General features: G+C 42.1%; 1 protein-coding gene across 1 annotated transcript; it reads right to left on the minus strand.

The window, feature by feature from the left end:
- Positions 1-12,034: 12,034 nt before the first annotated feature.
- Positions 12,035-29,380, minus strand: LOC117442899 (A-kinase anchor protein 13). Its single transcript, XM_034078847.2, has 5 exons — positions 29,298-29,380; positions 27,649-27,802; positions 21,009-21,157; positions 18,242-18,413; positions 12,035-12,222 (listed from the first exon to the last, which is right to left on the minus strand). The coding sequence occupies exons 1-5, from the start codon at positions 29,328-29,330 to the stop codon at positions 12,035-12,037; spliced, it is 696 nt and encodes a 231-aa protein (XP_033934738.1). The 5' UTR covers positions 29,331-29,380.
- Between the last annotated feature and the right edge of the window lie 42,709 nt (positions 29,381-72,089).

The raw sequence follows: 72,089 nt of genomic DNA on the forward strand, positions 1-72,089 counted from the left end.
CACCGGGTTTGCAAAAAGCTGCCCAATCACAATAATATATCTTCCATTCGGGTCACTAATAATTGAAAGAGATGTTCTAGTTAATCAATATGGCTGTTCCTCAAGCTGTTGCATTGAACGTGGAATGAAACACTTGACCAACCAGTTTAGTTTGAGACCATAAACCATGACATTACACAGATGAGTTTCTTGTAAGAAAGCTTACATTGTTTATTATTATTATTATTGTTTATTACATTGTTTCACCCAGGCACGCAACCTTGGCGTTATATTTGACCCCTCCCTCTCCCTCGAGCCCCACATCCGTCATGTTGTAAAAACCTCATTTTTCCACCTCCGCAATACTGCAGCTGAGCGACTCATTCACGCCTTCATCTCCTCCCGCCTTGACTACAGCAACTCCCTCCTCTACGGCATCAGCTCCACCTCCCTCACTAGACTCCAGCGGGTCCAGAACGCAGCCGCCAGACTCCTCACCCACACCAAGTCATGGCATCACATCACCCCGGTCCTCAAAGAACTCCACTGGCTCCCCGTTTCACACCGCATCCACGACAAACTCCTGGTCCTCACTTTCAAAGCCCTCCACCATCTGGCCCCCCGCTACCTCACTGACCTCCTCATCCTCTACCAAACCCCCCCGGTCCCTCAGATCCACCTCAGCCGGTTGGCTTTCCATCCCCGAGGCCAAACTCCGGAGCTTCGGGGACAGAGCCTTCTCTGTGGCAGCCCCGAAGCTCCGGAACGCCCTCCCCCAAGACCTCCGTGAGTCTGAGTCCCTCACCCTGTTCCAGACCCGCCTCAAAACCCACCTCTTCAACTCTGTATCCATAAGCCCCGCCCCCCCAAAATCAACTTCCTCCTGACTGCTTTCCTGTTTTGTTTTGTTTGTTTTTGGCTTTGTTTGTCTACCCTCCCTCCCAAATGTCTTTGGGTTCAAGAAAAGCGCAATAGAAATAAAATATATTATTGTTATTATTAAAGCTATGTCAACCTTGAGTTGTTGCAACTGCCTTTTCTTTGGGTTATTGACTCCTCTTACATTCCAAGATACACGTTTGGTAGGGTTGTTAATCATCCGGGTGGATCTACCTGCCATATGGGCATTGTGGTTCCCTGAACACAACACACAAGTGTCCCCTAAGAGCCGCTTGGAGATAATTAATCGGCAGTGAGCCGCGTAAAAGTCCAGATAATCTTCTGCCAACAGAGAAGTGTGTGTGTTGTTGACACTTGTTGTTTACACTTCGTTAGAGTAGCTCTTGTATCATGGTGTGCCCGTTATCTATTAAAGGGGCGCCATTATGCTGAGTTTCTGGGTTATAAAGGTGAAAGAAAGTTTAGTTTTTTTAATTACCTGTGGGGATTTATATATAATTATTAAGTGCAAACCAGACAGTGCACTTCCACTAAAGCAAACAGAGACAATAAAGACAATTAAAGTATTAAATATCGATGAATTGAAGTTCAGCAACTCAGTTTGACATTGTTTGTGTGTCATTGAATTGTTGATGACAAAAAACAACAACAACGTCCATGCATTATCTTTCAAAGATCCATATCTCTTCACACTGTTTGCACATCAAGCAGGGCAACGTCCACTGAGTGCATTCACAGTTCTTATATTATCTTCTTTTTTCTCATGTTTTGATTTTGAAACATGCTTAAACTTTAAAACCCACTATTTTATATTAATGTACACATCTTTTGACTGTTATATAATATATACTGTAATGGACGTGTTTTCAGAACTACTTTAGTTGAAAACCTGTAATATATATATTATGTAACATGTATACATAATACATATTGTAATGGTTTTACTGTGTATTCTGTAAATAGTACCACTGCATTCCTCGTCCTTGAACGTGCAGGATTAGCGACCAGAATCCAGACCCTAGGTCAGGGGTGTCAAACTCAAGGCCCGGGGGCCAAATCCGGCCCGCGACTTCATTTTATGCGGCCCCACAAGAGCTTGCAAAAAAACGGTTACAGGCTGATTTACAGAAGCACACAAACTACATGTCCCACAATGCATCTCTCATTTGACTTTGTTCTCAGAATTAGACTTTTATTTCAAGATTTCACTTTTTAAATCATTTTGGGACAAGAGACTTGCAATTATTTGCCCTAGACTTCTGCTTTCAGACGTAGTTAATTATGAAGTTATTACCCTGTCCGATAATAATCCAATGCAGAGGCAATAACATTATTTTATATATATAACATATTATGCATTTTTATATAGTCTTAAAGTTACAACCGGCCCTTTAAGTGCAACCATAATGCTGATGTGGCCCGTGGTGAAATTGAGTTTGACACCCCTGCCCTAGGTGGTCTAGATCCCAAGCTACTGGTAAAATAACAACTAATGGCGCCATTGGACAAATATGCGATGGCCTTATAGCCACACATCTTCCTTAGGCACGCTCTAACAGTGACAGTTCATGTTTGTACCATCAAAAGCCCAAATCACTCACGTATCAGCTGGACTAATACAGAAAGTGCATAAAGTAGGGCAACGTCCACTGAAACTCAGAGTAGAATCACAGTTGTATCTCTCATATCTTCTTTTCTTTCCCTATGTGTTGATATTTAAACATGTCTAAACTTTAAAACCACTATGTTATATCAATGTACATCATATATACAAAAATACACACATCCTCTGGCTGTTACACAGAAAGTCCTTACTGTTTGAGGAGCTCGACGAGGCGTTCGTTTCCTCTCAGCTCTGCAACAGCGGAGGGGGTGTGGCCTTGTCTGTTGGCCAATCGCAGAGCTTCTCTCGCTCCAGGTTGCTGCAGAAGGAAGTGTGTGACCCGATAAAGACCCCGACGAGCGGAGAAGTGGAGCAGAGTCTCCTGAGGATCCAGGTCTGAGGACGAGGACGAGAATGCAGAGATAAACACAAAAGTACAGACTCATTAAAGAGGGAGACGGGAGAAAGGGCAGCAGTCGAGGCGACACGATTTGTGGTCCAGAATCCGACATACCAGGCCTGCTGCAGCTCGGCAACACGCAGTGATGTCCAATTAAACCAGGACAGGGTCCACGGTGACTCCACGGACCTTTGCAAACACCACTTTATCTCTTTCTGTACATAATAACAACTTTTATCGTGCTGTTTTTGTTGTGGACGACCAATTAATTTTGTTATTTTCACAATTGTCTTACGGTAAAAGCAGCTAAATGTATCTTTGGGACTCGAGACATCTTGTTATTTCTGACCCACAGCTTTTGTAACACTTAACAATGAAGTTAAGTACTTGGAAGTAAATACTGGGTAACACTTTATATTAAGGTACACATATTCACCATCAACTAGTTGTTCATTAACATGCATATTAGCAGTATATTGGCTCTTTGTTAAAACACTTATTAATGCCTTATTCTACATGACTGTATTCTACAAGTAAGAAGCCATTAGTTGAGAGTTTGTCCTCAATAACCCTCTAATTAGTGCTGATTTATTGTAAGGATATATGGGCCTAATAAGGCAGTAGTACCCAGGGCCGATTCTAGAGTATGTGGGGGCCCTGGGCAAACATTCACTGGGGGCCCCCTCGAACCAGCTTTTCAGCACCCCCCCCCCCCCCTTTTTTTTTCCCGACATGTCGTTGCAGTAAATTAGAGGGTGTTTCATGTTGTCGTTGCTGTGGACCTTCTTAAATCTACCTTCTTTGGGGGCCCCCTTCTGGTCCGGGGCCCTGGTAGAACCACAGGAATAGTCATTCTCCCATAATAACAAATATGATCTATTCGTATGTACATGGAAGTATTAATTGTGTCAAAATAACAAAAAATGTGGTATTTCTAAATCAGAATATGTTTCCTATTTTTAAGTTAGTTTAGTTTACTGTTTGTTGTGGACGACCAATTAATGTTGTTATTTTCACCATTCTTTTGTAGGTAAAAGCACCTGCATCTATCTTTGTGACTCAAGACATCTTGTTATTCTTTTCTTATTTGTTTTACCCACAGCTTTTGTAACACTTAACAATGAATAAACCAACACACTTGGAAGTAAATACTGTATTTTTGGATTAAAACGAACATGGCAAATTGCAGTGTTTTGAAAAATGGTAATTTGTGTATGTCGATATTTTGTGTTTCGGTTAGTAAAATCCTCTTAAGCAGCATCTCATTTAAAACTGCCACAGTTACAACAATAATAATTATGCATATCAAACCAACTCCTTATAACACCACCTAATACTGAAACCCCCTGCCTTTGCACATCCATAAAGACAGTAATGGACACACACACACACACACACACACACACACACACACACACACACACACACACACACACACACACACACACACACACACACACACACACACACACACACACACACACACACACACACACACACACACACACACACAACACACACACACACACACACACACACACACACACACACACACACACAGAACACACACACACACACACACACACACACACACACACACACAACACACACACACACACACACACACACACACACACACACACCACACACACACACACACACACACACACACACACACACAAAGCAGACTAGGGCATTCAATTAAATTAAGTTTTTGGGAGAAAACTGTAAAACTCTGCCACTACGGGGAACTCAATATAAACTCAATAAAGCTGCTCTCGGTTATTTGAACAGCAGAAAGTGCAGGAATGAGGAAGATAAAACATGTACAGCCAGTACAGAGTCCACATGTCTTCACTGTTATGACAAAGACTTGGTTTTACTGTTCGGAAGCCATTCGTCTCTGCACTGTTTTTCCTCTGGTGTCCACACGCACAAAAAACTGGTATTTATTTATTTCAACAGGGAAAAGACATGGCTTTTCAGTCAGATACTGAAGGCAGATATATATTTAACTTGTCTGTGATTTACTGTGCATGTGCAGAGTTTGTTCGTTAGTTAAAAATCATTTTTAAAATGCCTAAAACTGAGCTCTGTAAAGTCTCTTTGCCTTCATTTGTTTTCATATATTTATATACTGTATGATGTCAATAAGCAGTATTTTTGTTCCACTGTACGGTATTTAATTTTATATTTGTTTTTTTTCTTAGTAAGTACAAATTTTACTTATTCGTGCATTTTTACCTGCCCCAATGTGTCACTTGCACTAGTTTATATATTTCTTCTTAATATGTTTTACGTATAACGCATTGTTGGAGAAGCCTGTGACTTAAAGGGGCTTTCTAATCTGTGTCTCTACTGTGACACGTTTCCATAGGCGCGTTCACACCGGAGTACTTTACCCGTTTGGTTCCGTTAGTGCCTGGAATTTTGCGTTCACACCAAAAAGAAAACTTAGTTCAGAGAACTTTTACCCCCCTTTGTAGTGCCTGCTAGAGAGGTGGGACTACCCTGAGGAGAAAAAAGTACCAATTTCGATTGGCTGGGCGGATTGCAAACCACGCCCGTAAACTCTGAAAAGTTTTGTGAAGCCGCCATTGTATTTGCTCCCATTAGCATTATTAGCATTAGCATTAGCCCCGCGCAACAACGGAGAGAGAATAACTTATGGCAACACAAAAGAAAACATGGGAGCGGTGGAGATGAGGAGGTGTCTGCGCTCTGGAAATTTAGCCAGTCCCCAACTCCGGGGACTTCCGGTGGCAGTATATACGCCGTGAAGTGGTTTGCGGCCTGCCAGTAAACCCAAAGCAGAAGAAGAAGTGGTTAAATGGTTTATTTTTGTGTCCGTTTAAATCGTGTTTATTGTTACTATTTCCTATTTTGTTGTGTTGTAGACTACAGACATAATTAATAATAATTGTAATAGTCCAGTTAAAAACAACATGAATCAAGATGGGTTGCTGTATTTTAGTGGTAAAAAAAATGCATTCATCATCATAATTAATCTATATAATTGCCTGTAAACCGAAGGAGAACGCTGGCCTTTATTCTCCCACTGGAAAGACTACAGAGGAGGGATGGGGGGAGGAGAAGGAACCGGTTTTGGGGGGTGGGCCGGATGCTGTCACCGTTCCACTTCCTGCCCGACATTACCTTACGGCTGCGTCGCGTCGAAAAATAGACTTCAATCCTATTTCGAGCGGAGCCCAGCGGCGAGACGCTTCTGGGACGCTTCTGAGCCGTAACGCGGCGCGTCTGGAGGAATAGCACCCATTGACTAGATTGGCCGCGATCTTGGCGGACGCCGCGGCGCCCGTAACGCCCCCGTAACGCGCCGCAGACGGACCCGGTGGAAACTAGGGGTTAGAGTTCAATTAAAAAAGACTTAATCTGATTAAAAAACGACACATTTTCGAACCTAAATATCTTGGTTTTTCTTCTTCCCTACGGTCTCATTGTTCTGTTGTCTGACATTATGCACTTCAGTAAAAAACATCTCATTGATATTTTCTCTATTTTATTAACGCTGCACATTTTGATATTGAGGTAATCCAAAAGTAACAGAAAGTAAACTTTTATATTTTGATACAGGGATGAAATAGTTTAATCATACCTCGGGGTTTACGGTTTATTTATTTGGTTTGTCATTTTATCTTTTCTTGATTTCCATTTAACGCGTTTTTGTTGTTTATTTATGTGTTTGTTTTAATGTTTTTGTTTGTTTGTTTTTCAATAAAAAATGTATTTTTTTAAGAAGAAATAAATATATGTATACAGTACGTTAATAATTGAGTTTTTGGGAGAAGGGTGGGAATAAATAAGTGTACACTTCTTCCCACCCCTTTTTCAGATGTGTAATTAAATAGATAATTTGTATAAATGTAATTTTTGTCAATGGGACACTGCTTACGTTTGTAGAGTATAATAATTCTCACGTTTCATTTCATTATTATTGTGTTTCTGTTCAGCCGAGCGCTTCCACTCCTTCCATCGGCACGCTGGCTCCAGATGAAGCGATGTTCCCCCTAACTCGATAAATGGCCGGCTTTTGTGAGATCAGTGACTGCAGCGTGTCCACATTGTGAGGGATGACGGAGATAAACCACCGCCACCTCCACCTACAGTCCTCCGCCATCCATCATCGGACAGATCTGATAAATGGAGAGCAGCGTCTCACTCCTCTTCCCTCCCTGCAGCTCTGCGGCACGACGTCTTGTGTTGAAGTGCTGACACATCGAGAGGCAGAGCCTATTAGAGCTCACATCACTCACCGCTGCTGCAGGAGGCCGCCTTCCCCATCGACAACAGGACAACTGACTGTGTTGTGTGTGTGTGTGTGTGTGTGTGTGTGTGTGTGTGTGTGTGTGTGTGTGTGTGTGTGTGTGTGTGTGTGTGTGTGTGTGTGGTGTGTGTGTGTGTGGTGTGGTCTTTCAAAACCCTTGTCACAACAGGACCAAGTAGATCTCATCGGCAGGGAGGTCATTTAATGAAAACTTGTTTTGACGACTTTCCCTTTCGGCTCCAAAACGCCGTGTGAGAGCTTTGACTGCAGACCTGCTCGGGTTCATGTTTTGGGGGAAATCCTTTCGTTGGTTCGATGCAATATCCAAGTCCAAGTTAAACCGTGAGATGTTCTCTTCACAGAAGCCAGAGGCAGCCGTAACGACTCCTGAAGTCTTGTTCGTGCCGCTTCCCAGAGAGCAATTACCCGCAGAGTTCGTCATCACATCGGATCCTTTGGATTCCTTCGACTGATCTCAAGTCGTCGGACTCACTGGTTTGAGAACATTGATTTAAATACATTTTTTTTCAATAAAAATGTATTTTGTTTGCACTGGGATCGCTGTTTCTCAGAACCCCAGTGCTGTCTGCAGACATGAGACCTTACTTACCAACTACCATCCGAATTCCTTCCTAAGTTCCTTCCGTCCCTACCTATCTACCAACTTCCTCCCTCGTTTCCTTCCTTCCTTCCTTCCTTCCTTCTACCTAATTTAAAAAAATTGTTATCGTTTTTTTATTTGTTAGTTTGTCTACGACACTATGAGTATGCACTAATTGGTCAATAAAGAAAAGTGCTGATGATAAAATGCTGAATTATCAATAAAATGTTGATATAAGATAAAAAAATAAAAAAACTGAAATACAATTTAACTACCGTACTTTCCGGACTATAAAGCGCACCTGCATATAAGCCGCCGCAGCAGCTAAATTGTCCGTCTGTCTTGCTCTCGTTCTGTCTCTCGGTTCCACTTTTACTTTGGCGCGCGACCTGTCTCACTCTTTTCCGGCCTCCAGCTTTTCCTGCTGGAGCCCGCCGCTTAAAGGTGGCGGGCGCGGACCGGTCATAGAGCCCATAGAGTTAAAGGTGGTTAATTTTACCTGTAAAATCCATAGATTTAGGAGGTTCCCTCGTGGCCGTTAGCTGTACACAAAAAATGGGGGAAAAAGTCGCGGCTTATAGTCCGAAAAGTATGGTACAGTACTGCATTATACCACATCAGCATATCATGGGTTTTCGATATGTTAGAAGTACAATATTTGCCTCCAAAATGTAGTAGAGTACAAAGTAGCTATCAAGGGAAATACTCAAGTAAATTAAAAATATGTCCAAAGAAATTGCAATACTTGAGTAAATGTACTTATGATATGATTGATAATACTTTAATGGTCAGATCAAGTCTGAAATTTGACAGACAAATATCAAGACGAAAAGTACGGTAATTTGAATAATATTTGACCAGATTTATCCCATTTATCCAGGACAATACATCTTGGAAATGCTGTGTCATATCTTTCTGATACAACAACAACACACACAGCATGTGACACACACACACACACAGAGGTGCCATGTGTGTCATTGTGCCCTGAACTATAATTTGCCGCCATGTTTAACGCTCGGTCTGACTCTTGGACGTTTTCCTGTGTGAGAGAATTGCATGGTGCCAGAAGCTCACCGGTGCTGTTGGAGAGTCTGTTGCCCAGTAAGCTCCACCCTGGCGGCAAGAGCAGGTGGTGCAGGGCCAGCTCCAGGCTCTCGTCCAGACGCTCACACTCCTGCAGGGGAATCTGACACTCGTCCAGCAGCAGAGCGCCATCGAGGCCGTCGGAGCGCCCCGCGGTGCTCACCTGGGGAGGGGGCAGCAATATGAGTTTAACTGAGGGGGGGGGGGGGGGGGGCATTTTCCCCTAAAACACTCACTTTAAAAAGATCCCCTATCATACTGTTTCTCATCAATGTATCACAGGTCTCAGATATATCCAGAGCCTGTCTCTGATTGGCTGAAACACCAAACAGATCATTGCAGCATTACCCATAATCCCCTCTGTTTCAGCCCTGTTTCCAAAGTGCTGATTCTCTGTCTGTTACTTTAGATGAAAATAAGGAGCCCCTCCCCACGCCCCTCTGAGAGAGATTTGGTTACAAAGAACTCAATGGAGCTCTAGAGGAGATTCAGGTGATAAGGGGGGGGGGGGGGTTACCTTGGTTGCTGATTGGCTAATGGCTACACAAGCCAAGATCTTGCATAATAGATGAGCTTTAAGACACTAATGGCGCATTTCCACTACACGGCCTCGCTCGGTATGGCTAGGCCTCGTTAGGCCTCGTTAGGACTGGCTACCATGACATACACAGAGTGAGTTTCTTGTAAAGAAAGCTTACATTGTTTATTATTATTATTATTGTTTATTACATTGTTTCACCCAGGCACGCAACCTTGGCGTTATATTTGACCCCTCCCTCTCCCTCGAGCCCCACATCCGTCATGTTGTAAAAACCTCATTTTTCCACCTCCGCAATACTGCAGCTGAGCGACTCATTCACGCCTTCATCTCCTCCCGCCTTGACTACAGCAACTCCCTCCTCTACGGCATCAGCTCCACCTCCCTCACTAGACTCCAGCGGGTCCAGAACGCAGCCGCCAGACTCCTCCCCCACACCAAGTCATGGCATCACATCACCCCGGTCCTCAAAGAACTCCACTGGCTCCCCGTTTCACACCGCATCCACGACAAACTCCTGGTCCTCACTTTCAAAGCCCTCCACCATCTGGCCCCCCGCTACCTCACTGACCTCCTCACCCTCTACCGACCCCCCCGGTCCCTCAGATCCACCTCAGCCGGTTGGCTTTCCATCCCCGAGGCCAAACTCCGGAGCTTCGGGGACAGAGCCTTCTCTGTGGCAGCCCCGAAGCTCCGGAACGCCCTCCCCCAAGACCTCCGTGAGTCTGAGTCCCTCACCCTGTTCCAGACCCGCCTCAAAACCCACCTCTTCAACTCTGTATCCATAAGCCCCGCCCCCCCAAAATCAACTTCCTCCTGACTGCTTTCCTGTTTTTTTGTTTTTTTGTTTTGGCTTTGTTTGTCTACCCTCCCTCCCAAATGTCTTTGGGTTCAAGAAAAGCGCAATAGAAATAAAATATATTATTGTTATTATTAAAGCTATGTCAACCTTGAGTTTTGCAACTGCCTTTTCTTTGGGTTATTGACTCCTCTTACATTCCAAGATACACGTTTGGTAGGGTTGTTAATCATCCGGGTGGATCTACCTGCCATATGGGCATTGTGGTTCCTGAACACAACACACAAGTGTCCCCTAAGAGCCGCTTGGAGATATTAATCGGCAGTGAGCCGCGTAAAGTCCAGATAATCTTCTGCCAACAGAGAAGTGTGTGTGTTGTTGACACTTGTTGTTTACACTTCGTTAGAGTAGCTCTTGTATCATGGTGTGCCCGTTATCTATTAAAGGGGCGCCATTAGCTGAGTTTCTGGGTTATAAAGGTGAAAGAAAGTTTAGTTTTTTTAATTTACCTGTGGGGATTTATATATAATTATTAAGTGCAAACCAGACAGTGCACTTCCACTAAAGCAAACAGAGACAATAAAGACAATTAAAGTATTAATATCGATGAATTGAAGTTCAGCAACTCAGTTTGACATTGTTTGTGTGTCATTGAATTGTTGATGACAAAAAACAACAACAACGTCCATGCATTAATCTTTCAAAGGATCCATATCTCTTCACACTGTTTGCACATCAAGCAGGGCAACGTCCACTGAGTGCATTCACAGTTCTTATATTATCTTCTTTTTTCTCATGTTTTGATTTTGAAACATGCTTAAACTTTAAAACCCACTATTTTATATTAATGTACACATCTTTTGACTGTTATATAATATATACTGAAATGGACGTGTTTTCAGAACTACTTTAGTTGAAAACCTGTAATATATATATTATGTAACATGTATACATAATACATATTGTAATGGTTTTACTGTGTATTCTGTAAATAGTACCCACTGCATTCCTCGTCCTTGAACGTGCAGGATTAGCGACCAGAATCCAGACCCTAGGTCAGGGGTGTCAAACTCAAGGCCCGGGGGCCAAATCCGGCCCGCGACTTCATTTATATGCGGCCCCACAAGAGCTTGCAAAAAACGGTTACAGGCTGATTTACAGAAGCACCAAACTACATGTCCCACAATGCATCTCTCATTTGACTTTGTTCTCAGAATTAGACTTTTATTTCAAGATTTCACTTTTTAAATCATTTTGGGACAAGAGACTTGCAATTATTTGCCCTAGACTTCTGCTTTCAGACGTAGTTAATTATGAAGTTATTACCCTGTCCGATAATAATCCAATGCAGAGGCAATAACATTATTTTATATATATAACATATTATGCATTTTTATATAGTCTTAAAGTTACAACCGGCCCTTTAAGTGCAACCATAATGCTGATGTGGCCCGTGGTGAAATTGAGTTTGACACCCCTGCCCTAGGTGGTCTAGATCCCAAGCTACTGGTAAAATAACAACTAATGGCGCCATTGGACAAATATGCGATGGCCTTATAGCCACACATCTTCCTTAGGCACGCTCTAACAGTGACAGTTCATGTTTGTACCATCAAAAGCCCAAATCACTCACGTATCAGCTGGACTAATACAGAAAGTGCATAAAGTAGGGCAACGTCCACTGAAACTCAGAGTAGAATCACAGTTGTATCTCTCATATCTTCTTTTCTTTCCCTATGTGTTGATATTTAAACATGTCTAAACTTTAAAACCACTATGTTATATCAATGTACATCATATATACAAAAATACACACATCCTCTGGCTGTTACACAGAAAGTCCTTACTGTTTGAGGAGCTCGACGAGGCGTTCGTTTCCTCTCAGCTCTGCAACAGCGGAGGGGGTGTGGCCTTGTCTGTTGGCCAATCGCAGAGCTTCTCTCGCTCCAGGTTGCTGCAGAAGGAAGTGTGTGACCCGATAAAGACCCCGACGAGCGGAGAAGTGGAGCAGAGTCTCCTGAGGATCCAGGTCTGAGGACGAGGACGAGAATGCAGAGATAAACACAAAAGTACAGACTCATTAAAGAGGGAGACGGGAGAAAGGGCAGCAGTCGAGGCGACACGATTTGTGGTCCAGAATCCGACATACCAGGCCTGCTGCAGCTCGGCAACACGCAGTGATGTCCAATTAAACCAGGACAGGGTCCACGGTGACTCCACGGACCTTTGCAAACACCACTTTATCTCTTTCTGTACATAATAACAACTTTTATTGTGCTGTTTTTGTTGTGGACGACCAATTAATTTTGTTATTTTCACAATTGTCTTACGGTAAAAGCAGCTAAATGTATCTTTGGGACTCGAGACATCTTGTTATTTCTGACCCACAGCTTTTGTAACACTTAACAATGAAGTTAAGTACTTGGAAGTAAATACTGGGTAACACTTTATATTAAGGTACACATATTCACCATCAACTAGTTGTTCATTAACATGCATATTAGCAGTATATTGGCTCTTTGTTAAAACACTTATTAATGCCTTATTCTACATGACTGTATTCTACAAGTAAGAAGCCATTAGTTGAGAGTTTGTCCTCAATAACCCTCTAATTAGTGCTGATTTATTGTAAGGATATATGGGCCTAATAAGGCAGTAGTACCCAGGGCCGATTCTAGAGTATGTGGGGGCCCTGGGCAAACATTCACTGGGGGCCCCCTCGAACCAGCTTTTCAGCACCCCCCCCCCCCCCCTTTTTTTTCCCGACATGTCGTTGCAGTAAATTAGAGGGTGTTTCATGTTGTCGTTGCTGTGGACCTTCTTAAATCTACCTTCTTTGGGGGCCCCCTTCTGGTCCGGGGCCCTGGTAGAACCACAGGAATAGTCATTCTCCCATAATAACAAATATGATCTATTCGTATGTACATGGAAGTATTAATTGTGTCAAAATAACAAAAAATGTGGTATTTCTAAATCAGAATATGTTTCCTATTTTTAAGTTAGTTTAGTTTACTGTTTGTTGTGGACGACCAATTAATGTTGTTATTTTCACCATTCTTTTGTAGGTAAAAGCACCTGCATCTATCTTTGTGACTCAAGACATCTTGTTATTCTTTTCTTATTTGTTTTAACCCACAGCTTTTGTAACACTTAACAATGAATAAACCAACACACTTGGAAGTAAATACTGTATTTTTGGATTAAAACGAACATGGCAAATTGCAGTGTTTTGAAAAATGGTAATTTGTGTATGTCGATATTTTGTGTTTCGGTTAGTAAAATCCTCTTAAGCAGCATCTCATTTAAAACTGCCACAGTTACAACAATAATAATTATGCATATCAAACCAACTCCTTATAACCACCACCTAATACTGAAACCCCCTGCCTTTGCACATCCATAAAGACAGTAATGGACACACACACACACACACACACACACACACACACACACACACACACACACACACACACACACACACACACACCACACACACACACACACACACACACACACACACACACACACACACACACACACACACACACACACACACACACACACCACACACACACACACACACACACACACACACACACACACACACACACCACACACACACACACACACACACACACACACACACACACACACACACACACACACACACACACACACACACACACACACACACCACACACACACACACACACACACACACACACACACCACACACACACAAAGCAGACTAGGGCATTCAATTAAATTAAGTTTTTGGGAGAAAACTGTAAAACCTCTGCCACTACGGGGAACTCAATATAAACTCAATAAAGCTGCTCTCGGTTATTTGAACAGCAGAAAGTGCAGGAATGAGGAAGATAAAACATGTACAGCCAGTACAGAGTCCACATGTCTTCACTGTTATGACAAAGACTTGGTTTTACTGTTCGGAAGCCATTCGTCTCTGCACTGTTTTTCCTCTGGTGTCCACACGCACAAAAAACTGGTATTTATTTATTTCAACAGGGAAAAGACATGGCTTTTCAGTCAGATACTGAAGGCAGATATATATTTAACTTGTCTGTGATTTACTGTGCATGTGCAGAGTTTGTTCGTTAGTTAAAAATCATTTTTAAAATGCCTAAAACTGAGCTCTGTAAAGTCTCTTTGCCTTCATTTGTTTTCATATATTTATATACTGTATGATGTCAATAAGCAGTATTTTTGTTCCACTGTACGGTATTTAATTTTATATTTGTTTTTTTTCTTAGTAAGTACAAATTTTACTTATTCGTGCATTTTTACCTGCCCCAATGTGTCACTTGCACTAGTTTATATATTTCTTCTTAATATGTTTTACGTATAACGCATTGTTGGAGAAGCCTGTGACTTAAAGGGGCTTTCTAATCTGTGTCTCTACTGTGACACGTTTCCATAGGCGCGTTCACACCGGAGTACTTTACCCGTTTGGTTCCGTTAGTGCCTGGAATTTTGCGTTCACACCAAAAAGAAAACTTAGTTCAGAGAACTTTTACCCCCCTTTGTAGTGCCTGCTAGAGAGGTGGGACTACCCTGAGGAGAAAAAAGTACCAATTTCGATTGGCTGGGCGGATTGCAAACCACGCCCCGTAAAACTCTGAAAAGTTTTGTGAAGCCGCCATTGTATTTGCTCCCATTAGCATTATTAGCATTAGCATTAGCCCCGCGCAACAACGGAGAGAGAATAACTTATGGCAACACAAAAGAAAACATGGGAGCGGTGGAGATGAGGAGGTGTCTGCGCTCTGGAAATTTAGCCAGTCCCCAACTCCGGGGACTTCCGGTGGCAGTATACGCCGTGAAGTGGTTTGCGGCCTGCCAGTAAACCCAAAGCAGAAGAAGAAGTGGTTAAATGGTTTATTTTTGTGTCCGTTTAAATCGTGTTTATTGTTACTATTTCCTATTTTGTTGTGTTGTAGACTACAGACATAATTAATAATAATTGTAATAGTCCAGTTAAAAACAACATGAATCAAAGATGGGTTGCTGTATTTTAGTGGTAAAAAAAATGCATTCATCATCATAATTAATCTATATAATTGCCTGTAAACCGAAGGAGAACGCTGGCCTTTATTCTCCCACTGGAAAGACTACAGAGGAGGGATGGGGGGAGGAGAAGGAACCGGTTTTGGGGGGTGGGCCGGATGCTGTCACCGTTCCACTTCCTGCCCGACATTACCTTACGGCTGCGTCGCGTCGAAAAATAGACTTCAATCCTATTTCGAGCGGAGCCCAGCGGCGAGACGCTTCTGGGACGCTTCTGAGCCGTAACGCGGCGCGTCTGGAGGAATAGCACCCATTGACTAGATTGGCCGCGATCTTGGCGGACGCCGCGGCGCCCGTAACGCCCCCGTAACGCGCCGCAGACGGACCCGGTGGAAACTAGGGGTTAGAGTTCAATTAAAAAAGACTTAATCTGATTAAAAAACGACACATTTTCGAACCTAAATATCTTGGTTTTTCTTCTTCCCTACGGTCTCATTGTTCTGTTGTCTGACATTATGCACTTCAGTAAAAAACATCTCATTGATATTTTCTCTATTTTATTAACGCTGCACATTTTGATATTGAGGTAATCCAAAAGTAACAGAAAGTAAACTTTTATATTTTGATACAGGGATGAAATAGTTTAATCATACCTCGGTGTTTACGGTTTATTTATTTGGTTTGTCATTTTATCTTTTCTTGATTTCCATTTAACGCGTTTTTGTTTGTTTATTTATGTGTTGTTTTAATGTTTTTGTTTGTTTGTTTTTCAATAAAAAATGTATTTTTTTAAGAAGAAATAAATATATGTATACAGTACGTTAATAATTGAGTTTTTGGGAGAAGGGTGGGATTAAATAAGTGTACACTTCTTCCCACCCCTTTTTCAGATGTGTAATTAAATAGATAATTTGTATAAATGTAATTTTTGTCAATGGGACACTGCTTACGTTTGTAGAGTATAATAATTCTCACGTTTCATTTCATTATTATTGTGTTTCTGTTCAGCCGAGCGCTTCCACTCCTTCCATCGGCACGCTGGCTCCAGATGAAGCGATGTTCCCCCTAACTCGATAAATGGCCGGCTTTTGTGAGATCAGTGACTGCAGCGTGTCCACATTGTGAGGGATGACGGAGATAAACCACCGCCACCTCCACCTACAGTCCTCCGCCATCCATCATCGGACAGATCTGATAAATGGAGAGCAGCGTCTCACTCCTCTTCCCTCCCTGCAGCTCTGCGGCACGACGTCTTGTGTTGAAGTGCTGACACATCGAGAGGCAGAGCCTATTAGAGCTCACATCACTCACCGCTGCTGCAGGAGGCCGCCTTCCCCATCGACAACAGGACAACTGACTGTGTGTGTGTGTGTGTGTGTGTGTGTGTGTGTGTGTGTGTGTGTGTGTGTGTGTGTGTGTGTGTGTGTGTGTGTGTGTGTGTGTGTGTGTGTGTGTGTGTGTGTGTGTGTGTGTGTGTGTGTCTTTCAAAACCCTTGTCACAACAGGACCAAGTAGATCTCATCGGCAGGGAGGTCATTTAATGAAAACTTGTTTTGACGACTTTCCCTTTCGGCTCCAAAACGCCGTGTGAGAGCTTTGACTGCAGACCTGCTCGGGTTCATGTTTTTGGGGGAAATCCTTTCGTTGGTTCGATGCAATATCCAAGTCCAAGTTAAACCGTGAGATGTTCTCTTCACAGAAGCCAGAGGCAGCCGTAACGACTCCCTGAAGTCTTGTTCGTGCCGCTTCCCAGAGAGCAATTACCCGCAGAGTTCGTCATCACATCGGATCCTTTGGATTCCTTCGACTGATTCAAGTCGTCGGACTCACTGGTTTGAGAACATTGATTTAAATACATTTTTATTTTCAATAAAAATGTATTTTGTTTGCACTGGGATCGCTGTTTCTCAGAACCCACAGTGCTGTCTGCAGACATGAGACCTTACTTACCAACTACCATCCGAAATTCCTTCCTAAGTTCCTTCCGTCCCTACCTATCTACCAACTTCCTCCCTCGTTTCCTTCCTTCCTTCCTTCCTTCCTTCCTACCTAATTTAAAAAAAATTGTTATCGTTTTTTTATTTGTTAGTTTGTCTACGACACTATGAGTATGCACTAATTGGTCAATAAAGAAAAGTGCTGATGATAAAATGCTGAATTATCAATAAAATGTTGATATAAGATAAAAAAATAAAAAAACTGAAATACAATTTAACTACCGTACTTTCCGGACTATAAAGCGCACCTGCATATAAGCCGCCGCAGCAGCTAAATTGTCCGTCTGTCTTGCTCTCGTTCTGTCTCTCGGTTCCACTTTTACTTTGGCGCGCGACCTGTCTCACTCTTTTCCGGCCTCCAGCTTTTCCTGCTGGAGCCCGCCGCTTAAAGGTGGCGGGCGCGGACCGGTCATAGAGCCCATAGAGTTAAAGGTGGTTAATTTTACCTGTAAAATCCATAGATTTAGGAGGTTCCCTCGTGGCCGTTAGCTGTACACAAAAAATGGGGGAAAAAGTCGCGGCTTATAGTCCGAAAAGTATGGTACAGTACTGCATTATACCACATCAGCATATCATGGGTTTTCGATATGTTAGAAGTACAATATTTGCCTCCAAAATGTAGTAGAGTACAAAGTAGCTATCAAGGGAAATACTCAAGTAAATTAAAAATATGTCCAAAGAAATTGCAATACTTGAGTAAATGTACTTATGATATGATTGATAATACTTTAATGGTCAGATCAAGTCTGAAATTTGACAGACAAATATCAAGACGAAAAGTACGGTAATTTGAATAATATTTGACCAGATTTATCCCATTTATCCAGGACAATAACATCTTGGAAATGCTGTGTCATATCTTTCTGATACAACAACACACACACACAGCATGTGACACACACACACACACACAGAGGTGCCATGTGTGTCATTGTGCCCTGAACTATAATTTGCCGCCATGTTTAACGCTCGGTCTGACTCTTGGACGTTTTCCTGTGTGAGAGAATTGCATGGTGCCAGAAGCTCACCGGTGCTGTTGGAGAGTCTGTTGCCCAGTAAGCTCCACCCTGGCGGCAAGAGCAGGTGGTGCAGGGCCAGCTCCAGGCTCTCGTCCAGACGCTCACACTCCTGCAGGGGAATCTGACACTCGTCCAGCAGCAGAGCGCCATCGAGGCCGTCGGAGCGCCCCGCGGTGCTCACCTGGGGAGGGGGCAGCAATATGAGTTTAACTGAGGGGGGGGGGGGGGGGGGGCATTTTCCCCTAAAACACTCACTTTAAAAAGATCCCCTATCATACTGTTTCTCATCAATGTATCACAGGTCTCAGATATATCCAGAGCCTGTCTCTGATTGGCTGAAACACCAAACAGATCATTGCAGCATTACCCATAATCCCCTCTGTTTCAGCCCTGTTTCCAAAGTGCTGATTCTCTGTCTGTTACTTTAGATGAAAATAAGGAGCCCCTCCCCACGCCCCTCTGAGAGAGATTTGGTTACAAAGAACTCAATGGAGCTCTAGAGGAGATTCAGGTGATAAGGGGGGGGGGGGGGGTTACCTTGGTTGCTGATTGGCTAATGGCTACACAAGCCAAGATCTTGCATAATAGATGAGCTTTAAGACACTAATGGCGCATTTCCACTACACGGCCTCGCTCGGTATGGCTAGGCCTCGTTAGGCCTCGTTAGGACTGGCTTACTTTATGGCGCATTCCCATTACAGTTTAGTAGCTGGGGCAGTAACTATAGTAACGCAGTGTAGGCGGAGCCGTGACGTCATCTTCAATGAGAACCACAGAAAACAGAAATAACCTCGATTTTATAGGGCCAGAAAAAACGTGAAATAGTACCTGCTAGCCGGAACTACGCCTAGTGGAAATGCGCCATCAGAGCATTAAACACATGCCCAGATTTAGGGAGTGACGGATGACTTTAAGTGTGAATCGATACGCCTGAATCTGCTTCATGGTTTTCACTTTCTTTGGATCATTTGTTCTGCTTTTAATTCAGAACTTTGTGTATTAAACTAAAACGTTTCCTGTCAGCTCAGATTTTAGTTCTGCTTTTTTTAAACTGTAGTATGTGCTCAGGTGTTTCATTGTTGCAGTCGAGGCTAGATGTGACAACCATGAGCATATAACTCAGTCTTATCCTTAAAATAAGGGTAACTTTTAGACAGTTTCGTTATCTTTTCCTCCTCTATGGCAGAGCATTTTGTATTTTACATTTCCCTGGGATGATAAATCATGCTGAGAAGAATTCATTAATTGAACACAGAGGACTGCGAAACATCAAGGCTCGTCAGAGAAGGAACAGAAACACGCCGTCTTCTGTCTTTCTGTCACTTTTCCCACATTGCTGTTTTCTGCCACAAGCCTCAGTCTGTGCCGTTATTATTATTATTATTATTATTATTATGATGATCTGCCCCCACTGGACTTTAACACCACATACTTTTTACGCTGCTATGGACAGTGTTGCACTATATATTGATTGTTGTGTCTTTATGTATGTCTTAATGTGTGCATATATCTGTCTGTTGATTGTGTATATATAGGTGTATAGGTATACTCACCTCTTTGCACTGGCTTTTAATACTAGTTGAACATAACATTTTTACATTTGTATGTGTTTTTATATGTTTCTAGTTATTGTGCTTCTTATCATGTTTTTAATTATAATTTTTTTATTCCCATTGTGTTATTAATATATTGTATTTACTGCCTGTACAGCACTTTTGGTCAACTGAGGTTTTAAATGTGCTATATAAATAAATAAAGATTGCTATTGAGATATAATAATGTAATAATCTGCACTGAACACGAATTCCACCAGCCTGGCTGTGTGGTCATTAAAGATTCTAATCTAATCTATACATATGTGGTAGGGATGTCCCGATCACCTTTTTTTGCTCCCGATCCGATTCCGATCATTTGATTTTGACAATCTGCCGATACCGATTTTTCCCGATCCGATCTTTATGCAATGCATTAAGAGAAAAAAGGTAACAGATAACGGCTGGTCATCCAACGCGATGAGTTCAGCTATCTTGGCTGTTATTGTGTTGGCCTTTTCTCTGTTCTGGGGCCGTTTCTCTTTCCTTTTGAAAGTCTCTGAAAGTGTCGGTTGTTTCAGTGCCGTTCCCCGAGTGGCCGCTGTGTACTCGTCTTGTTGTTGTTGGTGTTTATTTCTCAGGTGGCGTATTAGATTGGTCGTGTTGAACGTAGCTCTGTTCTTTCCATCACGCGGAAACTCTGCCTCTGCCTAGTATTTTATAATACTTCCAAACTCCTGACATTTTCTCTGTCCTGACTCCCGAGTCACCAGCTGGACGTAGCCTCTCGTTAGCTTACTGCTACTATTAGACACTGCGCCCACTCTGTTGCCAGCTTTGAGAGGAATAAGCAACCAGGTCTGAAAACAAGCCCAAAGGAAGCAACACAGACATGATGTTGTGTAATTTTAAACCAAAACGAAGGCCTCAGGATGACTTTAAGACGTGAACATGGTCATTTTTGTTTTGTAACATTAAATAAAATAATAAAAATATTTTATAAAAAAAAAAAAAAATTCCCGATCTTTTGAAAATCACGTGATCGGCTCCGATCCCCGATCATGTGATCGGATCGGGACATCTCTAATATGTGTACATCCTTTTATATATATTTGTATTCGGAATTGTGGGAAACGGTATTTCGATCTCTCCGTCTGTACACACAAACTGAAAGATTGACAATAAAGTTGACTTTGAGACTTGTTTTTCAGCTCCATTGGAAATGATTTGGTCTTTATGCTCACCAGGAACTGGGCCATGTCAAAAGCCAAATCCTGGACGAAGCTGAATCGATGCTCGCCCAGCGGAGTCACATGACCCGGGTTCAGATCCTCGGGGGGGCCGCGGCTCGCTGAACACAGGGTGACAAACACCGCCTCGCAGCAGTCGTGGGCTAAGAGACAACAAAAGGGGACACACAACAAGACAGGGTGAGAAAAAAGACTGCTGTAGTTTTAAACAAATACATTGGCTATCATCTGTATTATCAGTCTGTCTGTGTGTATGGCTACATCTTCCACGTGTTTAAAATGTGCCTTTTATAAAGTTACATGTGTTTTGGAATAAGCAATTGTGTTGTTAGCTAGTTAACGCGATGTTGCTATGTCCCTGTGTGGCATGAGCACACGATAGTCGTTGTTAGCTTGTTTTCAGCTAGCAAGGATACTGTGAAGTTATATTTAGCATACACTGTAGTTTTTAAACACTTTTCACAATACACAAATAAATTATCTATATCCTATAGGAGCAGTCTGTGTATATGGCTACATCTTCCATGAGTTTAAAATAAATGCGTTTTGGGCATAAGCTATTTTGTTGTTAGCTAGTTTCGGCTAGCACATTTTAGCATAATACTTTAGTTTTTAAACACATTGTGCAGGTTCTTTTAAATAATGTACACCTCATCTGAGTATCTCAACCAAAGGCTACTATAACTACCTTTGCAAGATTGCACTATATCTCTTAGGGCAGTGCTTCTCAAAGTGTGGTCCGCGGACCACTGGTGGTCCGTGAGCGCCCCCTAGTGGTCCGTGAGTATATTGGTAAAATGTCCCATTTGAAATAAATAAATAAATGTAAGTTTTCCGCACTCTCGCGGGAATATCTCCGCAATGGAGCGAGGTTAAGTTTCACTTTCAATTGCATGATATAGCCCAGATAAACACCTTCATCGCACATGTGGCCACTTGTTTGTACCATTTTCAGGCGATTTGTAATCAACGATGTGTTTTTGGATATTTGTGGAGTTAGGTGGTCCTTGGTATGAAAAAGTTTGAGAAACACTGTCTTAGGGAAACTACTCGGAAGCCAGGGTTAGGGTTAGTACTCTTGTTCTTGTAGAAACCCAAAATACTAAATGGACGTAAAGTATGATACTGAAAATAAGCAAATGCCTTGCTCAATGGCACCCATTCCAGTCCATAGTAGTGTTTCGGTGTATCTGAAGCCATCTTTCCCATGCCATTTGGTAATTGTATCCCACGACCTTGTGCTTGGTCACAGGACGTTCCTGCTGAGCTGGACTGATGGAGGGAGCGGTGGAGCAGAGCTAATCTGTGAGTGGAGAGCAACACCTCCTCCACCCCCCCCCCCCCCACCCTCTGATGGCTGTAATTCAGCCGAGCTCTTAACAAGATAACAAATTGAACATGTTCCACCTTCTCTTTTACCGACTGAAATCCTGACACTTAACAGACTGGTGCAGGGATGATTCCTAAACTCGGAAATGAGTCTGCATTTTAGCACTTCCTGTTCCCTGGTCTGAAAATCAATTGTTTTTTGATTGTATTTTTGTGGTTGTGAGCATGAAATAAGGTCTGTGAAGAGATTTTTAAGTTTTGTTCTAAGACATAAAATATGTCAGTAAATCCCCCACTGCTGAATTCAAAACGGTTGATGCTATCAAGAGTCTAAATGAGACGACTAAACGTCATCACGCCCAACATTAGCCACCTTTAGCTTAGTGGTGGTGACGTGAAGTAATGTGACCGTGCTGTAGTTCCTTTATAGCCCAACATTAGCCACCTTTAGCTTAGTGGTGGTGACGTGAAGTCATGTGACCGTGCTGTAGTTCCTTTATAGCCCAACATTAGCCGCCTTTAGCTTAGCGGTGGTGACGTGAAGTAATGTGGCCGTGCTGTAGTTCCTTTATAGCCCAACATTAGCCGCCTTTAGCTTAGCGGCGGTGACGTGAAGTAATGTGGCCGTGCTGTAGTTCCTTTATAGCCCAACATTAGCCGCCTTTAGCTTAGCGGTGGTGGCGTGAAGTCATATGACCGTGCTGTAGTTCCTTTATAGCCCAACATTAGCCGCCTTTAGCTTAGTGGTGGTGACCTGAAGTCATGTGATCGTGCTGTGGTTCCTATATAGCCCAACATTAGCCACCTTTAGCTTAGCGGTAGTGACGTGAAGTAATGTGGCCGTGCTGTAGTTCCTTTATAGCCCAACATTAGCCGCCTTTAGCTTAGCGGTGGTGACGTGAAGTCATGTGACCGTGCTGTAGTTCCTTTATAGCCCAACATTAGCCACCTTTAGCTTAGTGGTGGTGACGTGAAGTCATGTGACCGTGCTGTAGTTCCTTTATAGCCCAACATTAGCCGCCTTTTGCTTAGCGGTGGTGACGTGAAGTAATGTGGCCGTGCTGTAGTTCCTTTATAGCCCAACATTAGCCGCCTTTAGCTTAGTGGTGGTGACCTGAAGTCATGTGATTGTGCTGTGGTTCCTATATAGCCCAACATTAGCCACCTTTAGCTTAGCGGTGGTGACGTGAAGTCATGTGACCGTGCTGTAGTTCCTTTATAGCCCAACATTAACCGCCTTTAGCTTAGCGGTGGTGACCTGAAGTCATGTGGCCGTGCTGTAGTTCCTTTATAGCCCAACATTAGCTGCCTTTAGCTTAGCGGTGGTGATTTGAAGTCATATGACCGTGCTGTAGTTCCTTTATAGCCCAACATTAGCCGCCTTTAGCTTAGCGGTGGTGACCTGAAGTCATGTGATCGTGCTGTAGTTCCTATATAGCCCAACATTAGCCACCTTTAGCTTAGCGGTGGTGACGTGAAGTCATGTGACCGTGCTGTAGTTCCTTTATAGCCCAACATTAACCGCCTTTAGCTTAGCGGTGGTGACCTGAAGTCATGTGACCGTGCTGTAGTTCCTTTATAGCCCAACATTAACTGCCTTTAGCTTAGCGGTGGTGACCTGAAGTCATGTGGCCGTGCTGTAGTTCATTTATAACCCAACATTAGCCGCCTTTAGCTTAGCGGTGGTGACCTGAAGTCATGTGATCGTGCTGTAGTTCCTATATAGCCCAATATTAGCCACCTGTAGCTTAGCGGTGGTGATGTGAAGTCATGTGACAGTGCTGTAGTTCCTTTATAGCCCAACATTAACCGCCTTTAGCTTAGCGGTGATGACCTGAAGTCATGAGGCCGTGCTGTAGTTCCTTTAGAGCCCAACATTAGCCGCCTTTAGCTTAGCGGTGGTGACCTGAAGTCGTGATTGTGCTGTAGTTCCTATATAGCCCAACATTAGCCACCTTTAGCTTTGCGGTGGTGACGTGAAGTCATGTGACCGTGCTGTAGTTCCTTTATAGCCCAACATTAGCTGCCTTTAGCTTAGCGGTGATGACCTGAAGTCATGTGGCCGTGCTGTAGTTCCTTTATAGCCCAACATTAACCGTCTTTAGCTTAGCGGTGGTGACGTGAAGTCATGTGACCGTGATGTAGTTCCTTTATAGCCCAACATTAGCCACATTTAGCTTAGCGGTGGTGACGTGAAGTCATGTGACCATGCTGTAGTTCATTTATAGCCCAACATTAGCCACATTTAGCTTAGTGGTGGTGACGTGAAGTCATGTGACCATGCTGTAGTTCATTTATAGCCCAACATTAACCGCCTTTAGCTTAGCGGTGGTGACGTCGTGAAGTCATGTGACCTTGCTGTAGTTCCTTGATAGCCCAACATGAACCGCCTTTAGCTTAGCGGTGATGACCTGAAGTCATGAGGCCGTGCTGTAGTTCCTTTATAGCCCAACATTAGCCGCCTTTAGCTTAGCGGTGGTGACCTGAAGTCATGTGGCCGTGCTGTAGTTCCTTTATAGCCCAACATTAACCGCCTTTAGCTTAGCGGTGGTGACGTGAAGTCATGTGACCGTGATGTAGTTCCTTTATAGCCCAACATTAGCCACCTTTAGCTTAGCGGTGATGACCTGAAGTCATGTGGCCGTGCTGTAGTTCCTTTATAGCCCAACATTAGCCACCTTTAGCTTAGCGGTGGTGACGTGAAGTCATGTGACCGTGCTGTAGTTCCTATATAGCCCAACATTAGCCGCCTTTAGCTTAGTGGTGGTGACGTGAAGTCATGTGACCGTGCTGTAGTTCCTTTACAGCCCAACATTAGCCGCCTTTAGCTTAGCGGTGGTGACGTGAAGTTATGTAACCGTGCTGTAGTTCCTTTATAGCCCAACATTAGCCACATTTAGCTTAGCAGTGGTGACCTGAAGTCATGTGACCATGCTGTAGTTCCTACATAGCCCAACATTAGCCACATTTAGCTTAGCGGTGGTGACGTGAAGTTATGTAACCGTGCTGTAGTTCCGACATAGCCCAACATTAGCCACATTTAGCTTAGCGGTGGTGACGTGAAGTCATGTGACCATGCTGTAGTTCCTACATAGCCCAACATTAGCCACATTTAGCTTAGCGGTGGTGACGTGAAGTCATGTGACCGTGCTGTAGCTTATATTTAATGCCTTTCCGACCATACTACCATTGATTTATATTACAGGTTTACAAGTATTCTGTATTTCTACGACCCATTTACTCACTGTTGCTGCTTATTCATCTCACAGGAAGCATCTCCGACTTCTGCGCTGTCTGAACATTTTAAATGTGGCAAGTATAGAACAAATGGGATGAGCTCCAAGAAGAGAGATGATGAACGAGCTGGGCTCCATAAAAAGTAGAATGAGGTGATTTCTCTCTAACACACAACATTGGTTTTAAAGCCAGTGGAGGTGGATTATTAATGATGTATCACTTTCGACTTGCTTCCACTGCTGTAATAACTCCATGCCCTATGCTTTCTGTGGGATGGGAAGAAGAATTACACCACCACCTTCCTCAACATAAATATATTTTTTTAAATATACTGTGGCATGCTTTAGCACCCTGTAATGTTCGTTTGAGCTATACAGTAGCACATAATGGCTGTAGAGAATTAACAACGAAAGCAGTTGTTGCCGTTTTTATTTTGGGGCTTTTTAAGAATACATTTCCTTTAGTTTACCTTCTTTTGACGCATTTGCCCCCAGGTTGTGATATGAGACTCCATATTGTCTTAGCTTTTAGATATATTGATTGTATTTTACTGGTTTTACAGGAAAGTGATTACATTCTGAATATACAAGACTATTCGAGCTAGACTTTTTCCCTCAGAGTTCAGACTTTAATCTCAGAACTTTAAAAACACATTCACTTGTCGTCAGATCTCAACACATATTTGATACCTGGCCCCAATTCATAAATATACGTTGTTGTAGTCACTTGCAGTTTGAAAGTGTTTTTGTTTTGTTGCCATTAAAACCTTAAGTTGATATTATTTATATGGATCAGAAAACCTTTCAGACGTCTTTCTATCCTCAGACCAGACGTCTTTCTATCCTCAGACCAGACGTCTTTCTATCCTCAGACCAGACGTCTTTCTATCCTCAGACCAGACGTCTTTCTATCCTCAGACCAGACGTCTTTCTATCCTCAGACCAGACGTCTTTCTCTGATGCATGACAGCAGGGTTAAAAACAGATTCACCATGCCTCCATCACTGTAGGTGGAGCTGCTTTCCCACAGGTGCATTGGGAGTAATTTATATATCCTTTACTCAACCAGGTAAAAGTATCATTGAGATTCAAATACATTGTTCAAGAGCGACCTGGCCAAGAGGACAGCATGAACAACGTTACAACAAATGAACACAAAACAAGACACAGGGTATCTGCAGGAATCCTGAAGTCAAATGTAAAACCTTTCAAGACCCTTTCCGTACATTTTAAGACCTCATCGCCGCTTGGAGTTCTAACCGGTTACCTTGGCGACAGACTTTACCTCACATTGACTATACAGTATTGATTGTCCTTCCTCCTTTTCTTGCAACCATTTGGACGCAGACTTTCCCCATAACGATGCTGTTTAACAACCGGCGTAAACGGGCCTTCGCGCTATCAAGCAGTGAGCGCACGATGTCCTGTTCAGATGACGTCAAACCCAACGGGATGCCATCAATAAACTCCACAGAATCTCACGACACACCTACGCCATGACTACATTCAGGCACACTGTAGAATACAACCTCTTTGGCAATGTATATACTTATTGAAAACAAGCTACAACATGTAATACCTTGGAAAATGCCCTTTAATATTTTTTAATAGCCTTAATTTTCGCTAAATTGATTTATCAACTTGTAATACTTTTTAAGACCCCGCGGACCCCCTGATACAGGCAGCTGTAAAACACAAATGAAATGGCACATAAACCAGTCAATATGCAAATAAAAGAAACTATTGTAAAACACTAAAACTGGCACAATTTGAAAACAACTTCAATTATGGGATATACGAGCAATCACATCGACCAATGGATCCTTTAAGATGGACTTGAATGCCCCCATAGTGATCTGACAGTTTCAGCTCCTTCCGTACTTTATTCCAAGCAGAAGGGGCAGCATATTAAAAAGCTTTCTTACCCAGTTGTGTTCTCACTTTAGGAACCAGCGTCTGATTAAAACCTTGGGAGCGCAGGCCATATACACTTTGTTTGTTAACACATACATGTGCAAGTATAAGACCGTAACAGGGAAGCTTCAGGCGTTTTGGGTGGGTCAGCTTACCGGGACACAGCGCCTGCAGGGTGTCATGGCTGCTCCTTAGGGTGCTGGTCAAGTGTCTCTGTGTGCTGCCAGCGAACAGCAGGAAGTAATCCACGCCATCCTCATCCTCAGCCAGCTCTTCATCAGCGAGCTGCACCGTGATGACACAACGCCCCTGCAGAGAGAAGGAGGGGAGATGGAAAAGAGCAAAAAGAAAGACAGATATTTAGAGAAATATAAGTTTGTATTCATTATTATCTGCTGGGGGACTTTGAGGGGAGACAGGAGGATTGCGGTTCACTGTCCGCAGCCCTCCTAGCTGACCCTGTCAATATGGCATCTCCTGTGTAATGTATAATGTATTGTGTATGAAATATCCTATGTATGTCACAATCAGCTGTCTTAGGAAGTCATCCTTGCATCCCCCCCCGTTACGTTTTGTTTAGTTGTTTGTTGTTACATGTGTTGTTGTATGTTCTGTAAAAAAATATATATATTAAAAAAACACAGACACAGTTGGCTCCTCTCTGCCTAAACAAGACTTTATAATAATTGTGAACACACACACACACACACACACACACACACACACACACACACACACACACACACACACACACACACACACACACACACACACACACACACACACACACACACACACACACACACACACACACACACACACACACACACAAAGACCACCTGATATAAAGATGAATTTATATTTGTATAACTATCCAATTATGTACATTTTATATCTTTACATTTAAATGTTTCGTAAATGTAACTTCTATACAGAATTAGCTTAGCTGCTAATGCTGTTATCAACCTGTTTTATCTGTGTGTTGTTTATATTAAAATGATGAGAAATTAGGAAAACCAGCAAAAACGTTGATATGCACGATTATATTGACAATAAAGACTTTCTGAATCTGATTCAAACTGACTATTCTGCATGTGTCGCTCCTTATTTCTCACAATATCGATACGATGCATCCTATACCTCTTCATCGATGGATTTGCAAGTATAAAATACCAATAATGTGTGTTCTTCTGGGAGGGAAGCACATGTTTTAATAAAGTGTATATCAAGACGAACTTCAAGCAGCCATTAACGAGGCACATGTAGAGCCAGCCAGGGAGGCATGTGTCCACTGTGCAAAGCTCAGTAACACTATGTGGTTCTCAGCTGGTCAGGCCTCTGGACCCACCTTTTACTTTGTCAATGAATCGCGACAGAACATTTTGAACCACTCAAATCTATTCAACAAAACATCGTGCTGTAATATATACGCTTTTCAGCATACAATATTAATAAAAGTGAAGTACAGTGCATATATCCCTTCACAGAACTAAAGTATGCTTTTAAAAAAGGTTTAATGAGATGATGAAATCAAAGCTGAACTGCATAACATGAAAAGGCCCACGTGCTGAAAACCCAACCCCAGCAGGGGGTCTGGGGGGATTCTCCCCCAGGAGATTTTTAGAAATACGAACATATAAACTGCGCATTCTGGTACTCTGAGAAGAAAAAAAATATATATATATATATATATTACTACCCGATATATTAATAATATGTTATGCCATTGTTTGTTTTTCACTTAGTTCTGACAGCTTGCTGCTCCTCGCAGAGAGAAGAGCAAAGAGGAGTCTGTGTGACTTACTTTAAATTGTGGGTAAGGGTAGATAGCCCCCATTGTTCTGTGACCTGTCAGTCATCAAACCGCGGGTCATATTTCATTACGTGTTCATTTTGTTCTGAAGTTGTACCCATGGATGTATAAAGAATAGTTCTACCGCAAAGTTATTCTCCGTGGGGACTTCCGGGAGCAATCTTGATTCTGATTGGCCAGAAGACTCGAAAAAACATCAGCAAAGATGTTTTATTGAGAAGATGATCACTACGTGACAGACATTTTCAAAACCGTTCATGGTCCCCGGTGCTTCCAGTCCAACGCCGACTGCATGCACAGCGGGGTTTATTTCTTCCCTCACACATCCACTCGATACGGGTCCGCGAACCACCAGTTGAGAACCACTGGCCTAGATAGTGTCTGTATAGCACAAACAAGCCCCAAAAACTGATCAACAACAACAAATCCTAATCTCACCCCTCTTATCTGAGAGCAAATGTACCCTGAATATACAAAATGGAATCCCAGATGGCCACTTTCGATGCATTTAAAACAACTTCTGCATCCAGATGTGAGCGACAATCCATTCCCTCTGGATATCTGGATGCCAAATGTAAATAATACCACGGTGTAAAACTGGATGTGTTTCTGTCTGCAGAACACGTGTTACAAAAAAGCCTTAAAGATAACAAAGTAGTGATTTATTGATTTGAAAAACATCATTAGCAAACAAACAGCAGCTCGACTTTGTGCTGAGGAGAGAGCGCAGACGAGGAGGAGGACTGACGTGATTAACAGCTCCTGGATCAGTGCTTTCCAAAAGAAACATTTCATCCCAAGAAGCGTTATTTGTCAATTACTCCTCCGGATTGACCGTGAATTCTTGAAGGAAACGAAAGGTTTTTTTGCATACTTCCACGCACGGGTGAAAAATATATATATATTTTTTTTTTTAAACGGTGAATTAGGAAAATATCGATAAATTTAACAAAAGAAAAGCACATATTGCAGAAGAGTTTAGGGGAGAATTTGTAATCTATTTTATTTTATTTTATACACAGTAGTTTTACACTTCTTTCACACAGCGCCCATTCTACACTTCAATTTATCAACACTTTTCAGACAGGAATTGTAGGCTTTGCAGACAAGGCGAGGCAAGTTTATTTATATAGCACTTTTCAACACAAGGCAATTGAAAGTGCTTTACAAAAAATGAAAGACATTAAGCATAAAAAAGAAAAGCTAATAAAATAAACATTAAAAGGAAAAATACATGGGTAAAAGTTACAGTAGTAGTAGTACTAGTACTAGTACTACTAGTAGTAGTAGTAGTAGTGATAGTTTTACACTTCTTTCACACAGCGCCCATTCTACACTTCAATGTATCAACACTTTTCAGACAGGAATTGTAGGCTTTGCAGACCATTAACATGCACTCAAACCTACAGAACACACTGCAGGAAAGAGAGCACCCCAAAAAGCATGATAGGGCCTCTTTAAAATGCTTCCTCCTCGGAGTGCCCTGAGAGTTTTAGCTCAAGAATTCAAGATAACAAGGTGTGTTAGTGATATACAGGCGTGAAGTATTATTATTACATAAACAACCTGTGCACAAGCTGTGTGGGCAACACGAGCAGCTGCTCTCACTGGATCTGGTGCGATTAAAGTCCTGCAGCACCGGCCAACTTTACATGAGAAATAGCATGGAAGAAGATAACAGAGGCATGTGTAGCTCGTGTTTAAAACCCGTCAGGTAAAACATGAAACATTCAGCGTTAGTTTGTTTTTTAAGTCAATAAATGTCATGCTGCAGGTGAGGTAGGAAGAGGTGTGTCTCTGCTTTCCAGCCTTATCACTGCATATTGAAATATCCTGATTCTCATATGTACTTTTGTATGGATTGGTCAATGCGTTTTGTTTTTATATTTTATTATATCCTTTTGATTCACATGTTTACACAAAGGTCTTAAGGCCCCTACACACCAAACTGACACCAAAGAACACGTCCCGACGGACCCGACTGCTGCGTCTCTGCGTCTTGGCCATGTGTCGCACTGGAACACACCGCAAAGACTTCAGCCGACGGCCAAGAAGCACGTACGAACTGCGCATGCGTGAGTGGCAATACCTCTCCTTACCAGCAGGCGGCGGTAGTGTGTATTCGTCATTCAAAAGAGGCAACAACCGGAAGACAGACGGGGTGATAACCGAGAGAAGAAGAACAGACTGCGTGATATAAACCAACAACACATAGCGTGTGCGTTCCATGTTCGCTCTCCAGCGAGAAGCTCACGGGGCTTTCCCGACCCTGAGTCGAGAGCTAAATGGAATCTCAGATTTGCCTTCTTAATAGTTTCTTTGGGTCCCTCACTTCCGTTTCGCTTCTCATGCACTGATTCGCTAGCTGAACAGCCAATCAGTGATTTATTTAGCCGACGGCCTTTAGCCGACAGCGGGGGAAAGTGTCGGCACGGCAGAAAAGATACAACGGTGCGGGACACAACAATCCGAGTAGGGCGACAGGACGCTCATCGACGGCCAGACATCTATCGACGGCCAAAATCGGCCCGGTGTGTAAGGACCTTTAAGTTTATGTAAATATTTGTATTTTCTATTTCTTTATTTTATCCTTGTATTTCACTTTTTTTTTTTCACAAATTCCTAGGTTTACATAAATATTGTACTATTGTTGTATTAATTTCATAACGTTAACTTCATATGTTGATACACATTTGTATATTACATTTGCCTTTTATTTCAAATGTTTACATGAGTAATATGTTTTACAAAATATCATGGAAGTAGATAACAGATTTGACGGGATTCTTGTTTAAAACTCGTCGGGTAAAACATTAAAAAGTCAGCGTTAGTTGTTTTTTTAAGTCAATAATTCTTATGCTGCGGGGAAGATGTGTGTCTCGGTTCATTTGGAGTTTTCCAGCCGTATCATTGTTAACTGCATATATATTGAAATATCCACATTTTCACATATTTATTCTTCCATTTCTAATGCGTGTATACATATTTTGATTTAATTTAATTCTAATCAAATCCTTCAAATCAAGCCAATCAATCAAATCAAGCCAATCAATCAAATCAAGCCAATCAATCAAATCAAGCCAATGTCTTCCTGTTTGTATAAATATTTTGAAATCATTTATATTGTCTTTTTTATTTCACATTTTTACTTTGACTTCTCGTGTTTAAATACATATTTTCAGAATATATTATTTTACATTTTTCATAACCGAAAGAACCAGATCGCGGATACAAGCGGCCGAGATGGGTTTCCTCCGCCGGGTGGCTGGCGTCTCCCTTAGGGATAAGGGGAGAAGTTCGGTCATCCGGGAGGGACTCGGAGTTGAGCCTCTCCTCCTTCGCGTCGAAAGAAGCCAGTTGAGGTGGTTCGGGCACCTAGTTAGGATGCCACCTGGGCGCCTCCCTAGGGAGGTGTTCCAGGCACGTCCAGCTGGGAAGAGACCGAGGGGTAGACCTAGGACCAGGTGGAGGGATTATATCTCTTCTGGCCTGGGAGCGCCTTGGGACCCCCAGTCAGAGCTGGTTGATGAGGGGAAAGGAACGTTTGGGGCTCTCTGCTGGAACTGCTACCTCCGAGACCCGACCACGGATAAGCGGGAGAAGATGGATGGATGGATTATTTTACATTTGTGTTTTAAATTCCAATGTTATTCATATATTATTTATTTTGTATTCTAAAATTAAGCAACCATCACAAAACCAAATTTCCCCACGGGATAAACAAAGCATTTCTGATTCTATTTCTGAAGGTAAAAAACAAGCGAATGGTCAGGTATAGCACAATGGGGCTTTTCAAGCTAAGAAACAATTAGGGTTCCTCGAAACCACTGGCACTCAATCCATGGATATGTCCACGTGTTCCTCGGCTGCATCGGTGAATGCAAAACGCATTAAGACACAGCGAAGCAGACTCCATTGTGTGGTTTCTCTCTAAAAGACAATTGACTGTGTTGTGGCTGAATGGATTGGTTGTTGAAGGGAACTGGTGTCATCTGAGGACAGAGGAGGAGGAGGAGGAGGAGGAGGAGGAGGAGGAGGAGGAGGAGGAGGAGGAGGAGGGAGGAGTGCTGCCATCTTTTCTCCAAACATGAACACCTGTCCAGTGAAGGTAACGCTTTTAGTGCCTCTACTTTAAAGAGCCCTCTCCTGCTGATGTTCAGGTGTATATCAGTATGTCGTGTCTCTACTTTAAAGAGTCCTCTCCTGCTGATTTTCAGGTGTATATCAGTATGTAGTGTCTCTACTTTAAAGAGTCCTCTCCTGCTGATGTTCAGGTGTATATCAGTATGTAGTGTCTCTACTTTAAAGAGTCCCTCTCCTGCTGATGTTCAGGTGTATATCAGTATGTAGTGTCTCTACTTTAAAGAGTCCTCTCCTGCTGATGTTCAGGTGTATATCAGTATGTAGTGTCTCTACTTTAAAGAGTCCTCTCCTGCTGATGTTCAGGTGTATATCAGTATGTAGTGTCTCTACTTTAAAGAGTCCTTGTATTGGTTGTATTTATTTTATGTCCTCTATTATATTCCTGTTGCTCTGTTGGAGGACCTGTGAGCTCTAATGTGTACATGACAAGCCTTGAAACCTGACTCTAGACGAGAAGATGGTTCAGGCTGGAGTTTTTAGCTCAAATGGCTTCTTGCACTAAGATAAGATGGACTTTTATTAATCCCTCGTGGGGAAATAGTTTCTCTGCATGTGACCCATCCTAGTGTTAGGAGCAGTGTGCCGCCATTTTGAACGGCGCCCGGGGAGCAGTGTGGGGAACGGTGCCTTGCTCAGGGACACCTCGGCAGCACTTGAACTGGTGACCTTCCAGTTGCCAAGCCGAGTCCTGATCGACTTGAATCTTGAATGGCTCACGTGAAACCACCACACTCTGCCGCTGGCCTGGAAATGCTCCGGTGGCAAAGTCTCAGGTCCTTGGAACTCAGAGAGGCATTTTAATATCAGCGAGGCTAACCAGCAGCCTTGGGATTTGTGTCTGTTTGGCTGCAGCTGAGCAATGTGAGGGGGAAGTGTGTTCAAGGCCACCAAATAGTCCAGATGCTACGAAGGAGGGACATAACCTTCAGAGCCGAGACCAAACACTCTCTCAATTAAAAACTCATCTCTCATGATATCAATCTGCTGCGTTTGGCTCATCAGCTGCTAAATGTGTCTGAAGGCAGTATCTCGATGTGTCAACATGCACATCCATCCATTATAATATCATCACATGCAACTGTTCTCTGGAAGTTATGAAATAGCTTCTTCTTCATTTGTCCTAATTTGTCCTGTTTTTATTCACAGGATATGAGACGATATGTTAAACTCCTGATCTCTGAAGAGGGCTACCAACTCATCTCTTATCCTCGGCTCTGATTGGCTCTGAAGGTCTGGTGCCTCTGAAGGTCTGGTGCCTCTGAAGGTCTGGTGCCTCGGTGGATTTGTGAACTGGCACTCTGTGATTTCATGAAAATGATTTAATGTGAAAGTAAGTTTCACATTTACTGAAGATATCAAAAGGAGAAGATTTAGATTCTTTAGATCGCGTAATATCAAATGTCTTTGAAGGCAGTATCTCAATGTATCTCACATAACATCATATGCAACTATTTTTTAGAGCTGACGTTATGAAATAGTTTCTACATAACTTGTCCTGGTACATGCTTGCTATTTCTTCACAGGATAGAAGACCTATAAGCTCCTGCTCTCTGTGACGAGGCACAATACACTTGTGTTCATATTTGTACACACACATTTGTGGCGAGATAAGTAAATATAATCACAATATTCTTTCTTTACTTGTATCTTGTTCTATTTTTACGCACGTGTGTATTTTCCCTGCAACGTACTTAAACCATGTCGTCTATTGTATTGATGTTTTAGTTTATCGTATGTTTCAGACAGAAGACTTTCATTGCCATGACTACGCCGTGTCTCTTGTGCGTACGACCTCAGCTTCGATGGCTTGTAACCAATCTTCCATCTCTGGATTTCGGTGGCATTTGAAAAGAAAGAGTGAGAGCGAGGAGTGGGGACGGGCCGTCAGCAGAATGAGATCATTGTTGGTCCTTTTAGAAAGACAGCGTGTCGGCGGGGGGGGGGGGGGGGGGGGGGGGGGGGACACGGCTGCACTCAGCAACCTGTGGGAATCATGCAGACACACACGCTGAGCAGCTGAACGTCTGCACACGTGTGTAAATACGTTTAACATGTTCATACATATGCTCAACTTTTTACTGTGACATCGTGTTCCAATAGTTACTTCATCACTCGCTGTAATAGTATTTTAATTTGTATATTATGTTGTCTTTATTCGTACCGTGTGAATGCTTTGTTTTCACTCTGACGCTGCTGCCGCTTTAAACGCCTGATTTCCCCGAAGGTCTCCTATTGTGCTATTTTTAGGCATATATCACAGGTCTCAGGTATATACAGAGCCTGTCTCTGATTGGCTGAAACCCCAAACAGATCATTGCGGCATTACCCATAATCCCGTCTGTTTCAGCCCTGTTTCCAAAGTGCTGATTCTCTGTCAAGCTCTGTTCACACCACACAGAGCCGGGTGGTGCTGCCTCATTGCCTGATCGTTTGCGTCATGATGTCACCGTTTACGCGCCTGCTTCATAAAAGCCAAACCGCGCGGAAATCCCTCACATCGACAACAACAACAACAACAATGGCCGATTGTATTGAAGCGCTGTTCGCTTTGGTTATGCTCGTACGAAACGAAATGGAAGGCATGGGACGACTTTACAAACATCACATGCGAAAGACGTCTTTGCGGCCTTCAGGAGGTTGATCCCGCCCCTGCCCCCGCCTCAACGTAAGAGAGACGTAAGCGGGCCGCCTCTTAGCTCCGGAATCTTGCTTGCTAGACCGACAATTTTTTGGAGCTGGAGACGAACCGGATTCCGGAGCTAAGAGGCCTCTGCGGCGTGAACAGGAAAAAACGGTACTTTTCAGGCTCTAGCTCCGAGCCGGAGCTGACAACGCGTTGGTGTGAAAGGGGCATGTAGGAGATATTTGGTTACAAAGAACACGATGGTGCTCTAGGACAGTGCTTCTCAAAGTGTGGTCCACGGACCACTGGTGGTCCGTGAGCGCCCCCCTAGTGGTCCGTGAGTATATTGGTAACATTTCACATTTGAAATAAATAAATAAATTTAAGTTTTCCGCACTCTCGCGGGAATATCTCCGCAATGGAGCGAGATTAAGTTTCACTTTCGATTGCATGATAAAGCCCAGCGCAACACCTTCATCACACATGTGGCCACTTGTTTGTACCATCTTCAGGCGATTTGTAAAAAACGATGTGTTTTGGGATATTTGTGGAGTCAGGTGGTCCGTGAGTGTTTTTGTATTGGTTAAGTCCTTGGTATGAAAAAGTTTAAGAAACACTGAACTAGGAGGAGATTCAGGTGATAAGGTGGGGGGGGGGTACCTTGTTGCTGATTGGCTAATGGTTACTCAAGACAACACATCGTTATGACATCATAAAGTGGCCAAAATCTGATCAGCTCATTTTCAGACAGGTTTTTATAGAAATGGATCAAAAAGAGAGAAAATCTTTGTTCCTGAAACTTTCAGAGTCTCTTTCCACAGAGGGGACACATGTTGATGTAGAAGAGACATGAAGAAGAGGGGACACATGTTGATGTAGAAGAGACATGAAGAAGAGGGGACACATGTTGATGTAGAAGAGACATGAAGAAGAGGGGACACATGTTGATGTAGAAGAGACATGAAGAAGAGGGGACACATGTTGATGTAGAGAGACATGAAGAAGAGGGGACACATGCTGATGTAGAGGAGACATGAAGAAGAGGGGACACATGTTGATGTAGAAGAGACATGAAGAAGAGGGGACACATGTTGATGTAGAAGAGACATGGAAGAAGAGGGGACACATGTTGATGTAGAAGAGACATGAAGAAGAGGGGACACATGTTGATGTAGAAGAGACATGAAGAAGAGGGGACACATGTTGATGTAGAAGAGACATGAAGAAGAGGGGACACATGTCGATGTAGAAGAGACATGAAGAAGAGGGGACACATGTCGATGTAGAAGAGACATGAAGAAGAGGGGACACATGTTGATGTAGAAGAGACATGAAGAAGAGGGGACACATGTTGATGTAGAAGAGACATGGAGAAGAGGGGACACATGTTGATGTAGAAGAGACATGGAGAAGAGGGGACACATGTTGATGTAGAAGAGACATGAAGAAGAGGGGACACATGTTGAAGTAGAAGAGACGTGAAGAAGAGGGGACACATGTTGATGTAGAAGAGACATGAAGAAGAGGGGACACATGTTGATGTAGAAGAGACATGGAGAAGAGGGGACACATGTTGATGTAGAAGAGACATGAAGAAGAGGGGACACATGTTGATGTAGAAGAGACATGGAGAAGAGGGGACACATGTTGATGTAGAAGAGACATGAACAAGTGGATTTTGCTTAATAGGGGACCTTTAATAAAACATAATTCAGAGTTGCTTCAGAGCCAAATGGATGTCTCTCAGCCTCGCCGGGCGACTGGCCTCTCTGCGGGTAATAAGCGCTGAACAAAGCGACCTGCTGGGGCATCGACCCGCTAATCACGGCGTGTTCAGCGGGGAACAGGCAACTATTAAGCAACATCAAAGGAACAGCTGGGGCCGGCCGCCCAGCCCCCTCGTCTCTCATTCACATCCTGCGCCCGCACCACTCGGCAGGTAGGGCGGCGTCTCTCACGATCACACCGTAATGGATTCTCACCAAAGCTACTTTTAATGATGAAACGCATTATGCAGTTTAAATTGATGTTGATCCCCCCGGCCGGAGTCTTCACTGGAGACGGCTCAATGAGGGAGGTCGCTCCACTTCACCACCCAAACTAATCAAGACTTCCCATGGCATCCACCGACTGTTTATCTCATCACGGGTTCCTCTCAAGATAGATTTCATAGCTTCAACTATAAATAAAACGAAGTAGGCCTTTCACCGTAACTACTTTGTACCAGGAATTATTGGATTTTTATGATAATCTTTACCAGAGACGACACAATAAGTACTTTGCCGTACTTAGTTCATGAGAACTCTGTAGTTCTCATGAACTAAGTACAGATCGCGTTCACACCGGAAAAAGTCCCCGAGGGAGGATTAGGCTAATTAGCCGTTGACGTCACTTCTTCTTCTTCTGCTTTGGGTTTACTGGCAGGCCGCAAACCACTTCACGGCGTATACTGCCGCCCAAAGTCCCCGGCCGGAAGTCCCCGGAGTTAGGGACTGGCTTCAGTCGAAGCCCAAAAAACCTCTGTGACCTCATCCGTACACAGACATCTACCCGCTCTCTCCGCTCCAGCCACGCTCCTCTTCTCTACATCCCCCGCACACGTCTCCGAACAATGGGAGACCGAGCCTTCTGCTCGTTCGCCCCGCGCCTCTGGAACTCCCTCCCAGATCAGCTGAGATCTGCCCCTTCCACCGAGGTCTTCAAAACCGGCCTTAAGACCCTCTTCTTTCGGCAGGCCTTCCAATAAACGTTGCGCACGGTACACCTGGAGTACTGCCATTGTTATCGCTATCTCCGACTTTTATTTTTGTACTCTATTTTATATTTTATTTTTTGATTTCTTATTATTATTACAATTATTTGTCTTTTATTATCTCAAAGCGTATCAGTATCCCTTGTTGTGAAGCACTTCGAGATTTGTCTTGGCAGATGAGAAGCGCTATATAAATTAAATATATTATTATTATTATTATTATTATTATTATTATTATGTATGCGGAACTGCTGGACGGAGCTCAGAACAAATTTCCCTACGGGGACAATAAAGTATATCGTATCGTTCTACTGAAGACTTCGGAGTAAATCGCCAGAAACGCCGACACCTCCTCGTCTCCACCGCTGCCTAGCGATGGCAAAATGAAGCTTTGAATGAAGCGTCGAACCACTTGGCCAATTGTGTCGGAAATAGGTTCGTTTCTCGAAGCTTCGGTTACAGCGCCCTCTCCTGGCGAAGTGCACGGCTGCAGTGGGTTTAACGTATCTTTGCCTGGAGAATATTCGATGCACACACTAAGACTGAATATCATGTTCTATTTGCAATTAAAGATTGATAACTGTGTGTATTGGGTTATTGAGAAGAGACTAGAGAGTGCTGAGGCAGAGGAGAGGGCCTTTGATCAGTTATTAAAGTATTAAAGTTGAAAAGCAAAGATTAAAATACATCCATCCCGGGCTTTGAACCAGCTGCGCGGAGGACACGCCGCACCCTGGCCGCCGGCTCTATCCACTCGGCTATCTATTCCTTGAAATATTTAACTGTTTTTATATTACTGATAATTGTCTTTTTGTTCACAACTTCTCCACATTTCGAAGTGTTTCTCGAGCCAGAACGACCTCTCTTTCTTCCTGGCTTGCTCTATAATGATACAATTAAAATGCAATACCAACAACAACTCAACACAACAACACAAACTACGACAACAACCCACACATTGCGCATTGTTTAGAGCGGTTATAAAGTGTTGAAGCGCTCAAATTCTAAACGGTTTCAACCTGTCACCTGTCAGAATCGAGACGAGGCAGTGCATTGAATCACCTGATTGGACGACGAACCAGTCATTCAGGAAATGAAGCAGTTGCTGCTTCGGACGTCACATGTCACGTGATTTGAAGCAAGCTTCGAAGCACTGCTTCTCTGGAATAGGAAGTCCAGGGTTGAAGCTCCGTTCGAAGCTTCAGTGTCAAACTGCCATCACTACCGCTCCCATGTTTTCTTTTTTGTTGCTATAAGTTAGCCTCTCTCCGTTTGTGCGCTGGGCTAATGCTAATAATGCTAATGCTAATTATGCTAATGGGAGGGAAATAAAATGGTGGCTTCACAAAACATTTTGAGAGTTTTACGGGGCGTGGTTTGAATCCGCCCAGCCAATCAGACACAGGAACCTTTTTCTCCCACGAAGTACCTGCTCTCCAGCGGGGACTGAACATGGGGGGGAAATGTCCTCATGAACTAAGTTCTAGTTCCGGATTGTTTTGGTGTGAACGCACATTTTCAGAACTAAAGTGGGAAAAGTACTCCGGTGTGAAAGCGCCTAATGAGGAAGTGTGCTCCACTTCAGCACCCAAACTAATCAAGACTGTTTCTATCATCATGAGTTACTCTAAAGCTAGATTGTAGAGGTTTTACTGAGCCTACTATTCTATTTTATTTGTATTTACTATCTCAAAACATTCTCTTGCACTAGTTTATATGTTTTATCTGTTCTATGTCCTACATATATGTTGCTCTGTTGGAGGAGCCTGTGACTTAAGTTCTTCATTGACATATATACACTAATGTGCAAATGACAATAAAGCCTTGAAACTATAAGCCTTGTTGCGTGGACATCGCTTAATACAAATAATAAGCCCTTTCAGCATAACTACTACGACTATGTTGTACCAGGAATTATTGTATTGTTATGCATAATGAAAATATAATAATGCATGATGATCCGTTCAAAAGATAAATACATTTTAATACTTAAAAATATTCAAACCTTGGAATTGGAAATAATGAAACAAGAATAAAAAATATATAATTATATAATAATAACAACCAGTTCACAAAAACTGTGCGGTGTCTGCACAATGCCTATTCTTATATCAGTAAGGTGTGTATGTTTTATTCAGTGTATCATTTCAGACACAAGGGAGATTGCGTTTGTGTGATAGAGATTCTGCAATGTTTTGGAAATTAGAAATCAGCTCAAATCTGGCATAATTTCTACGGTATAGAAGGGTTAGGGGTTGCATTAGGTCATCTAACACACACACACACACACACACACACACACACACACACACACACACAGTTCACTGTACATAGTTAAACCTCTGCTCAGGTGTGTGTGTGTGTGTGTGTGTGTGTGTGTGTGTGTGTGTGTGTGTGTGTGTGTGTGTGTGTGTGTGTGTGTGTGTGTGTGTGTGTGTGTGTGTGTGTGTGGTGTGTGTGTGTGTGTGTGTGTGTGTGTGTGTGTGTGTGTGTGTGTGTGTGTGTGTGTGTGTGTGTGTGTGTGTGTGGCATTCAGAGACACAATGTGAAACAGATGATATGCTGTGCTACTTACATAGAGAGGAGCTTGCTGTGGAATGAGTTTCATGTCCCTGGACACTGGAACGACAAGAGACAATCAGAGGTTATAGCTTTGGCGTTTGTTAATATGCTGTAAACAGAGGTGGGGAGTAGTGGAGTACAAATATGTTGTGTTACTGTACTTAAGTACATGTTTCTGGTATCAGTACTTTACCACGACTTTTTCTGAAGACTTTTTACTTTGACTTCTCACATGTTGAACCCAAATACCTGTACTTTCTACTTCTTACATGTTGAACACAAATACCTGTACTTTCTACTTCTTACATGTTGAACTCAAATACCTGTACTTTCTACTTCTTACATGTTGAACTCAAATACCTGTACTTTCTACTTCTTACATGTTGAACACAAATACCTGTACTTTCTACTTCTTACATGTTGAACTCAAATACCTGTACTTTCTACTTCTTACATGTTGAACTCAAATACCTGTACTTTCTACTTCTTACATGTTGAACCCAAATACCTGTACTTTCTACTTCTTACATGTTGAACTCAAATACCTGTACTTTCTACTTCTTACATGTTGAACACAAATACCTGTACTTTCTACTTCTTACATGTTGAACACAAATACCTGTACTTTCTACTTCTTACATGTTGAACTCAAATACCTGTACTTTCTACTTCTTACATGTTGAACTCAAATACCTGTACTTTCTACTTCTTACATGTTGAACACAAATACCTGTACTTTCTACTTCTTACATGTTGAACACAAATACCTGTACTTTCTACTTCTTACATGTTGAACACAAATACCTGTACTTTCTACTTCTTACATGTTGAACACAAATACCTGTACTTTCTACTTCTTACATGTTGAACTCAAATACCTGTACTTTCTACTTCTTACATGTTGAACACAAATACCTGTACTTTCTACTTCTTACATGTTGAACTCAAATACCTGAACTTTCTACTTCTTACATGTTGAACTCAAATACCTGTACTTTCTACTTCTCACATGTTGAACTCAAATACCTGAACTTTCTACTTCTTACATGTTGAACTCAAATACCTGTACTTTCTACTTCTCACATGTTGAACACAAATACCTGTACTTTCTACTTCTTACATGTTGAACACAAATACCTGTACTTTCTACTTCTTACATGTTGAACACAAATACCTGTACTTTCTACTTCTTACATGTTGAACTCAAATACCTGAACTTTCTACTTCTCACATGTTGAACACAAATACCTGTACTTTCTACTTCTCACATGTTGAACACAAATACCTGTACTTTCTACTTCTTACATGTTGAACTCAAATACCTGTACTTTCTACTTCTTACATGTTGAACTCAAATACCTGTACTTTCTACTTCTCACATGTTGAACACAAATACCTGTACTTTCTACTTCTTACATGTTGAACTCAAATACCTGTACTTTCTACTTCTCACATGTTGAACTCAAATACCTGTACTTTCTACTTCTTACATGTTGAACTCAAATACCTGTACTTTCTACTTCTTACATGTTGAACTCAAATACCTGTACTTTCTACTTCTCACATGTTGAACACAAATACCTGTACTTTCTACTTCTTACATGTTGAACTCAAATACCTGTACTTTCTACTTCTCACATGTTGAACTCAAATACCTGTACTTTCTACTTCTTACATGTTGAACTCAAATACCTGTACTTTCTACTTCTTACATGTTGAACTCAAATACCTGTACTTTCTACTTCTCACATGTTGAACACAAATACCTGTACTTTCTACTTCTTACATGTTGAACTCAAATACCTGTACTTTCTACTTCTCACATGTTGAACTCAAATACCTGTACTTTCTACTTCTCACATGTTGAACTCAAATACCTGTACTTTCTACTTCTTACATGTTGAACTCAAATACCTGTACTTTCTACTTCTCACATGTTGAACTCAAATACCTGTACTTTCTACTTCTTACATGTTGAACTCAAATACCTGTACTTTCTACTTCTTACATGTTGAACTCAAATACCTGTACTTTCTACTTCTTACATGTTGAACACAAATACCTGTACTTTCTACTTCTTACATGTTGAACTCAAATACCTGTACTTTCTACTTCTCACATGTTGAACTCAATTACCTGTACTTTCTACTTCTCACATGTTGAACTCAAATACCTGTACTTTCTACTTCTCACATGTTGAACTCAAATACCTGTACTTTCTACTTCTCACATGTTGAACTCAAATACCTGTACTTTCTACTTCTCACATGTTGAACACAAATACCTGTACTTTCTACTTCTCACATGTTGAACTCAAATACCTGTACTTTCTACTTCTCACATGTTGAACTCAAATACCTGTACTTTCTACTTCTTACATGTTGAACTCAAATACCTGTACTTTCTACTTCTTACATGTTGAACTCAAATACCTGTACTTTCTACTTCTTACATGTTGAACTCAAATACCTGTACTTTCTACTTCTTACATGTTGAACTCAAATACCTGTACTTTCTACTTCTTACATGTTGAACACAAATACCTGTACTTTCTACTTCTTACATGTTGAACTCAAATACCTGTACTTTCTACTTCTTACATGTTGAACTCAAATACCTGTACTTTCTACTTCTCACATGTTGAACCCAAATACCTGTACTTTCTACTTCTCTCATGTTGAACTCAAATACCTGTACTTTCTACTTCTTACATGTTGAACTCAAATACCTGTACTTTCTACTTCTCACATGTTGAACCCAAATACCTGTACTTTCTACTTTCTACATGTTGAACTCAAATACCTGTACTTTCTACTTCTTACATGTTGAACTCAAATACCTGTACTTTCTACTTCTCACATGTTGAACACAAATACCTGTACTTTCTACTTCTTACATGTTGAACTCAAATACCTGTACTTTCTACTTCTCTCATGTTGAACTCAAATACCTGTACTTTCTACTTCTCACATGTTGAACCCAAATACCTGTACTTTCTACTTTCTACATGTTGAACTCAAATACCTGTACTTTCTACTTCTTACATGTTGAACTCAAATACCTGTACTTTCTACTTCTCACATGTTGAACACAAATACCTGTACTTTCTACTTCTTACATGTTGAACTCAAATACCTGTACTTTCTACTTCTCACATGTTGAACACAAATACCTGTACTTTCTACTTCTTACATGTTGAACTCAAATACCTGTACTTTCTACTTCTTACATGTTGAACTCAAATACATGTACTTTCTACTTCTTACATGTTGAACTCAAATACCTGTACTTTCTACTTCTCACATGTTGAACCCAAATACCTGTACTTTCTACTTCTCACATGTTGAACCCAAATACCTGTACTTTCTACTTCTTACATGTTGAACACAAATACCTGTACTTTCTACTTCTTACATGTTGAACACAAATACCTGTACTTTCTACTTCTTACATGTTGAACACAAATACCTGTACTTTCTACTTCTTACATGTTGAACACAAATACCTGTACTTTCTACTTCTCACATGTTGAACACAAATACCTGTACTTTCTACTTCTTACATGTTGAACTCAAATACATGTACTTTCTACTTCTTACATGTTGAACACAAATACCTGAACTTTCTACTTCTTACATGTTGAACCCAAATACCTGTACTTTCTACTTCTTACATGTTGAACTCAAATACCTGTACTTTCTACTTCTTACATGTTGAACACAAATACCTGTACTTTCTACTTCTTACATGTTGAACCCAAATACTTGTACTTTCTACTTCTTACATGTTGAACTCAAATACCTGTAATTTCTACTTCTTACATGTTGAACTCAAATACCTGTACTTTCTACTTCTTACATGTTGAACTCAAATACCTGTACTTTGTACTTCTTACATGTTGAACTCAAATACCTGTACTTTCTACTTCTTACATGTTGAACTCAAATACCTGTACTTTCTACTTCTTACATGTTGAACCCAAATACCTGTACTTTCTACTTCTTACATGTTGAACTCAAATACCTGTACTTTCTACTTCTTACATGTTGAACTCAAATACCTGTACTTTCTACTTCTTACATGTTGAACCCAAATACCTGTACTTTCTACTTCTCACATGTTGAACACAAATACCTGTACTTTCTACTTCTTACATGTTGAACTCAAATACCTGAACTTTCTACTTCTTACATGTTGAACCCAAATACCTGTACTTTCTACTTCTCACATGTTGAACACAAATACCTATACTTTCTACTTCTTGTATGTAAAGTATGCATTAAGGATTTTGGGCTGAACTGTCTCCTTCATAACGTTTATTTGTGCTCAATGTTTATTTATCTCCAGACATGAAGTCAAATTAGCATTCACAGTAAGTCATTCTGGCTTTCTAACAAGCACAAGTCCAATATCGACTGTCCTTCAAGCTCTGTGAAATATAAAAAGTGTGAAATGAGCCAGGGTTGTGTTTTGCTGGAGTAAAAAAACCCTGCAAACAAATTGCTTTCGATAACACTGGGCATGATGGCGTCTGGTTTTTCACATCAGCTCGAGAGGTATCGGAACATCGTTGCTGACAAGGTGACAGTTAAGCTTGACCCTGGCAGGTTTCCCAACACTTTGTGGGACGTTTATAGTGCATGAACAGACCCACGTTGAGTCGTACGGGAACACACGCACTCATCATCCAACCCAAACTGCCAAGTCTCCATGTGTGCTCGTTTATTCAAAGCAAAGATTCACGTTTGATTCTCTACTTCAAGTCTGGGACGCAGAGCTGGTTTCTTGGCGCGAGGGCAGCAGCAGTGGGCGTGTCATAACATCCGAGAAAACATATCACAGCGATAAACTCGAGAACGAAGGGATTGGAAACCTTTTCGTTGCACTTTCTTGAGCCGATGTCGGCCTTTCGTTCTTTCATCTATAAGTCAAGGGACTGGTCGACTTCGAGAGCACGTATTATTCGCCGCTATTTGGAGAGAATTGACTTTTGTTTGCCTTTCCCAGCTGGCACCCAAACAAGTCTTTGCTGCAGCGCGTTAAATCACACGAAGCCCTCCGAGACAAAAGGCCGGGACCTCATGAGTTCAGCAGAAAACACCAAAAGGGTCGATGTTGGACTCGACAAATCAACGAGATCATTCACTCTGCAACCCAATCCAGACTAGGGATGCCAGCGATTATTCGAATATTCGCTACAGTCTCCATAATCGAATATTATTTTTAAAAATCGATTTTTTTTTTTTTTTTTTTTTTTTTTATGGCTTAGTTTCAACCAAAATATATATAAATATATATATGCTAATAATAGTAATAGTATTAATAATTGTAAATGGTCATTGGTTTATTGACATCAGGTGCAGGGTCAGGTTCAGGTTAATTATGTGTACCCGTAGGTAGATTCTGTTTGCAGAGAAAAATACAAGGGTTCCATCCTGACACTAAAAACAAACAACAGACACATCTCTAATAAAGGACTAGTAAAAGTACAAGTACACCCTGCTCAACCAAATCTCAAAAATATTTAAAAAACAGTTTAAGAAGGAAAACACGAGTACAAACATGGACATTCAAAATTCACAATTCAAAATTAAATAAATAAATAAAAATAGGCACCAGCTGCTGGGATAAAACTGTTTTTATACCGCTTCGTTCTACTCCTTGGGACGAGTAGCCTCCGGCCCGAAGGAAGCAGCTTGAGTTCTGAGTGCAGAGGGTGGGAGGCATCGTCTAACATGGAGCTGGATAACCGCTGTGACTGCCGTACAGCGTCTCCAGGTCAATGTTGGACTCGACAAATCAACCAGATCATTCGCTCTGCAACCCAATCCAGACATGTTTCTTCTTCTCTGCTGAATAAATAGGCCCGGTCAGAATTAAGCCCATCGGGTTAGAGGATAATCAGTAGCTCTAATAATACTCTGGAGCCTAATCCTCTTGCCTTAAGTGCCCAGAGACCAGCTTCACACAACATGCACGTCTCGGACTGATCAGACTCTCGCATGATGTCTCCAGCAGGCGCATCCGTTCCTTTACGTTTGAATAATTAAGAGTTAGTTTTCTCTTTGTTAATATTCGTAAGTGTTTCTATTGAGAGAGCGGTGAGGCCTGCGCTACCCTTGCTCGAAATGTAGGCATAAAATTCGAATTATTTCAACCTTTTAGTTTCCTTAAGAAGTGTATGAAACAGACAGTTTTAGTGATAGCCATTTTCATAAGACTATAATTGACTCCCTAAATCTCCTGATTAAGCAGTTCTGCGTTTGAAGTACAAATGATTTCAACTTTGTCCTGATAACCGCTGCCCTTTCAACCAATCAGATAACTGCAATATGTAGCGGTGCAAGCTAGCAGAGGAGGTAACCAAGGAAACTAGCTTTTTTTAAGAGCAAGACTCTGCGCCCAACCTCGCAGTGAGCAAAGAGAAAATGGCGTATCATGTGAACGCAGCTTTCGAGTTAGGGTCCGTCTCAAGGGTGCTTCAACAGACTAACTCAACGTCATAGGTGGCTGATATTTCATTTTAAAAAGTCACCACTTGGTGCTAAACCTTTGCAAAATATTGGAAGGATGGGTTGCCAGATTCAAAGTGTTGACGGCTGATGAAAGTTACAGTTCATCCGATGAAGGTGAACAGTGCTACCCCTGCAATACGCCCTTAAAAAAAAATTAATCTAATTAATTAGAGGCTTTGTAATTAATTAATCGAAATTAATCGCATTTTTAATCAAATATACATATTTGACCTGAGAACAGTGAGAAGCCATTTTCACATGGATTTTAAAATGCGTTACATTTTTTAACGCATTAATTTTTGTGTAATTAATTAATCTTAATTAACGTTAAAGTCCCGGCCCTACTTTTTTTATAAACCTTTTACTGGGAAGACACGAGCTTACCATGGTGCTGCAGGTGTGTCCTCAGATAACATGTGTATCCATTTGATTGTGTAAATTCATAGCACTTTTTTATGGATACTCTCAAGTCACCTTATTCCTCAGCTAACTCGATCAAAGACTGAGTCCCTACATTAAACAGTAGATATGAGGTTTAGTTGTTGTTCAACGGTAGCCACGGGATACTACTCCCTCCGCCATATTTCCCCTGCTAAACATTACCAAGATTTTACATGTTATGGATTTAGGTGATTTAGATTTTGTTTCTGGGTTGTTGCGCTATGATTCAGATATGAAAGTTACACAAAGAGGAAGCTGATTCAGAATGATGCATCATCACAGGATGGGATTGCTCCACTGCTTGCTTTGGATTCCTGGAGGGGCCTTTAGCATAAACACATGCTTCCAAAACGTCCCTTTAGTGTGGGTGTGAAGCTAAGCTAGTTAGCCGTTCTGAAGTAGGGTTAGTTCAAACATGTCCTGGCATCTCAGGAGGGTAGCTGAGAGCTTGTGTAATGAAGCGTATGTGTTGTTAAAAGGGTTCTCTATATTCTTTCAGAGGCAAAGAGAACAAAGTAGTGGGGGAAATACTTTACTGTATTCTTGACTGCTTTGAGGATGATTCAAAAGATACTTTACATAAACATGAAACTATTTAACACACCCGTTTTCTGAATTGAAAGTTATAGCCTTTATATTTTGGTCTAATTTAAAACTGCAAAACTCGACTGATGCATTGGTTGATTATATATGACTTTTAATAATCCACGATGTTCTTACCCGCAGGGAAACCCTGACCCACAAGCAACCGAGCTAATGTGGCTAATATAGAAAGCTAAGGCTAAGGGGTGCACAAACAATTGCTTTGGATTGAATTTCTGGCCACCTGATGAATGTACGTCCAATAATGACCACATACTTCAGAGAAAATGTTTATCTTTATATTAAGTGAGCTTTTTCCACAGTTTCTGGCACTTGTGTTGTCATGTTGTGCTAAACTAGGGTTGCCAACCGTCCCGTATTAGCCGTGACGCCCCGTATTTGAGCCAACTGCCTCGGGAGTCCCCGGGGTAACACATCCCTGAAGGCCTGCTTCTTCAGTCGGCTTCCCTGACCACCGGTGTCCACCAGGAGGTTCGAGGGTTACCTCGAGGCACCTAGGACCTTGAGACCACAGCTCCCCGCCGCGGCTTCGGCAATAGAGGCTTTGAACACCGACCACTCTGGTTCAATGTCCCCAACCTCCACAGGGATGCCCGAAAAGCTCCGCCGGAGGTGTGAGTTGAAGGCCTCCTGAACTTGGGCCTCCTCCAGACGTTCCCAGTTCACCCGAACTACACGTTTGGGCTTACCAGGTCTATCCAGAGGCTTCCCCCGCCACTCGACCCAACTCACCACCAGATGGTGATCAGCTCCGCCCCTCTCTTTACCCGAGCGTCAAACATACGGCCTCAGGTCCGATGATACGATAACGAAATCGATCATGGACCGTCTGCCTAGGGTGCTCTGGTACCACGTACACTTATGAGCAGTGTTGGGTGTAACGCGTTACAAAAGTAACGCAGTTACAGTAATATATTACTTTGTGCTGTAACGAAGTAATGTAACGCATTACTAATGCATTGTGGGTAATATATTACCCACAATGCTCAGTGACGCAGTTACAACACATTTTAAGAGTTAACAATGTACTAACATAGCGAGACATTCCGACACCAGACACATCGTGCGGGTAGATTAGTAAACCTGGTGTTTACCCTTCAGGCTTCGCGCCGGGATCTTCGGGCAGTTGAATGTTATTCACCCTCTATTCCACAAAGAGAACGGAGCGAAAAATACTAACAACAAATTGTGTCAGCTGCGCGTGACCTGCTCCGCTGCGCGTGCATCATTTCCAAAGTGCTTCCACAGCAGCGACACATCTGAGGATAATCATTTATACGAACATGGTGAAAGCAGCCATCACTAAATGCCAGCAGCACTGCGTCTACTGCAGCCCGTAGCAACGGGTCGGATGGGGACATCACGTGACCCTCCGTGTGGACACTAGCTTACTCCCGCCTGACTCGCCGCCCTCAACCCCGGAGCAGCACTCTTCATCGACCCAAACACCGCCGCCCCTCTGCGGCCCGCGGGTGCCAGCCAGGATACCACGGCAACACAGAGCTGCCCAGGTAGATCTAAACAAGTACCCGCCTGCACAGTGGGGTTAGGCGGCCATCTTGCAGCTCGTGGTATACAAATAGACAAGGGCTAGAATATGTGAAAATAGGGCCATGCTCTGCCTGCCTGTAGAAATGTTGGTCAAACATAAAGCATACAATAGCACAGATGCCTTCACCACGAATGGCTACACAAAGATCTCATATCCCAAGCTTATCAACGAGCTGATGTTGCAGCTGCAATGTTCTCCAGGTCACAAAGTCAACCTCACATGATGATGATGATGATGATGATGATGATGATGATGATGATGATGATGATGATGATGATGATGATGATGATGATGATGATGATGATGATGATGATGATGATGATGATGATGTGATCCAGTTTTCAAGCACAGTAAATACTCTCTTCCCAGAGTATATGATGGGACCAAGGTGATGTTTAGTACATGGTTTTAATAATACTTTTGCTTTTCAATGTTTGCCATTTCAAACCATGAGCTGGTTCAAATCATATTTGCCTTGATTTACAAAATGTTCTCATTTGTTTTATCAGTAGCTTTGAAGCTTTTGTGCTTTTCTTTGCCACAGTCCACTTTGGACTATATGAGATATTTCAGGATTGCACTTTTAACTCACTTGAAATGTTCTCACTTGGTTTCAAAACATAACAAATGCTATAATCTGTTCATTGGGACCATCAATGCTATTTCTCATTGCTGTTGCCAGGCAACACTGCTCATGTAAACCTACTACTGCTGCGCCCTGTGACCTCAGAGGCACCCTGAGTCATGTTGTTCTGGAGCCGGGCCTGAACACACTACAGAGCCCATTCCGTGTCCTGTTAGTGTTCACTTCCTCTCTGCCTTCTTCTGGTGATTTATCTGACGTCCAGCGCTCCGTCTTTTAACCTCTTTTCCTTTCTCTTTCTTGATCCTCCTTAGCAACCTTCGTTAGAGTCCTTGACAGCGGTCTGTACTGCTGTATTAACAACGTGTCACATGTTAAGAAGTTACAATCAGAATCGAGTATTTAACTAAGCCGTGTTATACAAGTTGTTAGTAGCCTTAAGGGCCTACACGTTGTTATGCTATACCACATCGCCCTTCACTGGAAGTATAATGAGCTGCACTAAACTACATTTCAGCATTTAAAATACCTAGCCATTCTTTTGCGGTTATTTTGGTGAAAGTAACTAAAAAGTAACTAAAGTAGTGTAACTCATTACATTTCAGAGACAGTAATTTTGTAATGTAACTTATTACTTTCAAAAGAGAGTAATAAGTAATATGTAATATATTACATCTTGGAAGTAACTTGCCCAACACTGCTGATGAGCATCCTTATGTTCGAACATGGGGTTTGTTATGGCCAATCCATGACTAGCACAGAAGTCCAGGAACAAACCACCACTCCGGTTCAGATCAGGGGGCCGTTCTGATTCGACCCACTGTTGTATATCTTAGGGTCTTATTCGAGTTATCAGTTATCAAACCACAGTAAGACAATGACCTAATAAAGACTAGCTGCAGACTTTCTCGACTTCAACACGACACCATTTCAAAAGAGTCACTCGATCTTTCATTGACATAAAAACATTTCTTAAAGCCAGCTTGATATCTGCTAACCACACTATGGGAGAGTGACCGTTGCTCTTGGCAGCAGAAAATCATTCAGGAAGTACACAGGGGGTTTTCTAAAACCATTCTCAGGACTGGAAAATACAGAAATGACAATTCACTGATTCCTGTGTCACAACAAGCAGCAGTATTTTCTCAGAGGGACACATGCAATTTACTGGAACAAGAAATGTTTGGGGCTGAGGATAATACCTGGAGTTATAAAGGTGAAATGACAGGTCGTGCCGGCTGCAATGGTCAAACTGGAGAGGATAGAGAAAACGGAAGAATCCAACCCTTTAGATATTTAGATTGGGTTTACTTAACCCTTGTGTTGTGGTGGACAGCTGTTTCCGTTCATGGCGTTCTCGTGACTTATCTCAGTCCAAAGCACTCAAACATAATGACTATCATCCGTATTGTTTTAACTACATCATCAGCAACTTATTATGCATTCACAACCTCACAATCCTGTTGACACATATGTCTAAGTAGAAACTGGGATTAAATTCACTTCTTATTAGGGATGCACGATATTGGTTTTTTGAAACCGATACCGATACCTTCCTGCTTCTCAAGACCAATACCCATAACAAAAAAAAAAATTACGCCACTAATTATTTTAACGCGATTAACGCATGTGTATTTTTTTTTCCTCGGCCGCCCCGTAGCTTCAGAGCGCATCGAGTTTAAAATACCGTCTACAAGCTGATGCTGACAGCCCCGCTCCTGCCGCCCGCTTGTGGCAGACCACACTTCCACGCTCACCGGCAGGCACCGACTGGCCATCTGGAGGACCGGGAGGGAGGGTGTGTGTGTGTGTGTGTGTGTGTGTGTGTGTGGTGTGTGTGTGTGTGTGTGTGTGTGTGTGTGTGTGTGTGTGTGTGTGTGTGTGTGTGTGTGTGTGTGTGTGTGTGTGTGTGTGTGTGTGTGTGTGTGTGTGTGTGGCCCGAGCGAGCGAGAGAGAGACCTTAGTGCATTGTTGTTGTTAGCATCTGGTGCTAGCTAGCTGCGCTAACGGATATAAGGAGCTGTTTAAATGAAAACAGAGGAGCGCTCCATCCACACAACTGCGCCGAGCACTTGACTTGATGCAGGAAGCAGACAGCGGGACATTGGAGGAGAAGTCAGCACACTCATGATTGCAGCGTCCAGGCAGCTCCGGTTCGAGCATATGCCTTGAGTTGCACATAGCTCCCACACACACACACACACACACACACACACACACACACACACACACACACACACACACACACACACACACACACACACACACACACACACACACACACACACACACACACACACACACACACACACACACACACACACACACACACACACACACACACACACACACACACACACACACACACAATTGTATTATTGTCTTCGTACGCTTTTAACACACCATCGTAGCGATGGCGATGTTTCAGGTGACTGATCAGGTTCGAAGTATTAGGGAGCGCTGGATTTGTGAAGAACTCCCCTCTTCCTAAACCACTAACACCACAGTACTGGCAACACGGGAGGAGCCGAGTGAAAAACAAGCGCCCCTCATCCCAATCCACCCACACCGCAGGACTTCTTTCTTTTTTTTTACCCAAAAAATATATTGTATATTATCGGGGCTATTAATACTGTTATCGGGATGACGTCATAATTTCTAATATCGGACCGATAATTATCGGGCCGATAATTATCGTGCATCCCTACTTATTATATTCCCTATAGTGAAGACAGTGGATAATGATGTTATCTAACTGTAATAGACTAATATTAGAATACAATCCCCCCCCCCCAAAACGTTTTTACAACTTTATATTATTAACTATAGTTCCAATAAAAAAACTAGAGGACAGTTATAATATAATTATACCTTGAGTCACGGGAGACCCGAACACAACATAAGGGTTAAGAAGGAAATGGGTGTGAAACGGATATTTTTAGTGAGTCCAATTATCAAAAGACTATAATTGCCTCCCCTAAATCTCACGTTCAAGCAGTCTTCTTATCTGCAATGTGTTTTCTTCAAGGTGTGTAAATAAAAACCTGCACATTGTCCATATCATTCAGTGGAAGCACCTTGTATCCAAACCAAACTGTTTCTCTCTCTGGTAACAGAAGAACCTTGAGAAATGACATCCCGTAAACTCACGCCACGGCCACCCGACACCTGCTTATAGAGATTACACAACCCATTACCTCTAAAACACTGGGAGCAGCCAGCCTTCAGTCGAGCTCCTTAAGAGTCTCCATTATGCCAGAAACTGCCTTTGAGCTGCTTTCAAAAACTGCATTTTCTTGCAGTAGAACGGCCACAAAGCAGCCGCCACGTTCAAGTACACGGCCGTTACGAATCAACCGATAAATCCAGAGGCCCTCAATGCTGAAATAGAAATGGTGAAACGCCAAGTCAGGGTTGTGAATGGAGCCGTTATGGCTTCCACTTGGCTATCAAATTAAGCCATTATAGCCATGCGACTGCAGCGTGAATGGGAGGATGAACAGGATTAGCTTCACAGCTCAATAATCCGACTACACCCGATCAATAGCTGCAACACAATCACAGTTACAGGGCAGACTGTGACTGAAGCGATAAAGACTTCTCCTGCAGCTCTGTCTGGTAATGTGTCCCTTGAGACATGGGTCATCATGTTGCCTTCTTCGCTCAGTGGGAATCAGACATGAACCAATAAGGATAGAGGTGCATCCAATGGTAATGTCACAGTGAAGTACACACCATTCTGGGTCCAATATAAGCGACAGGAGAAGCTTCACTGAGTCTGGTTATTTGGAGGAGGTGTCTCAATGATACATTTGATTGTATTCTTACAAAACTTAAAAGCACCCGGTGGAGTTTTCTGACAAACAAGTTTTCTATGTTTTCTTCTTTTAAGTTTAACACATGTATTGCCTCCTCATAATACTCTTGCAAAGCAGTGTTAAAACATTGTTTACATTCAGCCATCTTTCCTGCCGTTGCTGGCACACTGCTATAAGTCTTAGCTTTTCAAAGTCCTCTGTCGATCAGTGGAAAAATATAAAACCAAGGGTTGTAATGCGTCTCCATGCACAAGTTAATCAAACCTGGAACTACTCAAGATCAGCTCCACAGAACTACTATAGGTCCCCAGGAAATCTTTAATATGGTGAATTTCAACTTTTAGAAGTGTAGATACATGAGTAAGCCAAGACTTATAACTAAGCAAAAGAAAAATGACCCAAATGTAGGTAAGTATTTCTTCAAATAAAAATGTCTGTACTTCTATGTCTTGTTTCCATCTTTGACAGCATCCTCTAAAACAGTGGTTCCCAACCTGGGGGGAGCACCCCCCTTAGGGGGGCGCCAAAGACCGCAAGGGGGGCGCCAGGCCTCAGATGATTTGAGGCCAAATATCATATTTAGAATTCTTTTTTTTTTACATAGAATTGTAACGCAATACATGATTGTCACTAAAAGCCTCGTCTCTACATTACAATAAAAAAAAAAATTGATTAATTAATCTGAATACAAATTCAAGTTAATATTAAAGGCATAAAAACACAGAAATGTATAATTCTTTCTATATAAATGTTTCTTCTGCCCGTAAAGTGTCCAAACCGGGCTTTTCTGGATAAGCGCATGTTTAAAACATAGTCATTGTCCATGCCAGTTTCAGTTGGATTATTTGTCACAGTTGCTCCGATCAGATCGGTCTCCTCCATTTTGTAGATTATTTACGACTTTTGAATCCACATAAACACATCGGCAAAATCCGGCTTACTTTGAGCACGTGTTTTAAACAGTTTAATCCCTTTGTGAATTATTTCCACTTCCGCCGTCCTTTCATTTCTTCATACAGCGGGAATCCAAATGAATGAATCCTGAGTCCAATAACCATCAAAGTCACTCCAATAGTGCTCCTTAATTACGCTTTCATCCTCCTTTAACAAAGTACTTCACATTCATCCAGTTTGGGACAGGAGTTGTAGCATTTTTGAGACTTTTCAACTTGAATTACCGCTGTTGCGCGCCCTCCCCCCCTGTGTGTGTGTGCGTGTGCGTGTGTGTGTAAACTTCCAACAGCAGTCATTTGGGGGGCTCTTGGGAAAAAAGGTTGGGAACCCCTGCTCTAAAAGGCCTCTCACAACTAGGCCGGTCACGATAATTAATTTTGTTGGACGATACATTTTCCCGGAAATTATTGCGATAAACGATAATATTGTCGGCACCGCTGTAAAACCATTTTAGGCACTGACATAATGATAATATATAATAATAATTCAAGTACATCCTTTCAAACAGAACTTTTTATTGAACATCCGACATTGCAAATGAAATGTGAAATAATATTCAAATATATAAAGGTTGGTCGTATTGCTGGCTTTTGTTGCTACCTTTTTAAAAACACACCCCGAGCTCAAGTCCGTATGTTCGCCTCGTTGATTTGGCTTAAATCCAAAATATTCCCACACCGGAGATGTGCCATTAGGTTTTTCAACCAATTCCATTTCACTTTAAATTCCCCTCGATAAAGTCACACGTTGTCTCCCGCTTGTCTCTATATTATTAATTTGGCTGCTACACTGCTGCATGCGGAGTGTCCTGACTTGGCATAGGCAAGTTTATTTATATAGCACTTTTCTGTACGCGACAATTCAAAGTGCTTTACAAAACAAATTAAAATACTTTTTAGGAATAAATACATTAAAAACACATTATACAATTTTACAACAGACATTACAAAGCAAAGATAATACAATTAAAATAAACACCACAGGTAAACAATACATGTTTGGCTGTGTGTGAGCCCCGCCCCTCACAGCGCGCCGGGCTAAAATCCTGGTCACATCCTTATGTAATCAAACACGCATGTAAACGGCAATTTATCGAGCTCAGAAAAGTTATCGAGTCCATTTTTATTTATCGTACGATAAGTCAATGTATTGATTATGGCGACAGGCCTTTTTCCAAACCCTCCAGATCAAAGAGATGATTGACCATGGATGAAACAGTGGGTCGATGAGAGGTTAATGGCCGTGATGGCATCAACCTAATCTCTCGTGTCAGCGCCACTCCCTCTGAGACTTCCTGTAGGAACATCCGACTCCTCCTGTCCGAAGGTCACGTCTCTTTAAACTACTAAAGCGTGATTAGGTGCAGGTCAAAGTTCTTCAGTTAGATTATGAAGTATTTAAAAACCGAAATGCTCCAGGAAATAACATTGTTTTATGCATAATCCAAGAGTTACTCCACTTTACGACCATAATCTACGACGTGCACTTTTGCAGCAAAGCATTGCCCTTTAAAACATCTACAGGGTAACCATGACACCCATAGATGCCTGCCTGCTAATCTTATCAACAAAGTGGCATCAATAGTGGAAAATAAAGTTTATAATAGATACAGTATGTTCAGCACTTGCCTAGAAACATGCTTTTTTTAACTTATCATGCCTTTCCTGCAAATCATACCCATAAAAGGGCGGTCCAGAGAGGGGAAGCCCACCCAATTATAGATAGAACAAACAAATAATACTTCAACTTCAAACTCCGATTAGAGAATACATGTATTTTGGTTGTACACACCAAAATAAAAAAGAGCACATTCTTGCTAAATGATGGGAAGGAAGTACAAGCTAGTAGCTGCTGAAATGTCCAGTATGCAGCTACTTCAAATAAACCAGGTCACATAGTTTGAACTCAATGTACACAACAGGCAATGTACAACTACACATCAGTGTGTTATGGCCCCGTGGTGCGTCTTTCTGGGTCGAAAACCTCCCATTGGTCATTAATTAACTCGAGGAATGTCAAGGCATTTCCGCGTTAAAGGGACAACAGAGACTTGGGGCTGCTTCTTCATGACACTGTTATGGAATTGCTGAGCATAGAGAACTGAAGTCAAGGACATGGGGACACCTGTAGAGAGGGACAGAAGCCCAATATAGACCTGAGGTGGCATCCAACACCACGGCATCATGATGACAACAGACAGGAGGGGGTGTGTACCTCAAATATGCAGGAATACACTCTCTAACACACACGACAAGGACAACCTGGCCTGGATACCTTTTGCTTGCTGCGTGCCATTTCTTTCATAGATACAGAGGTGGCAAAAGTACACACTCTCTTTACTTAAGTAGAAGTACAGATACTTGTGTAAAAGAATACTTTGGTAAAAGTACCGATTAAACTTTTTACTTAAAGGGGACCTATCATGCAAAATGCACTTTGTGATGTCTTTTCTACATCACCATGTGTCCCCGGTGTGTCGGAGAACTCACGCAGCGTCAGAAAGTAAAACCCTCTCTTTTCCTCCGTACCCAAATCTCTAAAAACGGGGAACAACGGAGCTGATCCAGATTGGCGTCCGATATGACGTAATATCTGAAATGTGGACCCACGGCCCAATCAGAAACGTTGCTATGAGAAACAATGCCCGTCTGTTTTGGACATAATATAGTCGGTGTTTACATTAGCATGGCTAGCACTCAGAGCTAACCTGTACTGGAGAGCATGTGTGTGAAGAAGCAGGAAGTAGAAAGGAACTCGCCTTGTGGTGTAACCGGCGAGAGAGAAAGCCTTTGAGCTCCAGACTGTTTCAGATCCTTGATAATCCATGATATGGCGTTTCATCACGGCAGCTTTTAGTTTAGACGGTAGCTGCCGGGTCCCGCATGAGCTCACCCCCCTCCTTTTTTATTTTCTATCTCATTTTTATCCCCAAATCAGCACTTTAGAAACAGGAAGTGAAACAGAGGGATATGAGGCGTGGCTAGAATGATCTGTTTGGTATTTAGAGCAAAACACTTCATAGACATGTTTTTTATATATTTGTATATATCTGAGAGCTATGCTATCGCCTAGAAATAGCATGATCGGTGACCTTTAAGTACAAGTACAGTCTCTGAAATGTACTCACAGTAAAAAGTTACTTTCAAACTGGCTGTTTTTGAACCTTACATCATATTAATATAATATAATATTTATATAAGTGAAAAGAAGCTTCATTTCAACTTCAGCCATTCTGAACGCATTCAGCGAGAACAGCTAAAACAAAGTACCTGTATTTGCTGTCGCCAACATTGCAGATGGGTTACTTTTAGGGATGGGAATTTGAAAGCAAATGTGTATTCGAATATTCGACCCCCCAATAAACGGTTAACCGAAATGTACATATCCTATAAAAAAAAAAGTGGGTAAAAAAAAAAAAAAAAAAAAAAAAAAAATGTTTTCAATAATTTTTGGAAATAAATAAATAAATACATGTTCAAATAAGTGTAGAAACCAAGGCATGTTTAGAGAGAACCGATCGATCGGTAGAGAGTGAGTATCGGCCGATCTCGGAGCATCCCTACTCCTGTCAAAATGTCTATGTACTTTGCCGCCACACACGGTTGCCAAGCAGCGCTTATTGTTGTTTAGGCTGGCCACTCATGTGTCGCGAGTGTTGACAGGGGGCGGGGGAGCACGCTCATGAACTGTTGGCGCCGGAACCTCGCAACGGCTGCGGAGCGCATTTGCGCCACATTTGGGCCTAAGATGAGGTTTGAGTCTGCGTGGTCTGTGTGTAGGGAGGGGCAGCAGCCGTATCATTGGCTAGAACCAGCTAGATCTGATGGATTTGGACATAAACGCGAGTGAAGTATAACCGGACACGAGAGAGAGAGATCAGCACCTGCAGCTCTGCCCGCTGTGAGGGACCGGTGAGCGGAGCAAAACACACCTTTAGACGTCAACTAACACATTTAGCTATGGCACAGTCGTATATATACATTGAATTATTCAATTTGATAATATGTAATCAACTTAGGCATCACTGCCAAAAAAAAAAAATAAACAAAAATATTCATAACTCATATTCGAATACATGAATAATTATTCGAACACCTGAATAATTTCGAATATTCGATTAATCGTTCCCATCCAGTTACTTTGCCTAAATATAGGCTTAAACAAATCAAACAAAATGATTATAGTGCATTCGCCACAAATCATGTGAAACGTAATTCACCTCACATGCATTAAAACTCAAGTAACGAGCCGGATTGTCAAAGTATCAAAGTAAAAAGTCGTCAGAAAAATAAACACTTAAGTAAAGTAAAGATACCTGAAAAATCCACTTAAGTACAGTAACGTATTTCTACTGCGCTACTTCCCACGCCTGCATTGATGGCATGTGTAAAACAGCGCCTGCAGGCTTCTTTGTTCAACATCCAATCTAATTGTGAGCCATTAGACTTCCAGCCGTCCACACACACCGCCAGGTTTAGGGGCTAAATGCCCACTTGAGCTTCAGATGTAAGACCTCCTGTTACGGTAAGAAGCTTTGGATATAATACTTCACCAAATGTCAGATAAAGAGTGCCGAGGGACAGCTCTCAGACTGATGTAAGCCTGTTGGTAGACAGAGCTCATGCGGTGCTCAACTTCCTTTTATTCTTGCATCATGACCCGGTCTTTCCCTGGTCAGGCACTTTTGAGGAAGTGCTGGAGCATGGGATGGATATCAAATCGAGTTTTGCTGAAACACTACAGGAAAACGGACAGGCTTTGTTTGCCTTTTCGTGCAAATAAAAGTTTCACAGCAAACTTAAACAACACAAGACTTCTTAAACTTCTTAAACTCTTCAATATTTCTCGGGGTCGGTGTGTCGCGTGCGTCGGTGTGTCTGCTCTGCACGCAGGCTTCCTCCAAGTTTACAGTAAAACAAACTGGTGGTGTGACCAATGGCCATTTACAATTATTAATACTATTACTATTATTAGCATATATATATTTATATATATTTTGGTTGAAACTAAGCCAGAAAAAAAAAAAATACATAAATAATAAAAATATAAATATATAAATAAAATCGATTTTTAAAAATAATATTCGAGTATGGAGACTGTAGCGAATATTCGAATAATCGAATAATCGCTGGCATCCCTACTATAATTATGGGGTGTGAAACACATGAATACTAGGTTGCTACTGTTGCCGTTTGTCTGTTTTTGTTTTGTGGGTTTTATTATGTTTTTTGTATCGTCTCACCTGGAAATAAAAAATAAAAATATTGAAAGAGAAGCTAATTTCCTAAAAGGATGTATAACATTTGCTTCAAAAAGTGCACACAATAAGAGGACTAAAGCCCTGTGTGGCTCAGTTGGGTTTGATGTTTGTTTAACCTCTCAAGCTTTCTCTAACCGCTAGTTACTGGCCTACCAATACAACACAGACTGCTAGCTCCACAACACAGCTCCCCAGAGAGGGCAAAGTCTGGTCTGTGTTCAACTCTTGCGTGTTTCCTCGGGCTCTGAGTCAGAGCTACGTCACCTTCCTGAACAACCTCATCACAACAGTAACTTAGACACACAATGTTGACTACCGTTTAGATAGCCACGGCTGTTTGATTTAATCAAACCTTGCCATTGTCTCTGCGGACAGATATGAGGCCAGGGCGGCGGTGTGACCTCACCCTGACACACAAGAGCTGCCTGTGTGCGGAGGCTGCACACAAACGCTGGCTGACGACACGAGGCCGCTCGATGAAAGGTCTCCTCAGTGTTTGGTGACAGTTATTGCCCTCTCCGCTGAAACCGAATACCTGTGGGCCCAGATAGCATTATCTTCCTGCGAGGCGCACGAGAGGGCCGGCCTGTAATCAGGGTCTGCGCCTTGATCAGCGCTCCTCCCCAGGTCTGATACCTTCCCCCTCCGTTTCCACACAGAAACCACGAGGGGCTTTGGAGACATTTAAAAAAAAGATATGGTTGAACATATTGGGGAATCTGCTCGTTTACTTTTTGCAGAAATCGAATGAAACCTCTGTCTCGTCTGCTGTCTGTTTACGCTGCTATGGACAGTCTGGCACTAGTGTACATTCTCAAAGATATTGAAGTGACTGTTATTTTGTATATATTGATTGTTGTTAGGGATGCACCGATACTCACTCTCTACCGATCGATCGGTGCTCTCTAAACATGCCGATCGCGAGAGCCGATCGCAAGACGTAAAATACATGACACTTTTCTCTGTGTGTGCGGCAAAACAAGCTCGCCAACATGGCTTCACCGGTCTGGCATTATTTTAAGGTGTCCGAAAAAGACAGCAAAATAGCGGAATGCAACGTGAAGCAGAAACCCTGCAGCTCCGCCCACTGAGACGGACCGGTGAGCGGAGCGACACACAATCAATCAATGCAATCAATCAATCAATGTTTATTTATATAGCCCAATATCACAAATGTTACATTTGTCTCAGTGGTCTTCACAGTGTGTACAGAATATCAGTATGACAATACGACACCCTCTGTCCTTAGACCCTCACATCGTACAAGGAAACACTTCCAAAGAAAACCCAGTTTAAAGGGAAACATGGGAGAAACCTCAGGGAGAGCAACAGAGGAGGGATCCCTCTCCCAGGACGGACAGACGTGCAATAGATGCCGTGTGTAAATTGAAAAGATAATACATGGTCTAACAAGAGTTAGACCTAACACACTTAGCTATTTTATCTAAAAGCTAAACTAGGCATTATACATATATGTATTCTTCACTGTCGGGTCACTCATTACTGGATCAGTGAGCTGCATGAGACAGGCTGTCAGGAGAGAGAGAGAGAGGGAGAGAGAGAGGGGGGAGAGAGGGGGAGAGAGATGGAGAGAGAGAGGAGAGAGAGAGAGAGAGGAGAGAGAGAGGGGGAGAGAGCGCTTCCGCTCATCTCTCCGGTGTTATCCAAAGTGAATGTAAACTTGAATAATGTTCATCATTTGAATGTAATAATTAAGTTGATTGCTGTTTGTGGAAGCTCCAGTGAATCAGCCCCATTCACTGAGTTTAAACATCACTTTAAAATCTTCCATTTAGGCCCCGCCCACTCGATCGGATCGGCGATCGGTATCGGCCGATACTGATTCCGGCGATCGGCCCCGAAATTGGCGATCGGAGCATCCCTAATTGTTGTGCTTTTATTTAGGTCTTAATATGTATATATATATATATATATATATATGTATATTAATATATATATACACATATTTGCATACATGCTTTTATATTTGTTTTGTATTCTGGATTGTGGGAAACGGTATTTCGATCTGTCTGTACACACAAACTGAAAGATTGACAATAAAGTTGACTTTGACTTGACTTGAAGCATTATGACCGTGTACAAAAAAAGACTCCGGCTACTATTTAGATGGACGACTGAAACTGTGATAAGGGTTAGGGTTAGACTATATACTTGCACTGAACATTTCAACATGGCCCAGAAAACTGCAGTAGAAACATATTACTAGGGCCGGGACTTTAACGCGTTAATTAAGATTAATTAATTACACAAAAATTAACGCATTTTAATCGCACTTATTTTTGCACAGCGGAACGTTTCTCACTGGATGAGTTTCAGGCGTACCGATTATACTGGAGCACCAACTAACGTTCATGACTTCAGCATGGGACTTCAAACAACAACAAACCACGGTGAACAATAGTCCAACATGAACGAACAAGCTGATGAGACGCTTTGGTCGGCCCCGCGGATGGGACATTTTGTTTTAAAAAACGGACGGATGGAAGCGTCGATAAGAGCACGGCTGTGTGCAAATTATGCAAAAAAGAATTTGCATATCACCGCAGCACATCAAGCCTAAAGTATCACCTAAATGCAAAGCATGTAGCAGCTAGCATGGACGTTAGCCCGACTCCGAGTGCAAGGAACCACACCCCGACCCAACCCACACTCAACCAGACGACTGGTTTCAGGGCCAGGATAAGTCAGTCCACGTCTGAGAGAATAACCAGCTCCCTGGCTCTCTGGACTGCACTCGACTGTAGACCACTTGGAGTCACATCCATGTGAAACTGCTTCTCACTGTTCTCAGGTCAAATATGTATATTTGATTAAAAATGCGATTAATTTCGATTAATTAATTACAAAGCCTCTAATTAATTAGATTAATTGTTTTAATCGAGTCCCGGCTCTACATATAACATAATCAACAGGGCACATTTCTGTTACTTTAATGTAGCTGCTCTTGCACTATTTCTATTTTATTTGCCTTGCACAACTCAAAACATTCCCTTGCACTATTGTATCCATTTTATTTGTTCCATGTCCTCAATATATTCATACTGCTCTGTTGGAGAAGCCTGTGACTTCAGTGCCATATCTACACTGTAGCTGCAGTGCTAATGACAATCCAGCCTTGCATCTTGAATTGCATCAAAGGGTGATGAGTGATATGCAGGTGAGCAATGACGAGGTCAACGTATTTAAAGAAGGTGGAAAATCTGTTAAAATGATGTGTGAAATAAAGTGATGTTGGAAAGAAGACGACATAGGGGGGTGAGAAGCAAAGGAAACACACAAGGAGACAAGGAGCTTTAGAAAAAGGAAAGTCCCATCTCACAGGTCAGAGGTTTAGAGAATCCTTGATGAAGCAAATCAGATTAACATGACCCCCGCTGCAGTAACGCATGTGGTTAGATTACAGCGTTTCAATTAACTTAAAAGCGTGCACGTCACCAACGCTCCCCATAAAGCTATTTGGGTCTTTATCAACTCGCTGCAAGAAGTTCCGGCCAATGATTCTCCATGTTTGGTCAATCAGAAACTCTAAATCACCCACAAATATGTGTGTGTGTTTACACTGGTAATCTCTCTAGGGTCCTTCCAGCAGGATAACATTTACTCTCTGTGTGTATGAGGAAATGTGTTAGAAAATGGTGTGAAACTGAAACCGCTGTAGGGGTTTTTGGGAACTGGACTGCCAGTAATGTGCACTTCCCCCACTGATTCCCCGTCACACGCATCTCCGCTCACAGAAATCACTCCATTTCCCAAACAGAACAACTATAAAAAAAATGAACTTCGAACTGAGATTGTTACTTCATTATCTAGATATATGATGAGTAATCAGCCTCTCGGTGCTGATTGTCCAACCAAGATATTGCATAAACGACCATGTTTCTTCCCTAAGTAACAATTAGAGATGTCCCGATCCGATCACGTGATCGGGGATCGGAGCCGATCACGTGATTTTCAAAAAATCGGGGATCGGGAATTTTTTTTTTTTTATAATTTTTTTTTTTTTTATATAATGTTACAAAACAAAAATGACCATGTTCACGTCTTAAAGTCATCCTGAGGACTTAGTTTTGGTTTAAAATGACACAACATCATGTATGTGTTGCTTCCTTTGGGCTTGTTTTCAGACCTGGTTGCTTATTTCTCTCAAATCTGGCAACAGAGTGGGCGCAGTGTCTAATAGTAGCAGCAAGCTAACGAGAGGCTACGTCCAGCTGGTGACTCGGGAGTCGGGACAGAGAAAATGTCAGGAGTTTGGAAGTATTATGAAACTGAAAGCGAAGGCAGTGTAACAGCCAGATGCAATGTTTGCAAGGCGGAGGTTCCGCGTGGTGGAAAGAACAGAGCTACGTTCAACACGACCAATCTAATACGCTACCTGAGAAACAAACACCAACAACAACACGACGAGTACACAGCGGCCACTCGGGTAACGGCACTGAAACAAAAAAAGGTAGGAGAAACTGCCCCAGAACAGGGAAAAGACCAAAAAAAATAACAGCCAAGATAGCTGAACTCATCGCGTTGGATGACCAGCCGTTATCTGTTACCTTTTTTTCTCTTAATGCATTGCATACAGATCGGATCGGGAAAAACCGGTATCGGCAGATTGTCAAAATCAAATGATCGGAATCGGATCGGGAGCAAAAAAAGGTGATCGGGACATCCCTAGTAACAATGTTTCGTAAAGGGGAATCCCACCAATTGAAGACGATGTTCGGAGTATTCATAAATACTAGGGACTAGAAGTCTTGCATTTTAACCTTTTCAGATATTTCTCCCAAGGCTCAAACGTGGACGTGCAAGGCTTGTATGTCTGTAGAGAAATACCCAATTAAAGGCAACAGTCATGAACATAACATTGTCTTATCATCCAGATTCTGATTCTGCAGAAAACTATATTGCAATGTCTGCAATCAGTTCCTACATTCAGGTCCTTTCATCTTACTTATCTTTACTGAAAACTGCCATGTAATCGTGCCAGATGCAGCTTGGAGTACAAACCAACAACATGTGGTAATTGAGGAGAATCTAACAGAAAATATCACTTTGGATATCTGTGAACGACATGGACGAGTATCAATAGTTCAGAAGGTGTCTCGTTGACAAAGAGAAATGGCTTGGAGACAGCATTTATTTACTATACTCCCATAAATAAATCAGGACCGTTATAATAATATAAGATGAGCATCAGAAAGGAATTAATAGCTCTGACAAACTGTCTTTCTGTGAAACAACATGAATAACAAAGCCATTAAAGGTATCTAAGGAAAGGCGTTGCTAGGCAGGTTTGGAGGCGTGTTGCCGTCAACTATGCCCAGAGGAATTATCTCAAAACAAAAACCTCCAGATTAACAGTCTTTGGTTTCCCTGGACTACAACATAAAGACTACCTGTCGAGTCATGCTATATTTAAGACCTTACCCCAGGTGCGTGTGATGAAGGCGGCTGGGAGCGACGGCTTCAGCTGCTTGTTAATGTTAGATCCATCAGAGAGAGCAGGTGTGTTTACACCACGCAGGTACACTCACCACTGATTACACCGAGCTAAATATGGCTCGGGGCTCACACACACAGATCAGAGAGATTATGTCAGAGGGGGCGGAGCCTGAAGGCCACAGGTCAGGTGCACGAAGTACAATAACAGCCCACCTGCAGCGAGTGGCTCAGGAACATCGTCTGTGGGACTAATAAAGGTGCTCTGATCTCTCCGTCAATCAATTAGAGAAAATAAACAGCACGGAGAGACGGGATTAGGATTAGGATTATGTTGCACTATTTTTTTAATACAATAAAGGAGAGATAAATAAAAGATGAACAAAATATTGATAAAAACATAAGAATTTCGAAGTGAGTTTGAGGATACAAAAACATAAAATACAAATATGTTTCTAAAGTAAAAGTAAATCGGCCAATAGAAATTATAATTAAAAATATAGAAATATTTATATAAAAGATAAGAAATGTAAGAAACAATTTGCAATATTGGATATACGTCCTTAACTATGGCTGGTAAGGCTATAATGATTTAGTCCACCAGTAGAACATGTATATTTTGTCAAGTAAAGTCATTTTACAAATAAAAAAATACTACAAAATGTGATAGTTTGAGTTAAAACATAGGGATATAACTCTCATCTTGCTCCAACATGAAAGCAAATGTAATATTGTTGGGGTTTTGAGAGACGAAACTGAAACACCAGGTCAAATGTACCCTTGGGCATTCTTCATCCCGTCTCCTCTCCACTGTCGCTCTCTAATAAACCCATAAGATGCCCAAACATAGACCATTTAAAAAAATTATGTTGTCAAGTTAAAAGCCATTTTTTAAACAAAAATACTAGAAATGCTGATATTTCCAGTCCACACATAAGGATGTACTTCTCTTCTTGGTCTAACATGATAGTAAATGTAATATTTTGAGACACAAAACCACAACATCAGCTCAAATGTAGCCTCGTGTGTTTTCCTATCCGTCTCCTCTCCACTCGCTCTCTAATAAACCCATAAGATGCCCAAACATAGAACTGTGTGCTGGACGGAATCCATTTCTTATCAGCAGCCGAGATGAGTCGTGGTGTTTTGGGGAAATCTCTTTGAATAAGGAACAAACTTTAGTCTCGCAGAGGCTTTTCTTATAGCTGGAGTGAACTGACATCCAGGATCCAATCCACGGGGAGGAAACATCTCCTGCCAACTGAAATCTGATGTTAGCATGCACGCAGGAGAAAGCCTGCAGATCGCTTTGACCGGAGACACCCCGTCTGTTTGCTCTCCATCCGCCCTGACTATCCAGTTTCTGATAGTTTGATCTTTGTGCTTCGATGTATTTGGGGTTTCTTCCTGAGGCCTGTACGACGAAGCCGGATTTTCGCTTAGCGGCTAACTTCAGGGAAAACTCGGGGTTTCCGGCCCTACGACGCTGGTTCTCTTCTTAGCGGGCGAGATCTCCATGGTAACTATGCTGAGCGGCTAGCCTGCTCCGGAGCAGGTTAGGTTGCAGGCTAAGAGCTCAACTCAGTGAAAGCACCGCCTGCTGACCAATCAGAGCTCAGTGTGCGGAGTTTAAAGCGATCAAGTCATATTACAGGAGAAAGGAAATACAGAAAAGCTGCCGTCGCAGGAAAGACGGCCGGCAAAAATCACCGACTGTGTGAACGTGAACATTAATAGAATATCACCTCCATCTTCAGAGCAATCTGACTATTAGAACATTAGCGTTAAGAAAGCTTAGTTGATGAAACACTCGAGACAAATGTAATTGAAGTCAGATCGTGTCTTAGACGGGCAGTGATATCATGAACCTGTTAATGTACGCATTCAAACACGTGTTCTGTTCCCAGCTGTGTTCACCTTGCAGCTGCAGCTCTGAGGCTTTGATCCTGATCAAGTGTTTGAGTCAAAAGCTTCAAAGTTCTTCTTACAATTTGTCTTTTATTGCAATGAAATGTAATTCTGCCCACACGTGCTCACCTCCCAACGCTCCACTGGCTTCTATGGGATGCCTAATGCCATTCTTTACCATGGTGGTGTTGATTTTGTAACTGCCTGCTTGTCTCTTTATTAAGTATATTATCCAAGTTATTTTATTTGGCCTTCATCTGCTCTGTTCCTCCGTTGCAACAATGAAAATATATTAGTATTTTTAATCAGACATTTTATTTAAATCAACCTTCTTGGAAAAATCAGCACCAGTGTCGAGACGAAAGCCAATATTACAATTTAAATAAGAATATCTGATAAAAACGGACCAATTTGTATGTATTATTATTATAGTATTGTTCAATACCAAAGCGGTATTCGTTTTATTTTGAATAGCGTCGTCTTCTTTTCTTAATGATAAGCGAGCTGTTATTAACAAATATTAATGCCGCGGAGGAAGAAGAAGAAGTTGGCGACAGTGTGTGCGAGGCTCCAGAGATGTTCTTTGGTGTGTGTTGTGTTCTTCATCTGCTGCCTCACTGTGTGTGAGTGCTGTTGCGCAATCGACGGCTTCTACGCAGCGTGCTTTGTGTGCGTTTTGTTTGGTGCATATTTTTAGACACCGCAGAAGTTTGAGGTTTTCTGAGTTGCTTGGTTTCAAGTAGAGAAAGATACTTTCTTATTAATTCACTTAATGATGTTTGTAAAATAAGTCACAATTTATCATTTGAGTTGTAATACCCTGAAGAGGCAGGAATGCGACTGCATTATATAAGCCGAGAAGTCAAAGTAAGAATTAAATAAATACAAGTGAAATTAAGATAAAATTATATAGATTCCACTGCCATGTTTTTACAGTCTTTAAAACCCTCCCGTCTACATGATGCACATTTTCACATGACAGATTTCTGAGCAATGTACACACAACGCAGACTTCTAATGCGCAGACTGGACGTTGGTGGAAAGCTGAAGCAGCACCTCGTGCACACTAACAACAGAGCGGAGCGGGGATGACGTGTTGACCCGGAAGGAAGCTGCTGGCAGGGGTACTCAAACCTTTCTATTGAAGGTTCGCTTGTGGATTTAATACAAGGTCACCGGTCCGGATCAATCCGGAGCGGAGCAACGAAACTGAGATTAAGAAGCAGTTTCTTACGGCGCGCTATGCATGGGGTTTCCCGACATGTCGCTGCTGTGGACCTTCTTAATCTCCCTTCTTTGGGGGCCACACACACACACACACACACACACACACACACACACACACACACACACACACACACACACACACACACACACACACACACACACACACACACACACACACACACACACACACACACACACACACACACACACACACACCACACACACACACACACACACACACACACACACACACACACACACACACACACACACACACACACACACACACACACACACACACACACACGCGTCAGACACAAGAAAATATACATTAATCAGAAAGTTTTTATTTTTATATAATTTAAATGTTTTAGAATGGGACACAGGGTTCGGTCCGGAGTTTGAGAAGCCCTGCTATAAAGTAACTACAGTCGAGTCCAGCAGCACGACTTCAACGTCACGCCAACTTCAGATCGATATTCAAACATACAGATTCTAAATGGAACGAGTTGAAGCGTTTGTTTGAACACTCTGCAGGAGGCAGGGACTTGCTTTCAAGCAGAACAGGGCAAACAAACTTAGAGGAGTGTTCACGTGTTCGGCGTAATGACGTACAACGGCCTCCACGACTTCTGGAGTCCTATTCAGCCACTTGGTAACAACCATCGTTCTTCAGACACGTCAACTCTTCAGAAATCACCAGTGGATTTCATGTCGTAGAACAAAACGTGATCCGTCTCTTCAATGCGTCTCAATCTCAGACCTTAGTTCAGATACTTTCCTAAACCCTAGGGAGAGATTTGTCGACTGAGACGAGGGAACAGGAAGTGGTGAAATGCTCACTTCCGAGCTGTAGGACTCGCACCACTCTAACAGCCAAGATAATCCCCAGGAGGAACAAGTCACCACTGAGAGCCTCTGTTTGGGAACACAGAGTCTCCAGTTTTCACTAAAGAGTCAAGGTCTTGTTGTGAAACCCAGCGAGGGGGAATTCAGCAGCAGAAAGCCTTCCTGCATCATCAACTATTACTAGACTTCCTCTAATGCTGCAGCAAACACGGACTCGTAATTACAAGGCTGACAGCGTGCATGTCCTCCATCATCATCATTAAAATAGGGGTTTGAGGCCTCGGGTAATTCACTCTCATTTGCAGCTAAACACTGATTTCTGACACGCAGAGAAACGTCTGAAACGCCGTCATTAACTACGTTGAAATGCATTTAATATGCACCATTATTTTCTCCTTGTCATATACTGTATATATATATATATATATATATATTTATAAAATGGACAAGTCAAATCAAGCAATCTGATTGGTTCTTAGCCGTGATATACTGAGCGTAGACCACGGGTAGAATTGTAAGTTACTTTTCACAACAAGTCAGTATCCCTCCGCGTCTGAGAGCCATTGAAGAGGAGTGGACCAACATTCCACTCCTCCGCTTCGCGTCGGGCCGAACCACGCCCCTTAGCTGTGATATAATGAGCATATACCACGGCCTGTCGAGAGCTATTGCACATAACTGGTACCCAGGTAGGAATGATAGTCCTGCACGACGGGGGCTAATCGCCAAAACTCCATTACATCCACTTGTGTATTCCTAGCAATAAATATGTATTCTTACATCAAAACCGTGTCTCCTGATTGAAGTATGACTAAATAAAGAACCTTGAACCTCGATTGAAGTAGTGTTAGTAGTGTTGTGCATTGAGTAAAGTACATCTTATTTCATCCATTTTAATCAAAAAATGCAAATATGTATTGATCTGTAGTGAATATGTTCCCATCTTATTCTGAAAATGTGTAATTTTTCTTTTTCTTTGGAGACCAGAAGACAGGCAGGTTGCTGTTTACACTCAGTTGTAGATAAAGGATCTGTAGCGCTGATAGAAAAGAAAACTGGGTAAACAGGAAGGCTCTCCAAAAGGAATAAATAACCACCAGGAAGGAAATATTAAAAAGCCTTTATTGTAGAGGCTAAATCATTAAAACCCTGACCGGTTGTAACCTAGCCCCGACAAAGACCTGCAGTGGATGAAAACCGGTGGCTTTTTATTGATTCAGCCACTATAAGAACGCTTTTTAAGGTTCCTCTCCTTGTGTTGCCTGGACCTAGTTCCTGTTTCTCCAGTTTCTTCTTCCTTTATCCACAGTTTAGTAAACACAACAAGCAGCTCTCTCTCTCTCTCTAACCGGCCAGAACTACGTGAATTCTTGCAAATGAATATAAGCCATCGAGTGGATTTTTTATCCTGTTGAACCCCATCCCGGTTTTTCAGGTCTCAGGCCCGAAAATGACATTCCCAGAACAAATGACAATAACTACACTTCTAAAAAGGGGAAGATTAATAATCTTTTTTCTCAAAGTAATGATAAACCTGTG

This window comes from Pseudochaenichthys georgianus, chromosome 3, assembly GCF_902827115.2.
Source record: "Pseudochaenichthys georgianus chromosome 3, fPseGeo1.2, whole genome shotgun sequence".
Classification (NCBI taxonomy): domain Eukaryota; kingdom Metazoa; phylum Chordata; class Actinopteri; order Perciformes; family Channichthyidae; genus Pseudochaenichthys; species Pseudochaenichthys georgianus.

Excerpts from the sequence above, each read along its gene's own strand:
- LOC117442899 (XM_034078847.2), bottom strand. The coding sequence starts at position 29,330 with ATGGGGGCTATCTACCCTTACCCACAATTTAAA. Across the intron at positions 27,803-29,297 it reads ACCCTTACCCACAATTTAAA|GGGCGTTGTGTCATCACGGT; the intron begins GTAAGTCACACA and ends TTCTCTCTGCAG. Across the intron at positions 12,223-18,241 it reads CAGACTCTCCAACAGCACCG|ACCTGGATCCTCAGGAGACT; the intron begins GTGAGCTTCTGG and ends CCTCGTCCTCAG.